General features: G+C 38.6%; 1 protein-coding gene across 1 annotated transcript; it reads right to left on the bottom strand.

Annotated features, from left to right (window-relative positions):
* Nucleotides 1–53,529: 53,529 nt before the first annotated feature.
* LOC143861720 (Pyridine nucleotide-disulfide oxidoreductase family protein) lies at nucleotides 53,530–71,547 on the bottom strand. Its single transcript, XM_077372615.1, has 13 exons — nucleotides 71,284–71,547; nucleotides 70,341–70,445; nucleotides 69,183–69,296; nucleotides 68,991–69,044; nucleotides 67,962–68,078; nucleotides 60,324–60,433; nucleotides 60,155–60,228; nucleotides 59,292–59,353; nucleotides 58,690–58,882; nucleotides 55,367–55,430; nucleotides 55,159–55,226; nucleotides 54,851–54,993; nucleotides 53,530–54,058 (listed from the first exon to the last, which is right to left on the bottom strand). Exons 1-13 carry the CDS (start codon nucleotides 71,389–71,391, stop codon nucleotides 53,825–53,827), a joined length of 1,446 nt encoding a protein of 481 aa, XP_077228730.1. The 5' UTR covers nucleotides 71,392–71,547; the 3' UTR covers nucleotides 53,530–53,824.
* Nucleotides 71,548–72,089: the final 542 nt, after the last annotated feature.

The raw sequence follows: 72,089 nt of genomic DNA, 5'->3' as shown, positions 1-72,089 counted from the left end.
CTCAGTCATTCCTCACCCTCTCCATCTCTCTCTCTACCTCTACACAGTGGTGGAAATAAAAAAAAACAAAGAAAGGGAAGAAATGACGTAGGATCGAGCATCGGCGAGATTTTTTCGGAATTTTCGGCTTTTGGATTCAGCGAGGATCTCCATCACAGGTAGGTGCACTATTCTCAGATTTTTTCCAGGATTATTTGGTATTATTTATATATTTTTGCATGGTTTTTAGCATTTAAATGAATTTAATTCGATATTATATGTGTGTGCTCAAAATCATGATCTACATGAGTGTTTCAATTCCGATTCGTCCCGAAATTTAATACACTGATCTATTTAAATAGACTAAAATAACCATCGGATCGGATCGGACATTGAATCAAAGGATTTCGAAAATTTGAATGAAGAGTGGAATTCTATTTAAAATAATGGCTGAGAAATTACAAAATTTAAAAAAATAGCTATCTCAGGATGATTTATTTTGTGGAATTTCAAAATTTTCTTGTGTTCATCACATCGGAACAAGATTAAAGGACATTTTTCGGAGTCGTAATTTTCTCATAAATCATGTTTTAAAAATAGAAAACTCTTCGAAAACATCTTTTTTGACGAAGAAAAATAAAATATATACTAAATAGATTCTAAAATTAATGAAATTTTGTGAGAAAATAATATGGTACTGATATATTCTATCATGAAGTTTTAAGAATTTTTGGATTCTTTTTGGTATATTATTTGATACTTTCTTTGAAATTTATCAGATTCTGTGAGAATTTTTACTGACATCAGATCACAATTAAAATTCTCAAAATTTTTACAGTAGTCTTATATTCCATATTTCTTGCTGCTATAAAATTTCCAATTGATTTGAATCTTGTTTCCTAAGGGATGTAGTGTAAGTTCATAATCTGGTCTTGAAATTGAAAAATCCGAAATTGGTAGTAAATAGTCTCTAAAATCCATGAAAATCTCACAGCATGCTATGTTTACTTATATCTTATTACTGTAGAAATTTCAATGAATTTAGATTTGGTCTCATTATCGTTAAATCAAAATTAAATAGGAGCTTAATGTAAAAATATGCAAAACTCTGATAATAAGCTACATACATTCCCATCTTGTTGCTGTAGAAATTTCAGTTTGTTTCGAATTCGTTTGCAATAATTTCACTTGTAAAATCACTCATATGTTTGAAATTGATAAATTCCATTGAAAATTCAAAATTAATTAAAAATCATTGTAGAAATTTCCAAAAGAACCTTAAATATCTGTCACATGTTCACTCCTTACTCCATCGAAACAAAAATCTTAGGATCTTTAGATTTTCCTGGAAAAGTGGCTAGTGCATCCATAATCGTATCCCAATTGCAATCGATCTTAGACCATTGGAATATTTAAGCTATAGCATGTTATTGGCTCCGAGATTACTGTCCACGGAAATCCTGAGATATGCCAGGCAATAAGGTGCTATAACTTAAGTATTAAATTGCACAAGGAAAGAGCGCACGATTCCCTTCCGTGGATGCTATTCTAGGCCGAAATTGGTGAACCATAGAACCTTTGGTATTCCTTAAAATGTCCAGAAACCGAAAATCCTTGAAATCTGAAATTAATTAACTTCAAGAACTTGAATCGATTTGTCTCGAGTCTTTCGGAACCATTGGATTATGGTTTCCGATATAAGAACCATTAGAGCCCAACTTATGAACACTTATGTCAGGTCGTGTCCTAGGTCTTAGGGTGTCCTAGGTTTTAGGGAATCCTAGAGTTAGGAGTTCAGCCTCATCACGGACGTTTGCTATGGATAGCAACCGTGCCATAGGTCTAGTTACACTACTCACCCAATCTTTCCCTAGGACAAGCCTAGTTAGTTAGGATGTAGGTTAACCTGCATTAGTCTAAGGAACAACTTGCACTTAGATAGGATCATATAGCATCTTAGATGAAATCCTAGGATAATAAAATCTTCAACTTGAATTAAATAACTTCTCTTAAAACTATTGAAACAGTCAATCCAGTCTAGATCGGTGTCTTAGTTGAGTTAGGCATAAGTAGCTTAGCTTAGGTGCACCGAACTACGTCGACTCTGATCCCAGTGAGGCTTGGGTACGTAGGCAGCTTGGATGTCTGATGGCATACCAATCACGAGTCGGCTCCACAACAAATTGTGGGGTTTTATATATTAATTTTCTTGTAAATTCTTAATTAAATCACTTAGGACTTTCCATGAAATTAGAATTTTAGGAGAACTTTCACTTAGATTGAATTCAAACAAATTAAGAAATCAAGATACACATTTAGGATTTACATTGAAATTAGATCATAGGATGCATGTCACATAGTTCGCACATTAATATAGAGTTGAATGAGCCATTTAAAAGAAATTCAAAAGAGTTAACTTTTGGAATTGAAGACCGATTATCGGGCAGGAATGGTGCATGTGGTGGTAACTCCCCATACCTTCCATTCTCGTAACCAGGTAACGAGTCTAGATTTCTGGTCAATTATTTGTCCTAGATCCCACATCTAGGTGGCGACTCTGTCACTCTCTTTTGTGTGGAATTCGGATTGCCTTAGTGATCCCAAGTTCACATAAAAGATGAATTAAAATCAATAATAAAAGAGCACACGCCAATCGCGTGGGTACGAGAGACTAAGAGAGAGCGTGGCGGCTCGCGCCCCACCCCTCTCGCGGGATCGGGTTCCACACCAAGACGGTCAGGACAAATCTACCTTTATATGGAAAGGTAGAATTTTGAGCAGAGCTCCGCCGTTTTGACCATAACGATGGTCAGGACGGGTCTAAACTCGCTAAGCAGTAGAGCTTGATAAGGCTATGACCAGGACGGTCAGGACACTTCTATCTTCATATGGAATGATAGACTTATTTGGGCAAAGCTTCAGTGCTTTGACCATCGTGATGGTCATGATAGAAGATGACTGAGGGTCAAGGTTTCAAAGAGAAATAATGACCTTTATCCTAAAAAAATGGAACCAGACTGTTGGTCTTTTAGTTAAGCGTATTAACCGTAAGGCGAACATTCCTCCAAGGATCTATGGTTGCTTATCCAAGGAAAGTGATGGTATGGGTTTGCAATCATGACTCTGTACAAAACGAAAGATTTGGAATAACCCATAGTTTTGGGGGAAAATGAACTGCGACCCATGCGGATTAGGCTATGTAGACACCCCATTTTGACCGTGCCCAACCATCCAATTTTGTGCAAAACCCCATAAAATGAATGAATTAGAGTCCCAAACTTCACCCTAGGCTAGCTTAAGGTCCCACAAAGGTCCCTGCGATGTTTCGTCCGAAACCGAGCGCGTTTGCCTAGCGAACGAGTCATGCAAGGTCGTAGTGCAAATGCGCAAAAGGGGGTTGAATTTATCCTGAGAAGGAGGCGAACTTATCCCGTGGAGGACGCGCCCAAGCCAAATAAGACAAAAATTGCGGGCGCGCCATATCAAATTTTCGCCCGCCTAATCCACTGGTAGTGCCAATATCAGCACCCTTTTATCCTTATAAATATCAGCTTAATTCCTTCATTTTACAAAAAAATCAAGATTTTCCATTTCAGAGAGAGAGAAGACGAGAGATTTTTGTTTTCCTAAACTCCCCCAAATCCTATCTCCCTTTCTTCTCCGGTGAGATTCCAGTCGTGCTCCACTAGCGTTCGTTATTCTTCAAGCTTCTATGCTTTTTCCTCTCTGCAAGATTACTTTCTCCTTTTGAAGTTTTTAAGTTTTTTTACAGCTAGAAACTCTAGTTTTCACAAAAAATTTAAATCTATTCATTGAAACCTTAAATCCGAGCCATTTTATTGGATTTGTACTTATTCTTTGAAGATCCGAATCTAGTATCTCATTTTCCAGTGTTTTTAAGAGAGAGAGTTTGAGAAAACAAGAGGGAGAAAATAGATCTCGTTTATTCCGATTGTTCTTCTACTTCTCCGGCGAATTTACCGGAGCTCCGGTCGAGTTTTCATCCCAATAGTCTTGTTCTTTTCCCTTGCTAACCTCAATTGCTGTAATTTTCTTTTATATCCTCTGTTAGAAACCCTAACTCGAAACTTATCTCCTCTGCTCCGATTTTCTTCGACAAATCTTGCCAGATTCAACTCCGAACAGGCATGTTCTCTTTCCTCTAGCAAGCGATTTTAACAAAAATCCTTTGATTAAATTTTGATCCGTATTAGAGAAGAAGGAAAGCTCTGTTTTGTTTAAATTTGTAAGAGAAGGAGTGAAAATCTGAAGGTACTTCGAAGCACTAAAAGTTGGGCATTTGCTAGCTAAAAAGGTATTCTCCTCGTAACTCTTGATTTTATGAATTGTTTCTATCTTTATGTTTGGTTTAGTTTTGAGAATCATGCTCTTTTCTTCTTTTCATGAATCTTGATCTTGATATAGGATCTGTGTGTTGCTTTAGATAAATCTGATCGATTGATTTTATTTTTACGCTTGAGAAATGGTGAAAAGTCATTTTTTTTTAAAAAAAAAAATCTACATTCATTGAAATGTTATTTTTCCCTGTTAGCATAATTTTAGTAGATTTTGCAAGGAGCTTTTTCTTAGTTTCTCAAGTAGAAGGGTTGTAATGCTATGATGAATTTTTCGTCCAGTTACATGTGTAGAGGTCATTTGAGCTTGATTTGTTATGAACTTGGAGCTGCCGCCCTAGTAGGTTGTTACAATCTTTGGTTATGATCCGTGCTTGTTCAGAGGAGTGCTAATATCAGTAGATCAAGGGTAGTTAAACCAGTACTATTGTATTTCAGTAGCTTGCATGCTTTTGGTCTGTATTATTATTATTATTATTATTATTTTTAAATTAAATTCGTTAGAATTGAAGGACTTCCATTGGCAGTTCCTTATGCATATCACACTAAATTCACGCTCATCTTCTTTACATCATATGCTATTTGTGAAAGTTTTGATTTCAAAAATGAATTTTAAAATACTGTCACTTATAAAATGCTTTTAAGGTTGATAGAATTTTATTTTATTTAAAAAAAAATTAATTAGAAAACTCATGTTTTTCTAGGGACTTTATTTAGAACCGTACATCTCTTGAAAATCTGATCCCATTAGTGAAAGAAACTTCCCAAGGATAGTTAGTGCATGATTTGAGGAGTTTTTCATGATTGAAATTTCAATATAAGCCTATGGGAAATGTTCCGTGCTTGCTTGATTTATGACCTGAATGTTTGATTGCCGGGATCTCTTTCTCTCGCAAAATGAAGAGCTTACAGTGCATTGTTATTCATCATTTTGATAGGCATATTGACTCATTTGACTATGTTGATTTCTTTTCTTTTTTTTCTTTGGAATCTATTGAGTTCTTAACGGCAATAATCTGATTTTAGAAGTGTAGAAATTTGAGGTTTGGACAACATTGTATAACTATTGCCCTTGTGGGTTTATGTACTCTTTTGTTACGATTCATGTTTGCTTAAGGATATGTTAGTTAGTTGACATCGGCTTGATCATATTTTAATAGTTTTGCCTCCATATTGTACAACATTTATCAGTTTCAACAACCATCCCATTTGTATACCATAACAGCAGGGAGGTTCCTTTTCATTTAATTTTTTTTTATCTTTTGTAGAGGGCTGATCCTGATGTATTTAGAATCGATGATAGCATTGCCATGTCTTCTCAATTAAACAGATTCCCTTTTCCTAATATTTTCTCTTTTTTTAACAAAAAGGGGGGCAAATGTCAACCCAACTAATGTTGTGGCCGTCTTATGGCCCAGTTTGTTTTTTTTTAGGTTTGCAAGACCTTGTGAGAATTAAAATTATTCTTTGGTAAAAAAAAAAATCTAAAGAGTTTAGCATTAGTATTGATTGTGTCTGTAAGCATATAAATGAGCTCAACACTGTTTGCCTTATCTGTCATTACTTTGAGGTATCAGTGGGGTTGCAATGATGTAAATGGTAGTACTCTAAATGCTCTATGATACCTGCATAGATTCCATTTCCCTGTTTATTCATGCTTCAATAATTTCTTAAATTTGGTTAGTTTAATGGGTTAATACATTTATTGAGATAGGAATTATTATGCCTTGTTGCATGGAGGAATAAGATAATTTAGTATACATGAGGTGCAGTTTAAGTGAGTGCTGGAGGTTATTTATGTAACATAGCATTGTTGAAGTGATTGCACTGATATGTTGATCGATTATCTTTAAAAATGATATTGAGTATGCTGTTTTTAATAAAATTTGTAAAAACATTCCGCTATATACTAGTCAATGGACTTATAAGATATTTTGATCAGGCTTTGGCAATATTTGTGTTAAAATACTTGATCTGAATGGGATTTTTTATGAAATAGGCTCATCTGTAAACCTAGATTAAAGTGTAAAGTGAGTTCTGTTGTATGTCTAGTAGATGTTAAACCATTGAGGAGAGAGTTTAAATATACTAGTGGAACAGGTTGCTGATATTGTTCTTATGTTTATTCACTTAATTATGTCTATTATATGTTCTCATACTAAATAGTTTTGCATTACATGCTAATTATTTGCTTAAATTTGGAACTAAAAGGAATTGCCGTAATTCGTCATGATTAATTACAGGGCGTAAAATTTATCTTGTTTTATTAATCATGCCCTATTTTGCTACAATTAATTCTATTTAGTTATAGGTTTGTTTGTCTGAGAGTCAACAATGAAATAATCATTAGTAAGTCTGTGTTTATTATTTTTCCACATCTCTGGTTAACAAAGCTGGGCGATTTTGTATGAAATAGGAGTGATTATGAATTTTTTTGTTAGTATTGGCATATTTTGAGATAATTGATTTTAGTATAAGTAATGTCATTTTCAGGTTTTAGTATAATAATGCATAAAGTAGAACTAAACTTTTAAGTTTAATTTTGAAGACTTTTAGATCTTACTTTTCGTATCCTATTCATCGCAAGGGCGATGAAGGCGTTAGCCTAAGCCCATCCTTAGGGGAGTTGCACGGTCCAAGTAGCACTCCCCTCTTTCTTTTAAAAGACTTGTTCAGTCTTTTAGATTTATATCTCTTAAGATATTAGGAGCATTATCATTGCCAGGGCAATGAAAGAGATATTTAGAGCCTACCCCTTTAAGAGACAAGTTGTGTCTCATGTATAAAAATCATACCTTTTAAGAGTTTTAGGAGACAAGCTATGTCTCGATAGAAAATGTACACCCTTGGGAGACTAGCATAGTCTCATTAGCACCTCTCTTAGGGTTATGCACTAGGAGTCAGTCCTTTAGCATAGGAGTCAGTCCATTAGCTTTAGGAGTCAGTCCTCTTTTTCAAGAGTATGTCCTATCATCATAGGGGTTAGGATTCCGTCCAACCTCTCGTCAAGTCATGTGATTTTTATCCGATTTTGCAAGGTATAGGATGCTGTCCAACCCTTGCAAATTCGTGATTCTATTCAATTCCCCCGCAAAGCATAGGATGCTGTTCAACCTTTGCGGAATATCAGGAGTCTGTCCTACCTTTATGATGATAGGATTCTGTCCTCTTGTATCAAAAATAACAAAAACACTTCAAAACATCAAAAATCTCAAAAATCTTGAGTCATTAGGAGCAGTTAGGAAATCTTTTCAGAACTACGTTGGCTTGATCCTCTTCCACGAGGTACGGAGTGCAGCTTGGGATCCACATCCCAAGTCCAGCCAAACCTTTAAAAATAAACATTTTAAACCTTTCAAAAATAGAAAACTTCTTCAAAACCTTTTTAAAATGATCTTTCCCTAGAATTAGGAGTCTGTCCTAGATATTTGGGGTATTTCAGAGTTAGGAGGCCGTCCTGTTTGTGATGCTTGGTATGTCTTGTCGTGTGAGTGTCCCTAGAGTTAGGAGGCCTCGAGTCCTGGTCGGTTAGACATTTAGTCGAACCGATGGCTAGACTAGGAAGCATATAGTCAGCCCATGGTTTTCTTTAGGATGCACAGCCTAGTTACACATAGGATGTAGGGCCCATTTAGCTTAAGGCTAATCAACTTGCATTAGTTAGGGCATATAGAGAGTCCTAAAAATTACAATTTACATGAACTTAAGCAATTGTATAAAAAGCTTTAAAAATCAGTCGAGTCTAGTAGATCGAGTCTAGGATAGCGGTTCTAGATGGTTAGGCATCGTAGTTTAGAATAGGTCATCGAAGTACGTTGATTCTGATTCTTCCTAAGGCCAGGATACGTAGAGCAGCCAGGATGGATAGTCATCCTGGTCCGAGTCAAGTATTGCATTAAAGTCTTAGGGTTTGTCGTGTCGAGTTGTGTGTTGAGTCAAGATGTGCTGTGTGTTTTGACATATTTTCTTACTTTCATGTACAGACCTTATACCTTTAGTTATAGCATGCATGTATTTGCATACCAAAACTTAGACATCATTTAGGTATGACACTCATAACCAAGCTATTTTTAGGCGACAGTACTTTCATCTATTTCGTGTGTGCTTATTATTCTTCCGAGACATGCATGATTGGTAGATGTTTTTTTCGGAGATATATATTCTCATTTCATATGAATTTCTCCCAAAACTCTTCAAAATTAATAAGTAAATGGCATAAGAGACCAGGTGTTTACACTTGGGCGAATGAGGTGCTCTTCGGACCTTCCAAATTCGCAACCAGGCACGAACCTTCTTTTTATATCTCTGGTTATCCGTTGCAACAGAGTATAGTATGGGATCCAGGGCCCACTTCCTTGGATGACGACTCTTCTTTGTTTAAGGTACGTCTCGAATCTGGGCTAGTTCCCAAATCGAGAAGTATCTCACTTTGCATTGCCACTAATGCTGTGAGAGGCACATTCTTTCGAGAGTTCCTTGGTAGAGCTCTCCATTCATGTGGATGATCTAGAGAGAGACTTTCTTCTCGTGGGGCACGTCCCCCGCCTCTCTCGGATCGGGGTCCACAGGCTGGCGACTCTGCTGGGGAATCTTTCGAGATATTGTCTAATTCTGTTAAAATGCCATTTTTTAATTAATTTTGAAGAAATTTGGGCCAAAATCATTATAAATGGGAATTTAATCGCTTAGAATCCAGGGGCACCACATAGGTGTTTAAAACAAGTGATTCACGCACTGCACATCATACATCATCATGTTTTTATTTTCTTTTATTGATTTTATTATTATTGGCTCCACGGGATAGATACAGTGCGTGCCAGATGGGATGTCATTACCCTGATGGTGCTGTTGTATCTATTTCCAAGCTATGCGCCAGTGCTGCAGTCGTAAACAGTCGGTGTACTTGCGTTTACAGCAGCCGGTGAGTAATGAAGCATATTGTGTATAACACTCGGTGTACTTATGTTATACACTTAAAGTATGGATCATATGCATAGTGCCCGATATATTGAGTCCGGAGCTCTACTTTCATTTTACATATATTATGTACATGAGTATATTTCCTGATTTAGTAAAACACAATTAGGAGTCGCATATGCTTATATATGTATTACATTCATATAGGGACAAACATGTGTTGCTTATACATGTGGAGCCTAGATTTAGGAGCCTTGTCCTGTCTATAGATTACTGTAGTTCACTTTATGTGGCTACAATGCGGTCCTAGTACACTCACATGTCTGTCTTGAGTCAAGCTTCTTGACTCTGCGGAATTATATTTAGGGCTGGTGCCCCTGGTTAGGATATATATGTATATATATCTATATATTGATTATCAGATTATGGCCTACTCATTAGTGAGGCTTCCTTATCTAATCTAATCAATTCCATCAATCCATCTCCGAGATTTAGACCCGATTAGTGGCTTTATTTGCCTCTCTCATGGTCGTGGTTTATTTTTTGATTTATTCTTGGAAAATCCGTCTGTGTCATTTCTTGATTATAAGATCAGGACCTACTTTCTAGTAGAGATTCCTGGCTTAAATCAATCAGTTATGTCTATTCATCTCTCAGATCTAAACCTGGCTAGTGGCTTATACCTGTCACACTCATAGCTATGGTTTATTCCTTGACCCAGTGATGATAAATTTTGCTTGTTTTTATCCTTCAGATTCAAACCTCATTTATCCATTCTTTTGTTGTGTCATAGATTCTTATTGCATTTACTTTTATTTTGTTTGTCTTGTTTTAGATATGGTTGATAGCTTGTCCGCTGTCTCTATGGTCATAGTCTATCATTATCGATCTTTTGATCATACATTTTTTATGTCCATCTTCCAGATTTAGACCTGGTCTATGATCTACTTTCATCATTTTGTGACCGTGGTCTCTTTTCTGAGTTTCTGATCATCTATGATCATCAGTGGAACATTTAGTATTACCAGTGGTATCCTTCTTGTGATTTATTGCTAAGTTTATCCTTATTCTTTGTCTATTCCAGATTATTTTCATTTCCTGATTATCCCATCATATTCTTGTGTTTAGGTCAAATCATGGCGAATAATGTGTTGAAAAGCTGGATAAGTGAGACTTAGGGCTCTTCCGCGGGAATCTTCAGAAAGGAGTATGGCCGATCAGTTTATCTGTACCTTCAATCACCTGAGTGTCTCTGATATAAATTGGAAGTTTCTCCAAGCAGCCGCTGGATTTTGGGATCCTAATCTTCACGTTTTCCGATTTGGATCATTCGACCTTTGTCCTATATTTGAAGATTGATGTGCATTATTAGAGCTCCGAACAGAGGGACTTTGGATACGATCTTCGTATATAGATTCCTCTCATTCTCTTTTTTGCAAGCTATTCAAAAATCAAACCGTTGATGCTCTTCCATGCTTAACGGATACATGTGTGCAAGTTCAAACCCCCATTACACTTTTTTCCGAAAACGCCGATCCTACTAACTCCCGTTTTCAGAGTTGTCGACGCAACGCTTTGATTTTTAGTGTCTTTGCGCGATATGTCATTCGGAAAAACCCTCGTATTGCTCCGTTAACCTTGTTAGCCGTGGTGGACCAAATTAATGAAGGGAGGAATCCAGTCCCCACCATGTTAGCAGAGACATTCTTGGGACTAGACCTTATTGCTTCTCAAGAGGTCAAAAACAATTTCTGTGGGTGTGTTAAATTGTTGTATGTCTGGCTTGGTGAAAAATTTCAGGTTCTTCAGCGACAAAACCAAAACCCGTATATCCTGAAGAATTTCCGTGCATGGCAACCAATGGCTAATCAACCTCAGTCCATTGATGAATGGCGCAATTGGTTGCAACATGTAGAGGAAAGCCAGTTTCGTTGGGTGAGTCATTCATGTTTTCAAGTTTTCATTAGCACCTACCCACATCCGTTTGTTTACCTCATGGGTACCGAGAAATCTTCTTTTTATGCACCCATGCGATTTCTCCATCAGATTACGGGAATTCCATATCCTCCCGGAATCATAGTCCCTCCTCTTTGTGAAGATCTCACTCCTGATCTCGTCCGATCCATTGTGGCTGCTTGGGGAAGCAAAAATATGAAGAGGAGATTTTCTTTAGCATCTAAAATCCGACGTGGAGAAATATAGGAAGAGCCTGCAAGCAGGAAAGCTCGGATTGAGGAGCCTTGAGGATCCATATCATGTTTTATTATCTTGATTTTTGCATTTCCCATTATTTTCAGTCTGCTTATCCAGTTGTGATCAGAGATTAATATTTCCATCCGTTGTAATCACAATTTGAATTCTATTAATGAAAGTGTGTTTACGTTTCTCTCGTCACTATTTGATTGAATATCTTATCTCATTTATCATTCATTTTAATCTAGTTTTTATACTTCTATTTCAGAATTCTGATATAGAGCAATCATAGCTTCTCAGAAAACTCATATTTCAAAACCAACCTGGTCCCGTTAGACATCTGATTCCAGGCTGAGTCGACAGTCTTTGTTACTACCATCTTTTACTTCCCCGCTGTTACCCCTTTCAAACTTTCAGAAAACTCTTTCACCCATTTTACCCACACCTGAACCAATGGCGGAGAATGGACATAATACCCTGGACACCAATGAGATGATGAAGGCTATCCTAGCACAATTGGGCACCATCAATGAAGAAATTGCTCATTTGAAAAATGACAGAGAGTCAACCTCTAAAGAGCATGCACCCAGGCAACCCCCAGTTATACCTCCTCCACCTCCTATGATGAATAGACCAGCAGTGTTCACTGTTGAGGATGACTTCGAGGATGAGCAGTATGCAGAAGAGAATTGTAACCCTCATTTGGAAAGAGTCGATAAGGGCAAGGTGATTACAGACAGACTGGACAGGCTGACCCAGGAGATGGAGAATATAAAATTCCAAGGCCCGAAGAAGTTGAACATGGCAGATTTCATGATATATCCAGGAGTCACATTGCCTCCTAGATTCAAAGTACCAGACATAGATAAGTATGACGGGACAGGCTGTCCTAGAAGTCATCTGATGTCAGTTCTTCTGCTTCTACAGTAACACGGTCTGTCTCCAGAGCAGGTTGCTCTCTTGTTCCCCAGATCTTTAGTCGGAACTGCAAAGAAATGGTTTTTGAGCTTAAAATCCGAAGAGATCCGAACCTTAGAAGACATTGCTAATAGGTTCGTAGAACAATTTTCTATAGAGGAGGGAATAGATGTTACTAAGAGGGATTTGAAAGCATTAAAGTAGGGCCACAATGAAACCTTTACTTCTTTCATCCGCAGATGGAGAAGAAAAGCTGCACAGATGACCCATCGTCTGTCAGATGTGGACCAAATTAAAATTGTTGTGAAGAATCTGTCTCCACAATATTACCATCACATGGTTATCCAATACTTTCTCGATTTCAATCATCTCATCAAGACGGGAACTCAAATAGAAGATGCATTGTCCAAGGGACTGAGATCGAGGATTTCTTCTGATTCAAGAGAAGGAAAAAGACCAATGATCGCACCTAAGGAGGTTCACAACGTGAATACTGCCCCGCCAGCAAGGAGGGTAAATTTTGGTGAAGGTCGCCCAGAGAGGAAGGAACCGAGATGATTTGACCCTTTGCCGTATTCCTTGTCAGTAGCGTTAAAGAAACTGTTGAGGGACAAGAAGATTGAGCTGCTAGAGCCTAAAGAGAATCCGAATCTTCTCCAAAGGTACTGGAGGAAGGATTACTATTGTGAATATCATCAGAGTGTTGGACATCTGACTGATAGATGTATGGCATTAAAGCATAAGATCCAGGACATGATTGAGGCAAAGAAAATTTCTGTTGAAGCTCCTAATGTTACTCGCAATCCCTTGCCGACGCATGCCACCCCTCCGCCAAATGTTTATGCAATCTTTACAGAAGAAATCATTTTGGACCATTCCCGTATCTGCACAGTAATCTCTGAAGAACCATATGTTCTGAGATGGGAAGAGGAAGATGAAAATACCGAAAATGAGAAGCCATATGTACTGTCTGCTCGAGATGGAGGATCTGCAGAATCTACCGAATGTTCATGTCTTCAAATATGAAGAAGAGAGCAAAGAAGAAGTTCCTTATGTTTTAAGGTTGGAGGATGAAGACCTGTCACTTATGGATGACCAATGCGATGAGCTCTTCCATGTTACATGTGGTAGACGTGTTCTTAAACCGGCAGAGTTGAGGGTCGAAAATCCTGCCGAAATTGCAAGAGCTGCAGAGAACCAAAAATAGAAATAGAGTCTGGATGAAGAAGAGGACAATTTACTGAAGCAGCTGAAAAAGACGCAAGCCAATGTGTCCATATGGGGTCTACTACTGGCATCGCCAAAGCACAGGCAAGTAGTACTCCATGAGTTGAATGCGTCTCAAGTGTCAGTAGAAATCACTCCTGACGAGCTGGTCAGCTTAGTGGCTGTGGCAAAAGCTTCTAAAGTGTTATCTTTTACTGATGAGGTCCTGCCTCTAGAAGGAAGAGACCATACCCGTCCTCTTAGGATTACCATAATTTGCAACAAGAAGAGAGTGCCTGAAGTGCTAGTGGATAATGGGTCAGCCCTGAATGTATGTCCTTTGAGCACCGCTGTTACCTTGGGATTTGGGCCAGATAGCTTCATACCATCTGAACAGGGTATATTGGCGTATGACGGCACTAGAAGAGATGTGATCGGGACATTAGCCACAGAAGTCGAGATTGGGGGAGAGACTTTTGAAGTCGAATTCCAAGTGCTCGATATCAAAATCTCTTTCTTCCTTCTCCTAGGTCGACCTTGGCTGCATAAGGTCAGAGTTACTCCTTCAAAGCTACACCAGAAATTAAAATTCATCTGGAATAATAGAGTGATTACAGTGCGAGGAGATCCAGAGCCTGAAATTGGACAGATAACTGCAGAATCAGTTGTCGAAAATGTTAAGGATGTCAGCTTGACCGGGTTTTCACTGGAGGTCTCAACTATTACTATGGAGGAGGCCATGAATGAGGAGATCATGTTCTTAACAAGCACTAATGTCCATGTAACAAGAATAATGCGACGACATGGGTATGTCCCAGGAGCTGTCCTGGGAAGAAATCTGCAAGGCCTGACTGAATGGCCAGAAATGAAGATGGTGAATGGATTATTCGGGTTAGGGTATTAGCCAACTCGAAAAGAAATCCAGGAAATGAAAGCCTACATGCTGAAATGGGCTGACTGCTGCCACAGAGGCTTAGAGTTTCCGATGGGACCATTCAGCATGGTGATGAATGGTAGATTCAGAAAGGAAGGGGCTGATTGTCCATTTTATGGTTTGTCTGAGCCTTGGTATGATGGGACTAGAAAAAAGCTGCCGGGTCTTGAGATTTTCTTTGCTGATGAGCTACCAGAGGACTTTTTCTTTGAGCAGATTACAGAGATAGTTGAGCTAGAGACAAATTGGGTTGAGAACTTTGAATCTGAACTCCTAGACTCCTTGTTCCAAGTTGAGGCACCAGTCATTGCGATGATTGGAGGAGACACCCTCTTCATAAATCCAAAGAGCTCCATTACCCCAGCCGATGGACCTCTGGATAACTGGACCTCACAGGTTATACCCCAAGTAGTCCTTCAGTATAGTCCAGTCCCTTCAAAAGAGTCAGTCGTTTCAAAATTTGTGTCGGTTTCGGAGTCCATCCCAGAGTCTGTCATTTCTAACTTTTCTTTTGATGCAGGTACTGTAGAGGTCGGGTCTGCTTCTGGAGTGGGTGACGAGTCTGTCCCTGGTGGCGTCGAATCCGAGTCTGAGAACGTCTCCTTTGATGTTTTGTCTGTACATATTTCCCATTGTGTCGATACCTTATCTTTTCCTTCTGTTTCAGAGTCTCTAATGCCTGCTGTGGGTGAGTCATTTGATGTAATCATTGATTCTGATAAAATAAAAGATTCTTTTGCGTATATTCCCGTACTTGTCTCTTCTACTAATTCTGCTTCTAAACCTGATCAAGTAACTAATAATGATAATCAAGACTCCCCCTCTAATGAGAAAGCCGACGGCACTCCCTTTGAAATCAAACATATGATTCAACAAGAGGAGAGTCGCCGAGCAAAACCACTCGAAGAGGAAATTGAAACCGTAAATATAGGTGATGAATCCTTAATTCGGGAAATACGAATTGGCAAAATTTTATCTCCGGAGGAGCGCGAAGAATTAATCACCTTGTTAAAAGAGTTTAAGGAGGTTTTTTCTTGGTCTTACGATGACATGTCAGGATTGAGTGAGGACATTGTCCAACACAAATTACCTTTAATCCTTGGCATCAAACCGAAGAAGCAAAAAATTCGAAAACTTAAAACAGAATGGGAGTTGAAAGTTCATGATGAGGTTAAGAAATTACTGGAAGTGAAATTCATTAAAGTAGTTGAATACCCCGAATGGCTTGCAAATATTGTACTGGTACCCAAGAAGGACGGGAAAGTCAGGATGTGTGTTGATTTCAGAGATTAGAATAAGACAAGTCTGAAAGATGATTTTTTGCTTCCGAACATTGATCTCCTGGTTGACAATACAGCTGGACATGCACTCTTATCTTTCATGGATGGATTCTCAGGGTACAACCAAATTAAAATGGCGCCTGAGCACATGATAAAGACAGCGTTCATTACTCAGTGGGGGACATATTATTACAGAGTGATGCCTTTTGGTCTCAAGAATGCTGGTGCTACTTATCAGAGGACTGCAACTACTCTTCTTCACGACATGATTCATAAGGAGGTTGAAGTCTATGTAGATGACATGATAGTCAAGGGGAAGACTCGACCAGAGCATACAATCGCCTTGAGAAAGTTCTTCGAGCGAATCCGAAAGTTTCAACTTTGCTTGAACCCAAATAAATGTGTATTTGGGGTCACATCAGGGAAGTTGCTTGGATTCATGGTCAGTGAGATAGGAATCGAAGTGGACCCTCGGAAGATCAAGGCAATCCAAGAAATGCAACCACCAAAGACAGAAAAGCATATTCGCGGATTTCTTGGGAAAGTGCAATACTTGAGGAGATTCATATCTCATTTAACTATGACATGTGAACCCATCTTCAAGTTATTGAAGAAGAATTCTCCCAAGAAGTGGAATGACGAATGTCAAGAAGCATTTGAAAAGGTCAAGCAGTGCTTGTCTTTGCCTCCTGTCTTATCACCAGTTATTCCTGGTCAACCATTACTGATGTATTTGTCCATCACGGATACAGCAATGGGTTGTATGCTTGCTCAGCAAGATGCATGGTCTAAGAAAGAAAAGCCTATCTATTACATCAGCAAGAAAATGCTAGAGTATGAAATCAAGTACACTATCTTGGAAAATACGTGTCTAGCATTAGTTTGGGCAACTCAAAGGCTTAGACATTATCTGCTGTCGAATAAGATACTTTTGCTCTCACGGATGGATCGGTTGAAGTATTTGTTCGAAAAGCCCGCTCTTACAAGAAGAACAGCTAGATGGCTGCTATTGTTGTCTAAGTTTGACATCACTTATGTCACTCAGAAGTCAATTAAGGGACGGGTCATCACTGAGCAGTTGGCTGATGCTCCTGTTGAGGAGAATGCTTTTCTAAAGGCAGATTTTCCTGATGAAAAGATCATGGACATTGAAGAAGAAACTCTGAGTACCAAGTGGCTCATGTACTTTGACGGAGCTGTCAATAATCATGGTCAAGGAATAGGGGCAGTTTTGGTATCTCCAAAGAAGGAGTATATCCCTATATCCATCAAGTTGCAGTTTGAATGCAACAATAACATGGCTGAATATGAAGCATGCATCGCAGGACTTGAAGCAGCTTTGGCTTTGCGAATTCAAGACATAGATGTATTTGGTGATTCAATCCTGATCATTTGTCAAATAAATGGGGATTGGAAAACAAAAGAGGCGAGGTTGATCTCATATCATACTTATCTCGAATCTCTGGTCAAGAAGTTCAGGAGTGTCACCTTTACTCATCTGTCGCGGACCAGGAATCACTTTGCTGATGCTTTGGCCACTCTGGCGTCAATGTTAGATATTTCTGCGACGATGGAGGTTCAACCTTTAGCTGTGAGATTGCAATGGGCTCCCGCACATGTGAATGCCATAGAGATATCTGTTAGATGTCCGGATGGAAAGCCGTGGTACACAGACATTAGAAATCTCATTTTTGGCAAAGAGCATCCGCTTGAAGCTTCCAGCAAAGAGAGAAAAACTCTTCAAAGGTTCGCTGCCAATTTCATCATCTGTGGTGAAGAGTTGTACAGGAGGTCATTTGACGGGATACAGCTTCTGTGTGTTGATGAAGATCATGCTGCAGAGCTCATAGAGCAAACACATGAAGGTGTTTGTGGCCCTCACATGAATGGTAAGATGCTGTCAAGGAAGATCCTTAGACTTGGATTCTATTGGCCCACAATAGAAGCAGACTGCTTCTCGTTCGTGAAGAAATGTCATAAATGCCAAGTCTATGCGAATCTTATTCATGTGCCTCCGTCAGAGTTACACTCTATTACCTCACCATGGCCATTCTCAGTATGGGGGATTGATATTATTGGAAAAGTCTATCCTAAATCGTCAAGTGGACACGAGTACATCTTGGTGACCATTGATTATTTCACGAAGTGGATAGAAGCTGCTTCATATGCTTCCATAACTTCAAATACAGTTGTGAAATTCATCCGTGCAAATATCATATGTAGATATGGAGTACCTCATGAGCTGATTTCTGATAATGGATCTCATTTCAAGAAAGTGGTAGTACACCTGTGCGAAGAGTTTAAGATCAAGCATCATAAGTCATCTCCTTACAGACCACAGACAAATGGTGCTGTAGAGGCAGCGAATAAGAACATCAAGGTCATAATCAGCAAGATGACAGAGACATATAAGGACTGGTCGAACAAACTTCCTTTTGCTTTGAGGGCTTACAGGACATCGATCAGATCCTCTACAGGTGTAACTCCATACTCTTTAGTGTATGGAATGGAAGCAGTTTTGCCTGTTGAGCTGAGAATTCCGTCCTTAAGGGTAATGATGGAAGCGAATCTGTCAGAGTCTGAGTGGGCCAAAGCCAGACATCAGGAATTACAGATGATAGATGAAAAGAGGCTGAGAGCCTTATATCACATCCAAGGGTATCAGAGAAGAATCGTGTAAGCCCAATGATTTCCACCTTGGCATTCTCATCTTATTTTGATGATTCCAATACACAAGTGATTTATGATCACTAACATGTTTGATTGTCTAAGTTGTAGATCACATTGGTGCTAAGACAACATTGCTTGGATTAAGGCCAAAGAAGATCTCATTGGACCACATTATGAAGGCCAAAGACATCGAAGATCCAAGACGAATGAAGACTTGAAGAATCACATTGAAGATCGAAGTCGCTTTAGATTGTATACGATCCAATCTTAGCTTAGATTTTAAGATGCATAATTAAGTCAATCTCACAAACCCTAAATGTATAAGAGATTGTCCTTGTGGAGTTCCAACACCTTGGAACCCTCATAGCAATCCCAACTTAGTGTAGAGTTGGAAGCCCAAGAAACAGAAATGAAAATCTGTTGCTGATAGGCTTCTCGAAACTCCGAGAGAATTCTCGGAGCTCCGAGCTCGGAACTCCGAGAAATCCTCGGAGCTCCGAGATTTGGTCCAGTAGAAATTTTTCATGTTCTGTTTGTATTCCCGGAACTCCGAGATTTTTTCTCGGAACTACGAGAATTTCTCAGAACTCCGAGAACTCTATAACGGCCAGAATTATAGCCGTTGGGAATTTTCGCTGGAATTACCACAATGTCATTGAACGGTCATATTTTGATTTTCCTATATATATGGGCATTCTAAACTTCAAGGATATGAATCCTAACACTCTAAAACTTCATTTGAACATCCAAAGAGTGAATCAAACTTGATTATGCCTCTCATCCTCTAAGATTAGGATTTGGATCATAGGCTTAAATTTGTACATCTTCTACAAAGTTGTAAACCCTTGTGAGGGATTGTTTTTAGTTCTTTCCTTCTTTATCAAGATTGTATTCGGGCGAGTGTTCGGAGAAGCATAGCCCACTCTCCGTGGTGAAGATTGCCACCAAGGTTAAAGGTAATCGGAATTTGTAATCGGCACCGATCTTCGCCGAAGTTAAGAAGATCACATAGTGAAGCCATCAACGGGTCTGGTTGGTGGAGTGGAGTAGGCCACGCGTTTTGAGGACCGAACCACTTTAAATCTCGGGTGCACTCTCTCTTAAACTCTTGCTCTTTATTTGCATTGCACCTTTAGATTTAACTTGTGTGCTTGAATTTCATTGTTGATCTCTTAATTTTCAAATTAGGTGTAAGTTTTTAAAAAGGCTAAAACTTGCTAGTAACCTAATAATTTTCACTCCTCATAGTTGTCATTTCGGGACCACCCTTGGATTTTCACTTGGTATCAAAGCCTTGGCTCTTAAAAGATTTTCTTATCATAAAAATCTTTGGTAAATTTTTTCTTAAATTTCAACAAGGGAAAGATCATAAGATCTTTGGCAACTTTTCTAATTGTGAAATGGCAAATACAAATGGAACCGGACTTCCGGAGGGCCATTCCACAACTAGACCTCCCTTCTTTAATGGGTCCAACTATGGACATTGGAAGACAAAGATGCGCATCTATCTTTTTTCGATAGATGTGGAGCTTTGGCACATTGTTGAAAATGGATACATGTTGCCTTCCAAACCATTTGAAGAATGGAATGTCGTAGAGAAAAGGCATGCAAATTTAAATTACAAAGCCATAAACTCTTTGTTTTGCGCCCTATCTACGGAGGAGTTTAATAGAGTACCTCTTTTTGATTCCGCCAAGGTTATTTGGGATACACTTGCCGTTACCCATGAGAGAACATCTCAAGTTAAGGATTCCAAAATAAACTTGTTAAAGAGCAAATATGAAATGTTTAGAATGGGTCAAAATGAAAGCATTTCCGAAATGTATACCCGATTTTCTAAAATTTCTAATGAACTAGCTAATCTTGGTAAATCTTATCCTACTGATGAGCTTGTGAGTAAGTTGCTTAGGTCACTTCCTCCACATTGGGATCCAAAAGTCACCGACATTCAAGAATCAAAGGATCTCAAGGCGCTAACCGTGGAAGAGCTTGTAGGATCTCTCATCACCCATGAGATGCTCCTCACTAGCCGACAAGAGGAGAAGAAGCCAAAAGAGAAGGAAAAAGAAAGCCGATCTCTAGCTCTAAGAGTCTCCAAGAGAAAAGCGGACTCATCATCCTCAAGTGAGGCGGATAGTGATGAAGAAGAAGCTTTAAGAAAATCTAAAAGCTTATGGAGAAAGAAACATAAAAAGGATAAAAAGAAAAAGAAAGAAGAAAGCGATGTTGAGGGAGTTATAAGATGCTACAATTGCAAGAAGACGGGCACAAAAGACCGGAGTGTCCGCTTCTCAAGTCATCTTCCTCAAAATACAAGGGAAAGAAGGATTGGAAGAAGCACAAGGCTCTTGCCGCTGGTTGGGATGCTTTGAGCACCTCGGGACAAAGCTCAAGTGAAGGGGAAGAAAAGAAGGATGATCTTTGCTTCATGGCATTCACCCATGAAGATGAGGTAAACTCTAACCCATCTTGTAATTCATCAAGTAGCGATAGTGAAATAATATCCTATGATGAATTGTGCTCAACTTTGCATTCTCAAATTTCTAAAAATAAAGTTCAAAAGAAATCTATTTCAAAATTAGAAAATGAACTTAATTTTTTGAGAAATGATTTTTCTTCCAAATCTCAAGCACAACTTGAAAATTTTCAACTTGAGATTGAAACCCTTAAGGGTTGTTTGGATGAGAAAACTTGCCAATTAGCACAATTTCAAAATGTGGCAAGCTCTTCCAAATCTTATGAAGATGAATTTAATGATTCTTTAAATCAAATAACACATCTTCATAATGAAAATGAAAGGTTAAGATTATGTCTCCATGGGTTCCTAAATGGTGACAAAATAATTGACATAATCTTAAAGAAAACTAGTCGTAATCCTACTCATGCATATTATGATAGGACTAGCTTATCTAACCCTCATGTTAGATGCCATTATTGTGGAATAAATGGTTATTACCAATTCCAATGTGCATCTAAAATTAGGGTTTGTGGTGGAACCAAGAAATCTTGGGTTCCCAAAGCCCCCATATGATTTTCATCATATGTGCTTAGATTAGGGGCTTGCTCTAAAATTGAATATCTTTCTATGGATAATTAAAATATCTCCTCTTATGTTGAATAAAAATTCTAAATATGGGGAGTTCTAGGTTTGTCTTTTTCCTTGAAAAAGGGGGAGCCTTAAATTGAATATTTCATCCCTTTGTTTCTCTTTTACCCCAATCTTTTTTATTGATGCCAAAGGGGGAGAGAATTCTAGTGTAAGAAAAAATATGTGCTTTTTATTGGAAAATCTCTTGTGCTTGTCATCATCAAAAAGGGGGAGATTGTAAGCCCAATGGTTTCCACCGTGGCATTCCCATCTTATTTTGATGATTCCAATACACAAGTGATTTATGATCACTAATGTGTTTGATTGTCTAAGTTGTAGATCACATTGGTGCTAAGACAGCATTGCTTGGATTAAGGCCAAAGAAGATCTCATTGGACCACATTATGAAAGCCAAAGACATCGAAGATCCAAGACGAATGAAGACTTGAAGAATCGCATTGAAGATCGAAGTCGCTTTAGATTGTATACGATCCAATCTTAGCTTAGATTTTAAGAGGCATAATTAAGTCAATCTCACACACCCTAAATGTATAAGAGATTGTCCTTGTGGAGTTCCAACACCTTGGAACCCTCATAGCAATCCCAACTTAGTGTAGAGTTGGAAGCCCAAGAAACAGAAATGAAAATCTACTGCTGATAAGCTTCTCGAAACTCCGAGAGAATTCTCGGAGCTCCGAGATTTGGTCCAGTAGAAATTTTTCATGTTCTGCTTGTATTCCCGGAACTCCGAGATTTTTTCTCGGAACTCCGAGAATTTCTCAGAACTCCGAGAACTCTATAACGGCCAGAATTATAGCCGTTGGGAATTTTCGCTGGAATTACCACAATGTCACTGAACGGTCATATTTTGATTTTCCTATATATATGGGCATTCTAAACTTCAAAGATATGAATCCTAACACTCTAAAACTTCATTTGAACATCCAAAGAGTGAATCAAACTTGATTATGCCTCTCATCCTCTAAGATTAGGATTTGGATCATAGGCTTAAATTTGTACATCTTCTACAAAGTTGTAAACCCTTGTGAGGGATTGTTTTTAGTTCTTTCCTTCTTTATCAAGATTGTATTCGGGCGAGTGTTCGGAGAAGTGTAGCCCACTCTCCGTGGTGAAGATTGCCACCAAGGTTAAAGGTAATCTGAATTTGTAATCGGCACCGATCTTCACCGAAGTTAAGAAGATCACATAGTGAAGCCATCAACGGGTCTGGTTGGTGGAGTGGAGTAGGCATCGCGTTTTGAGGACCGAACCACTTTAAATCTCGGGTGCACTCTCTCTTAAACTCTTGCTCTTTATTTGCATTGCACCTTTAGATTTAACTTGTGTGCTTGAATTTCATTGTTGATCTCTTAATTTCCAAATTAGGTTTAAGTTTTTAAAAAGGCTAAAACTTGCTAGTAACGTAATAACTTTCACTCCTCATAGTTGCCATTTCGGGACCACCCTTGGATTTTCAAATCGAAAGGGCCTTCAACAAGCAAGTCAAGGTCAGAGATTTGAAGCCAGGAGATCTCGTCTTGAAGTCCTACAGGGCACCGGTGTTTGATCCCAAAGGAAAGTTCAGGCGAAATTGGTCTGGTCCTTACATCGTAGATGAAGTCCTGCCTGGAAAAGCTGTAAGACTTCTCAATGAAAATTGAGAAAAATTAACAGAACCTACAAACCTGGACCAATTAAAGAAATACTATGCTTAAATACACCAGGAGGCCGTCCTTGGTCGATCAGAGCTTAAAAAGCCAACCACTTCAAAGTCAAAAATCATTTGCAAACCCTTTAAGCCTAAAAAAATAAAAAAAAGAGAAAACCTTCTTTCTTTGATAAATTCAAACCAGGGGCATCATTTATGACTTGTGTCATAAAAGATATTGAACCTGAACTACGTTCTGACCTGATTCCTTTCTACAGGATACGTAGGCAACCTGATCAATTCGGGTTCAGTCAAATCCTTCAAATTTTTTCAAATCTTCAAAAAAGAAAGAAATAAAACAAACAATCTTGAAACCCCAAATGGGCGAACTATGCGGGCCTGATTCCCATTTCTTTGGGGATACGTAGGCAGTCTGGAGGGCCAGATTCGGACAAATAAATGAAAACTTACCAAAGGTTAACATGTTTGAACCCAAGCTTACCTAAAAGTCCTTCTGGTGTATTTAGGCCCAGGTTTGTAGAGAAACAGAAAGAAAAAGAAAAAATGATGGAGTCTTAGACCCGCTAGACTGAAAACCCGCAAGGGCAGTCTAGGCAAAAGTTAGGGTCATTCACCCGCTAAGCTGAAAACCCGAAAGGGCGGTTTAGGCAAAAATTAGGGTGCTGAGCCTGCTGGATGGAAAACCTGCAAGGGCAGACAGTCCAGGCAAAAATTAAGGCGTGCAGTCCGCTAAATCGAAAACCTGAAAAGGCGATTTGGTTGTGGCAGTGACTTCAAAAGCACAAAACCTCTGAAAGCCAGCAAAACTTTCATTTCTTCAGCAGCACTACTCCAAAGTCTGAGTGAGCGCCGGCAGAGATTCTTCTGACACTCTCTAAGCTAGGACGTTAAGACTAAGCAATTCAAAGGGATAATAATCATGATGGAAATACCGGAAAGAGGAAAGAAACACCTTTAAATACGATTTTCAAAAGATTCTAAGAGTGGTAGACTATACCATCTTAAAATACTTATCAGACTAAGGAGCAGATTCAGTCTCTTTTCGAGTCTAAGTCATTGTGTCCATCGAAGTCCTTGTTTGTTGGTTGTCAAAGTCCTTTCTTCATCAAGTCAAGGTTAAGCTCCAAAGTCGAATGTGGGTAATCTTGTGTAGTCCAGTATCCCTCTCAAAGCTGGGGCAGAAAGAAGCAATAAGGCAAAGGTGAAAATGATGAAGTTATGTTTCCTCAAAGGTGATACACAACAGAACGAAGTTCAGAAGATGGTAGATTTTCAAGTTCATCTGGTAGGCTTTCAAGCTCATCTGAAACGGCAGAGATCATCGGCAATGAAAGGCAGTTGTTAGGCAGGTGCAGTCTGTTGTAAACCTGAAAGCTTTGTAACCTCAAATATTCAAGAAATGAAAACCTTTTTAACCATTTCCTTGTGTTTTGCTCTTTTATGAATTTGTCATAGAAGTAAAATCGAACTAGGGGCATCTTTTATGCCCTGAGCAATCAGGTCATAAAAGATATCAAGTGAACAATGATTGAGATGGCTATTCTCAACAAATGAAGATAAGAGGAGCTTGAACACAGTCTTTGAATTCAACTCCTCAGTCAAATTCCTTCGAGAGTCTGTCTTGGCAATCCTCTGAGAGTCTTTCTCATCATTTCATTGGAAGTTTGCCTCATTATCCCCGGTGGAGTTTCTACTCGCAAACGAAGTTTGTAATCAAATCAAGTATTCGAGCCTAACCAAATCCTTCCAGAGAGCATCCACCCCGAGTGAAGAAACCGAATTATCCTAGAAAACATCAACACTAAGCAAAATATCCAAATTCTTCCTGAAAGCATTCGCTCCAAGCGTAGAACCCAAATTCTTCCTGAAAGCATTCGCTCCAAGCGTAGAACCCAATTTCTTCCTAAAAGCATTCGCTCCAAGCGTAAAATCAATTTGTCTCTTTGAAAAGCATTCGCTCAAAGCATAGAACCAAAATTCTTTCCGAAAGCATTCGCTCCAAGCGTCAAACCCAAATTGTTCCTGAAAGCATTCGCTCCAAGCATAAAATCAATTTGTTTCTTTGAAAAGCATTCGCTCCAAGTGTAGAACCAAAAATTCTTCCCGAAAGCATTCGCTCCAAGCGTTGAACCCAATTTCTTCCTGAAAGCATTCGCTCCAAGCGTAAAATCAATTTGTCTCTTTGAAAAGCATTCGCTCCAAGCGTAAAACCAAAATTCATTCTGAAAGAATTCGCTCCAAGCGTAGAACCCAATTTCTCCTGAGAGTTTTCGTCCTGAACGTAAAACCAAATTCTCCTTGCTAGCGTTCGCCCCGAGCGTAGGAAGAACCAAAGTCTCTCTGAGAGCATCTCTCAGAGCACCAAGCAAACAACCAAAATCTATTCCATTTCAAGACCCCTGAGGCACCCGTTCCATCTTCAGACCCCCGAGGCATCACTTCCTTCCAAAAATTCGGTCTTTCCAAAATCACTTTTTCATTCTTCTTTCTCTTCAATTCATATTGGGCCAGTCAAAATGTGTTGTCTGTTCAGCTTTGACATTCGCGCCACAAGCACACTCTGCCAAAGAGGGGCATCTGTAGACACCCCATTTTGACTGTGCCCTAAACCATCCAATTTTATGCAAAACCCCATCAAATGAATGAATTAGAGTATCAAACATCACCCTAGGCTAGCTTAAGGTCCCACAAAGGTCCCTGCGAGGTTTCGTCAGAAACTGCGCGCGTTTGCCTAGCGAACGAGTCGTGCAAGGTCGTAGTGCAAATGCGCAAAAGGGTGTTGAATTTATCCTGAGAGGGGGGCGAACTTATCCTGTGGAGGACGCGCCCAGGCCAAATAAGACAAAAATTGCGGGCGCGCCTAATCCACTGGTAGTGCCAATATCAGCACCTCTTTATCCTTATAAATATCAACTTAATTCCTTCATTTTACAAAAAAATCAAGATTTTCCATTTCAGAGAGAGAGAAGACGAGAGATTTTTGTTTTTCCTAAACTCCCCCAAATCCTATCTCCCTTTCTTCTCCGGTGAGATTTCGATCGTGCTCCGGTAGCGTTCGTTATTCTTCAAACTTCTATGCTTTTTCCTCTCTGCAAGATTACTTTCTCCTTTTGAAGTTTTTAAGTTTTTTTACAGCTAGAAACTCTAGTTTTCACAAAAAAATTTAGATCTATTCATTAAAACCTTAGATCCGAACCATTTTATTGGATCTGTACTTATTCTTTGAAGATCTGAATCTAGTATCTCATTTTCCAGTGTTTTTAAGAGAAAGAGTTTGAGAAAACAAGAGGGAGAAAATAGATCTCGTTTATTCCGATTGTTATTCTTCTTCTCCGGCGAATTTGTCGGAGCTCCGGTCAAGTTTTCATCCCAATAGTCTTGTTCTCTTCCCTTGCTAACCTCAATTGCTGTAATTTTCTTTTATATCCTCTGTTAGAAACCCTAACTCGAAACTTATCTCCTCTTCTCCGATTTTCTTCGACAAATCTTGCCAGATTCCACTCTGAACAGGCATGTTCTCTTCCCTGTAGCAAGCGATTTTAACAAAAATCCTTTGATTAAATTTTGATCCGTATTAGAGAAGAAGGAAAGCTCTGTTTTGTTAAATTTGTAAGAGAATGAGTGAAAATTTGAAGGTACTTTGAAGCACTAAAAGTTGGGCATTTGCTAGCTAAAAAGGTGTTCTCCTCGTAACTCTTGATTTTATGAATTGTTTCTATCTTTATGTTTGGTTTAGTTTTGAGAATCATGCTCTTTTCCTCTTTTCATGAATCTTGATCTTGATATAGGATCTATGTGTTGCTTTAGATAGATCTGATCAATTGATTTTGTTTCTACGCTTGAAAAATGGTGAAAAGTCTCTCTCTTTTTTTTAAAATCTACATTCATTGAAATGTTATTTTTCCCTGTTAGCATAATTTTAGTAGATTTTGCAAGGAGCTTTTTCTTAGTTTCTCAAGTAGAAGGGCTGTAGGGCTATGATGAATTTTTCGTCCAGTTACATGTGTAGAGGTCATTTGAGCTTGATTTGTTATGAACTTGGAGCTGCCGCCCTAGTAGGTTGTTACAATCTTTGGTTATGATCCGTGCTTGTTTAGAGGAGTGCTAATATCAGTAGATCAAGGGTAGTTAAACCAGTACTATAGTATTTCAGTAGCTTGCATGCTTTTGGTCTGTATTATTATTATTATTATTTTAAATTAAATTAGTTAGAATAGAAGGACTTCCATTGGCACTTCCTTATGCATATCACACTAAATTCACGCTCATCTTCTTTACATCATATGCTATTTGTGAAAGTTTTGATTTCAAAAAGGAATTTTAAAATACTGTCACTTATAAAATGCTTTTAAGGTTGATAGAATTTTATTTTATTTTATTTTAAAAAATAATAATTAGAAAACTCATCTTTTTCTAGGGACTTTATTTAGAACTGTACATCTCTTGAAAATTTGATCCCATTAGTGAAAGATACTTCCCAAAGATAGTTAGTGCATGATTTGAGGAGGTTTTCATGATTGAAATTTCATTATAAGCCTATGGGAAATGTTCTGTGCTTGCTTGATTTATGACCTGAATGTTTGATTGCTGTGATCTCTTTCTCTCGCAAAATGAAGAGCTTACAGTGCATTTTTATTCATCATTTTGATAGGCATATTAACTCATTTGACTCGGTTGATTTCTTTTCTTCTTCTTCTTTTTTCTTTGGAATCTATTGAGTTCTTAACGGCAATAATCTGATTTTAGAAGTGTAGAAATTTGAGGTTTTGGATAACATTGTATAACTATTGCCCTTGTGGGTTTATGTACTCTTTTGTTACGATTCATGTTTGCTTAACGATATGTTAGTTAGTTGACATCGGCTTTAATAGTTTTGCCTCCATATTGTACAACATTTATCAGTTTCAACAACCGTCCCATTTGTATACCATAACAGCAGGGAGGTTTCCTTTTCATTTATTTTTTTTTATCTTTTGTAGAGGGCTGATACTGATGTATTTAGAATCGATGATAGCATTTCCATGTCTTCTCAATTAAACTGATTCACTTTTCCTCATATTTTCTCTTTTAAAAAAAGGGGGGGGGCAAATGTCAGCCCAACTATTGTTATGGCCGTCGTATGGCCCACTTCTTCTTTTTTTTTAGGTTTGCAAGACCTTGTGAGAATTAAAATTATTCTTTGGTAAAAAAAAATCTAAAGAGTTTAGCATTAGTAGTGATTGTGTCTGTAAGCATATAAATGAGCTCAACACTGTTTGCCTTATCTGTCATTATTTTGAGGTATCAGTGGGGTTGCAATGATGTAAATGGCAGTACTCTAAATGCTCCATGATACCTGCATAGATTCCATTTCCTTATTTATTCATACTTCAATAATTTCTTAAATTTGGTTAGTTTAATGGGTTAATACATTTATTGAGATAGGAATTATTATGCCTTGTTGCATGGAGGAATAAGATAATTTAGTATACATGAGGCGCAGTTTAAGTGAGTGCTGGAGGTTATTTATGTAACATAGCATTGTTGAAGTGATTGCACTGATATGTTGATCGATTGTCTTTAAAAATGATATTGAGTAGGCTGTGTTTAATAAAATTTGTAAAAACATTCCGCTATATACTAGTCAATGGACTTATAAGATATTTTGATCAGGCTTTGGCAATATTTGTGTTAAAATACTTGATCTGAATGGGATTTGTTATGAAATAGGCTCATCTGTAAACCTAGATTAAAGTGTAAAGTGAGTTCTGTTGTATGTCTAGTAGATGTTAAACCATTGAGGAGAGAGTTTAAACATACTAGTGGAACAGGTTGTTGATATTGTTCTTATGTTTATTCACTTAATTATGTCTATTATATGTTCTCATACTAAATAGTTTTGCATTACATGCTAATTATTTGCTTAAATTTGGAACTAAAGGGAATTACAGTAATTCGCCATGATTAATTACAGGGCGTAAAATTTATCTTGTTTTATTAATCATTCCCTATGTTGCTACAATTAATTCTATTTAGTTATAGGTTTGTTTGTCTGAAAGTCAACAATGAAATAATCATTAGTAAGTCTGTGTTTATCATTTTTCCACATCTCTGGTTAACAAAGCTGGATGGTTTGGTATGAAATAGGAGTGATTATGAAGTTTTGTTTTAGTATTGGCATATTTTGAGATAATTGATTTTAGTATAAGTAATGTCATTTTCAGGTTTTAGTATAATAATGCATAAAGTAGAACTAAACTTTTAAGTTTAATTTTGAAGACTTTTAGATCTTACTTTTCGTATCCTATTCATCGCAAGGGCGATAAAGGCGTTAGCCTAAGCCCATCCTTAGGGGACTTGCACGGTCCAAGTAGTACTCCCCTCTTTCTTTTAAAAGACTTGTTCAGTCTTTTAGATTTATATCCCTTAAGATATTAGGAGCCTTATCATTGCCAGGGCAATGAAAGAGATATTTAGAGCCTACGCCTTTAAGAGACAAGATGTGTCTCATGTATAAAAATCATACCTTTTAGGAGTTTTAGGAGACAAGCTATGTCTCGATAGAAATGGTACACCCTTGGGAGACTAGCATAGTCTCATTAGCACCCCTCTTAGGGTAATGCACTAGGAGTCAGTCCTTTAGCATAGGAGTCAGTACATTAGCTTTAAGAGTCAGTCCTCTTTTTCAAGAGTCTGTCCTATCATCATAGGGGTTAGGATTCCGTCTAACCTCTCGTCAAGTCATGTGATTTTTATCCGATCTTGCAAGGTAAAGGATGTTGTCCAACCCTTGCAGATTCGTGATTCTGTTCAATTCCCCCGCAAAGCATAAGATGCTGTCCAACCTTTGCGGGATATCAGAAATCTGTCCTACCTTTATGATGATAGGATTGTGTCCCCTTGTGTCAAAAATAACAAAAACACTTCAAAACATCAAAAATCTCAAAAATCTTGAGTCATTAGGAGCAGTTAGGAAATCTTTTCTGAACTACGTTGGCTTGATCCTCTTCCACGAGGTACGTAGTGCAGCTTGGGATCCACATCCCAAGTCCAACCAAACCTTTAAAAATAAATATTTCAAACCTTTCAAAAATACAAAACTTCTTCAAAACCTTTGCAAAAAGATCTTTCCCTAGAATTAGGAATCTGTCCTAGATATTTGGGGTATTTCAGAGTTAGGAGGCTGTCCTGTTTGTGATGCTTGGTATGTCTTGTCGTGTGAGTGTCCCTAGAGTTATGAGGCCTCGAGTCTTGGTCGGTTAGACATTTAGTCGAACCGATGGCTAGACTAGGAAGCATATAGTCATCCCATGGTTTTCTTTAGGATGCACAGCCTAGTTACACATAGGATGTAGGGCCCACCTACATTTAGCTTAAGGCTAATCAACTTGCATTAGTTAGGGCATATAGAGAGTTCTAAAAATTACAATTCACATGAACTTAAGCAATTGTATAAAAAGCTCTAAAAATCAGTCGAGTCTAGTGGATCGAGTCTACGATAGCGGTTCTGGATGGTTAAGCATCGTAGTTTAGAATAGGTCATCGAACTACGTTGATTCTGATTCTTCCCGAGGCCGGGATATGTAGAGCAGCCAGGATGGATGGCATCCTGGTCGGAGTCAAGTATTGCATTACAGTCTTAGGGTTTGTCGTGTCGAGTTGTGTGTTGAGTCAAGTTGTGCTGTGTGTTTTGACATGTTTTCTTACTTTCATGTACAGACCTTATACCTTTAGTTGTAGCATGCATGTGTTTGCACACCAAAACTTAGACATCATTTAGGTATGACACTCATAACCTAGCTATTTTTAGGCGACACTACTTTCATCTATTTTGTGTGTGCTTATTATTCCTCCGAGACATGCATGATTAGGTAGACGTCTTCTCGGAGATATATGTTCTCATTTCATCTGACTTTCTCCCAAAATTCTTCAAAATTAATAAGTAAATGGCATAAGAGACCAGGTGTTTACACTTGGGCGGATGAGGTGCTCTTCGGACCTTCCAAATTTGTAACCAGGCACGAACCTTCTTTTATATCTCTGGTTATCTGTTGCAACAGAGCATAGTATGGGATCCAGGGCCCACTTCCTTGGATAGCGACTCTTCTTTGTTTAAGGTACGTCTCAATTCTGGGCTAGTCCCCGAATCGAGAAGTATCTCACTTTACATCGCCACTCATGCTGTGAGGGGCACATTCTTTCGAGAGTTCCTTGGTAGAGCTCTCCATTCATGTGGATGATCCAGAGAGAGACTTTCTTCTCGTGGGGCACGTCCCCCGCCTCTCTCGGATCGGGATCCACAGGCTAGGGTAATGACATCCCTAGCAAGAATTGAGGCAACCCAGGGACACCTTTCGAGACTCACTATACATGCCCTATGTGGGTAAGAGGTTTAGTGCATTCCTATTTTGGGAATATGCTCACATCTCTCAAGAGTAACTGGTTTTGGCTTGGCCTAACTTTAAGCTCAGCATGCCCTATGTGGGCATGGTATACATCTACGTGCGTACGATGGGCTTATGCATTGTGATGAAGGCTTGAAGGTCCCTCTCGCCGAAGTGCTTGAACATCCCTTACCAGGAGGCCCTGGTAATGCGAGAAGTTCAATACATCATCGTTTTAACGCCACCACAAAGGCGACGTGCAAAGTGGTGGTGCTTTCACATCAAATGGAACCGTGACAAATAGCAATCCGGGTAATAACATCCCAAACGCTACCCATCAAGCCCAAGCGCTAGTCACTCCCGAAGGTAGTATGTATGCAAAACATGGTGTGTGCACTGTTTGACATAAAATAAATGAGTAAGCCTAGCTGCCTCCTGGGCATATTTACGCAATTTGGTGGCAATTTAGAGCATTGGCTCAAGTAGTCCTACAGAACAAGCGTATGGTACTGATAGTAAACGTAACACTTGTTTTATTTTGCTCGTGAGGAGCATTCGTAACTTGCGAAGTGTTCGCAACTTACGATTGCCCCTGAAAGCTAAATCAGGTTAAGGTTAATGCTAATAAAGGCGGAAAAAAGCCAAGTGATTTGATTAATTTTTCAAAAATGCCAAGTCAAGTCAATATAGAGCTATAACCATTTGATTTTCAAGAAAAATCATGTCGCTAGCAAAGTTACTAGTATGTGGGAGCCGGTTTTTTTTCGTGCGCGGTTTTTTTTCGTGCGCGGTTTTTTTTCACCACGTCGGGTTTTCTGAGAGTGTTTGTTAATCTGCGTTTCTTGTGAACTCGGGATCGTCGTCTGGATTTTACAAGAAAGAGAAATTCAGAGTTGCCAACTAGGTTAGGGCCTAGGACCCATGCCTGCTCTTTCGATGAAACGTGGATGAAGATCCCAATTTCATTGAAGGAGCAGTAACCAAAACGGTTCTTTTGCTCTGGGCCTAGAACCTATAATTTTGCTTTGTTTGTTAAGGCATGGTCCTTATAGATATCTGGGTAAGGGTTATGATTATATTCGTGGAAGGTGTTAGGCACCCCTCATGCCCGGTGATAAACTCGATCTCTTGACTTGATTTGGCATTTTTAAAGAATTTAATCATAATAACTCATCTTTTTATCCTTTATTTGGATTAGGCTTAGTTCCAGAATGTAAATTAAATGAATTTACAAAAGAAAGAAAATAAGCGATTGTTATCCTGATTGAAGTCGTATGCTGTAATATGAGTTCCGAAAGATCTCGCAGTGACCACAATCAGGTTAACTAAATCAAACGGAAAAGACAATATAGAAGGGAAAGGAAACTCTGGGTTTATGATTCCCTCCATTTGTCCAACACCGTGAGAACCAGGGCTCTCATCTCTATCTTGTTTGTCTATGGTAGGATCGGAGACAGAGTGGCAGGATAAGGAGAGGGAACGTAGCTCTATTTAAAGAGATGAGAGGGGTTTACATTACAGGATCTAGGGCAAAAGGAGCTCTAAATCCCATAACAACCTTGCACTGAGTTTTGTAATAGAAATGCAGAAAGCTGAGAAATAAATATAAATTTACCAGAGAAGACTTGTCGAGAAACCGACGGCATAACGACGCTGATTGGACGAAAGGGCTTCAGATTTGCCGAGATTTCGTCAGAACAACGGCACTATCCGGACAATAGAGCCTCGTGTTCTCCAAAAATTCGGAAGAACAACGGCGTTGTTTGGACGAAGGGGCTTCGGATTTGCTGAGACTTTGGTAGAACAATGGCGCTATTATTGAAAATAGCCCAATAGTTCTCCACAATTCGGCAGAAGAACGACACTATTTAGAAGATGTCGCTCCGAGTCTTCAGAAATTTGGCAGAGTGTCGATGCCCAGTGTGAGCTACCTAAGAATTTCTCTACTTTCTCTCTTCTAAAGTAAAGAAACTAGGGTTTTCTGAGATTCAGAAAGGAAAACCAGAAGAAAATCCTCTGAAGATAACTCTGGAATTTAAAAAACCAAAAACCAGAAAGTTAAAATCTAATTTCACTCTTACCCCCTATTTATAGGGATTCAGACTAACTTTTCACAAATCCAATTTCGCAAAGTGCGAAATTGGAACATTTCGGAAAATGTGATTTTCCATCTTTTTTTGTCTCGAAAAATGTGATTTTTCATCTCTTTTGATGGATTTTCGAGGAGTTTTGGCGGACCATAACTCCTCCGTTTGGACTCCAACAAGTCTAATATCGCGCGATCAGATCCATTGGATTCCTCATTGCGAGGAGATTCCAACAAGTCTAATATCGCTGGTTTTCGGAACATGAAGTGTTTTTCGGTAAAAACGGATGTTTTTTACTCAAAGTTAACTTCTTGGTTGACATGCCGTGTGAAAATGGCTTCTTGGCTGTGCCGTAAAAGGCAGGAGGCCGTGTAAAGACAGGCTTTTGTCACACCTCTGGGGTAAAGTCCATTTTTGAGAAATTTTTCCTAGTTTCATAACCTAGAGAGATTGAGAGAAAGACATCAGGTGCTCTGGGACTCGTCATGAGACTCTTCTTCACGACAACCTATCATTAGTTCCACCTTGGCAAAATTAGGTGTCTACAATGATTTCCATGTTGAGTGGTCTACTGGGGAGGAATATGAGGTGCTGAGGTATGGAAAGGAGTATATTGTTAATTTAGTGCAATGGTGTTGTGGGTGTAGGAGTTGGGATTTGACTAGTATTCCATGCATACATGCGGTTGCTGCCATCTTCTACCAGAAGGAGAGTGTTGAAAAATTTGTCCACCCCTACTACCATATTGATGCCTTCCAGAGGATTTACAGAGAAATCATTCACCCTATATCGAGTACAAAGCAGTGGCCTCGAGTAGACATGGATCATGTCCATCCACCTCCAATGAGAAGGCCTCCAGGAAGGCCAAAGAAGTTGAGGAGGAGGGATGCAGATGAGCCCTGAAGAGTTGTGTGGTCAATTTGGACACAACACGGACACTTGTAAAGGGCCAATGAAAGAGAAAAGAAAGGCTGCTTCTAGAGGGACAACAACACCTAGTAGTAGCACCCCTACTTCCCTGAGTGTAGAACAACATAGAGGAAAAGAACCAGTTAACAGGGGTCGAGGTGGAAGAGGTAGTTGTTTTGTAGTAGGGGGTATCAAAGAGCAGGGACTATCAGTTCTTTAAAGGTGGAAGAGGTAGTAGTTTCTTTAGAACAATTGTTGTTGTTTGTTTCGTTAATGTTTTTTGTTTGAATGTTACATGTAGGCTGCTGTTGATATTGGAGGAAGAGGGGGAAGAGGTGGAGCAGAAGCTAGCAGAGGTGGAGGAAGAGGAGGAAGAGGTGGCGGAGGTGGACCCTTTGGGGTTGGTCTATAACAAGGGCACTTTTTCTCGTATCCAACTAGACAAGTAAGTCACAAACTTCGTAGTTGGTATCTCCCCTTCATATATGAATTATACTATGTCACCTAACTTCTTGTTGTTGGCACATGTGTAGTCACCTCGAAAATCTAGTGGAACACAAGGGGCTAGTACTTCGGGCGTGGGAAGTACTTCTGGTGCTCACTACAGTGGACCATATTTCGGGACTCAGCAATCTTCAGCTCCTGGTGGCAATTGATTTTTGGTGGTCTTCATGTGTGACACAGTTGGAGCTGCTTGCTTGGGATCAACTTTTGGTGCTTGTGGGATTTGGAGATGGTTGCTTTGGAGCTGCTTGCTTTGGTATTTTTTCAATGCTTTTGTTTCACAGTTGGTTTCTTTGAACAATGTCATTTGAACAATGTTTATTTTGAAGTATGTATAGAGTGGTCTTCATGCTTTTGGTTACACAGTGGGTTGTAACAAAACAATTTCAGGGTTTTTTTATCCTTTGGAAGTTTGGAGGGAATTAAACAGTTTGATGGTCTGTTCAGTTTGTAATATAATTGTTTTCACTAAATGTGGGTTGTAATGAATGTGGTTGTAATGAATGTTCAGTTTGTAAACAATTTCAGGGTTCTTTTATAATGCTTCTATTGGGTTATAATGAATGTGGTTCAATATTCAATATGGTTCAGTACTAGTTTAGTATATATGGTTCAATACTGGTTCGGTCCTGGTTCAATACTAGTTCAGTCATGGTTCATTATGGTTCAGTACTGGGTTGTAATGAATGTACCTCAATATGGTTCAGTACTGGTTCTTTTGTAATGCTTCTCTTGGTTCGGTTGTAATGCTTCTTTTGTAATGCCTCAATATGATTCAGTTGGTTAATCTGTAGGGAGGCATGAACAATATTTAACAACTAGTATTGAACCATATTTAACAACCAGTATTCAGAAATGAACCATTTAATAACCAGTACTGAACGTTATTTAACAACCAGTAGCCAACCAGTACCCAAATATGGATAGTATGGAGGCTTGAACAACAGAGATCTGACAGAATGGAGGCTTGAACAGTAGGTTCAATATGGTTTGAACAATGTCATGCGAACAATGAAATTTAGTTGGTGGTCTTCATGTTTAATAGAGTGGTTATGTTGGGTTGGGTTGTAATGAAATATAGTTGGTGGTCTTCATGTAGTGAATGTCTTTTGGAAGGGTTGTATTCAAACAGGTTGCAGGGCTGTATTGAATGTCCTTTGGAAGGGTTGTATCCAATATCCTTTGGTTGTATTCAAACAGGTTACAAGGTTGTCATGAAACTGCTCAATGAGTGCCTGGGTATGTAATGCACAGTACCCTATTCATTTACTAGGTCATGAAACTGCTCAATGAGTGTCTGGGTGTGTAATGCATAGTAAGTACTCAATAATGAGTAACAGGGTTGGGTACAAGTTGTTAGATCTATGTTCACTGTTCACTGTTCAATACTTGGGTAGTGCTTGTAATGTGAGTAAAGTTTTCAGATTCAGTTGATTTAACAAGTCAAAACACAAGGATGAAAGTACTGCAATGTGAGTTGAATTTTCAGAGTTACAACTGGACAACAAAGCAAAGGTCATAACCATTAAACAACTGAATTGCCATATACCCATTTCTTAAAATTCACATAGTTGCAACCTCAAACTAACATCAGATAGAAGAACAACAAATCAAAGGTCATAAACAGAACAATTGTAGACTAATAACATAACTTCCATTACTCAAAATTCACCACAATTGCCCCCTCAAATAGAACAATTGTAGCATAGTTACATCACTTCCATTTCAGATTTCTTACATAGAGCTAGATTACAAAATGTTCATAACATCACTACCATTTTCTTACATCCCACTACCATTCCCATTCCCATAAAGTACAACCACTAAGAAAACAGCAAAGAGGAGAGCTCCACCGCATGAAATTGCAAGTAAGGTCCGAGAAACTTTCTCCCTTCCATGATACATCGCAACTTCGGCCTCCAACCTTTCAACTTCCACCAACAATTTTTCCTATCCATAACCTTCGGTACAACAACCCTTCCTCGAAGACAAATTAGTGGATCGACCCATTCGAAGAAACCACACGCAGAATTCATCTGAGAAAAGGACAAGATCATTTAGGGCTAACCATAAATCATAGGCAAAACAACACCATTAACCACATTGCTCACCTCAAACCTAGAACAGAAGGTTCTTGGACCCAAGAACCTTCTACCGCAGTTATTGCTCGTCCATGACGTCTTGATGGGTGCTCGTTGTCCTGCCATGTTGTCATTGCGTAACTCGAAGATGAGTCAGTGGATGCCATCTACTTCGAAGGATGAAATACGAAGTTGAGGAAAATAGAAAACCCTAACCCTATTGTCAAGTAGAAATGCCAATCCCTATGTCTCACTCAAGGAAAGGCTAACCCTAACCCTCAATCATTTGGGAACGTTAGAATAACCCTAACCCTCAGCCCTGACCCTACTCAATCGACGGAGGTTAGAAAAATACTGATTTTCAAAAAACAAGGGAACGTTAGAAATCAAGTCTAGAATGAGTAGCTTAAACATAGGGACGAGGGTGTTTCCATCCTCAAAATATCAACCAAGATTATTTTGAGCCATTCCGTCGGGTTAAACCGACGGCCCGTTGACGAAGGGGGTCTCCTGAAATAAAAATGCAACTTCAGGGGGTGTACTTGTCGCGTTTTGAAAGTTAGGGTTAGAGTTGAATGTGTCAAAAAGTAGAGGGGGCGTAACTGTAATTTTCCCTAAATATTTTTCTCAAGATATTTATACCATTGATGGAACCATATATTATGATCGCACTAATCCTTGATGAATTTTTATTGCCATGAACAATTTCAAAAATTAAGTCAATTGCCACTTCATAGACTAATACTATCAAATAGTTGAAAACTCAAAAGACATGTATTGGATATCAAATAAACATTAGTCTACATAAGTATTCTAATACGTATACAAACTAAATCATGTATGTGTGTGTGTGTATAAGCATGTTTTTCCATTGTCATTCATCATTTTTCCAGGAAATATCTTTTTTGGAAAAAGTTTTCCTCTGATTAAATGACCACTACTAAAATGGTTTCCCCTTACTAATTAATTTTGCCGTTTTAAACTTTTTCACTACTAAATCGGTTTCCGACTACTTAATTCGGTTTTGCAACACTATTTCTCATTCGATGATTTATCTTGCCATTCATTCCAGGATTTATAGCATTTATTGCCCATAAGGACGGACGAAATCAGACTTGTTGCAGATTTTTTTCTTCCATATAAAAGCCTCTACCCATTCACAGTCCTTACCAATTTGGCACTATTTCATGCGTAGGTGCTGTATATATTCATCCCCTTCTCTTCCTTGGGCGAGCCATCTCTATTGTACTTGTTACTATTGTTTTACACTACAAGGGGTGGCCCAGGAAAGAAAAAAGGGGTGAATATATGATTTTTCCTTCGTTTTTGTTAAATATTAAAATAATGAGGAGAATGTTAGAGTATTTTCAAAATAAAAGTTCTTTTGAAAAGATTTTATAAAGAAAATTATATTTTATTTGTAAAGCGGGTGCTTTTTTAAAGAGGGGGAAAAGTGCTTCTGGGAGACCAAAACATAGTCCCATATTGGAAACAAGAAAAGTTGAAGAGGGGTATATAGAACTAGAAAAGTGCGTACTTCTCTCTCTCTCTCTCTCTCTCTCTCTCTCTCTCTCTCTTCTCTCTCTCTCTCTCTCTTCATTGCACAAATGGGTTTTGGCAAAGGGTGGACCAGTAGGATGGTTCTTTCACACACACGGCGTGGCCAATGGGGTGCACAACTCATCGTCGCAAGGAGTGATTGGAGCACTTAAATTTTTCAAGATTTGATCATAGCCGTTGGGACACGATTGGTGTAATTCAATGGTGATCCCGAGCTGGTGCGGTCCAAACTGAGGATCTCGCTCGGATGTATCCAACGGCCAGTGCTAGATTGGGTATTATCTGAAGCATCGGAGCACAGGCAACAGCTAGTGCTGGATCGGCTGTGATCTGGATCATCGGATCGCAAACAGTCACGTACCAACGATCAGAAGCCGGTCGGGTGTGATCTGGGCAATGGATTGGTAATCGGTCTCGATCTAGTAGCTATGGGGAGGACGGAGGTTTTACACAAACCAACTGTCACTCTAGTATTGATCTAGACCATGGAATCGCGTATGGGTGCGATCTAACAGTCAGATTTTAATCCAAACTGGAAAGGTTCCTTGTAGAGGTGTTTTTCAAAGGGAAAAGACATTGGAGGCTCTATAAATGGACTAGAAAACAACCATTTATAGTACATTACAAAAATCCAATTTTAGATTTCAAATTAGAGAGTTTCCAAAGCAAATTTCACTCAAAGCCTTTCTAAATTTGTTTTTCCTTCTCTTTATAAGTTTTCTCTGGCGTTCGGTTGTTCTGCGCAGAAGCAGACACTAGTATCTTGCATACTTGTTAAGCCAAGGGTGATTCAGAGTTTGTTGCCGTTTAGTGCAAAATGTAAACAAACAATTGGTGAAGAATTCACCGGGCTTCATTGCATCTTGGAGACGAGTTTGTGGTTTACCTTGCACATGATTGGTGGGGACAAATATCATCTTAAGGAAAGTGACTACGAGCCTTGAAGCAGCTCGACTATCGATTTCCATATTCCATCATCCCCACCATCAAATCTTTTCCCCAACAAAGATCATATAGAGATTTTAAAATAACTTAAATCACCTTAAATATGTATAAAATAATACTTCAAATTAAGGCTTCTTTGGAAGCTCTTAAATACAACATTTGTAAAACACTGTTGTGTGGACCCGTGATCCAAGGGATGCTGGAATAAATCCCCTCATCCTCTAGATCTCCACACGATGGAGAGCTCCAGCCAAGGCTCTCTCAAAACGGTGCCCCTCACAGCATGAGTGGCGATGTATGTGATACCCCTTAATTCGGAGACAAAGCCCAGAACGAAGACGAACCTGAAAATATAGAGTCGCCATCCATGGAACCAAAGATCTACTCTGTGCAATGGATAAATCCAGAGATAATTTGGTCCGTGCCTGACTACGAACAAGGAAGGTGTTAGGCACCCCATTCGCCCGAGCACACTCGATCTCTTATGCCATTTTTTACTAACTTTAATGAACTTTGGTCGAAAATCATGTGAAATGAGAATGGATATCCCCGAGAAAAACGTCTACCTAAGCATGCATGTCCCGGGAATGGATAAAGAAAGAATAAAATATCTAAGTCCTAATGAGAAGAGATATCAGAATTATCTGACATTGGAATAAACATTAGAATTATTCGGAAATGAATTCTAATGTTTATTCCAATGTCAGATAATTCTGATATCACTTCTCATTAGGACTTGAATGTTTTATTCTTTCTTTATCCATTCCCGGGACATGCATGCTTAGGTAGACATTTTTCTCGGGGATATCCGTTCTCATTTCATATGATTTTCGCCCAAAGTTCTTTAAAGTTAATAAAAATGGCATAAGAGACCGAGTGCGCTCGGGCGAATGGGGTGCCTAACACCGTCCTCATTCGTAATCAGGCACGGACCCAATTATCTCTGGATTTATCCATTGTACAAAGTAGATTTTTGGTTCCATGGCTGTATTCTATGGGTGCGACTCTTCATTTTCAGGTACGTCTTGATTCCGGGCTTTGACACTGAATCGAGGGGTATCTCATACATCGCCACTCATGCTGTGAGGGCAGCATTTCAAGAGAGCCTTGGCAGACCTCTCCATCGTGTAGAGATCGAGAGGCCCCTTCGGGTTCAACCTCGAGGTCGCGGGTCCAAGGCTGATATAAATTCCCTCTTTAATAGTCATGATATTATAGTCCCATATATTTTGTTAACAAACTAGGGTTCATGTAATGTAACATTTGTGACAAGTAAAAGCATGTCACGCTTATCATAGATAGGTGAGAAGTTACACCACCTTCTGTGTACTCTTATAATTTTTTTTTTCTTTTGCTTTATTGAGGCATCATCCAATTTAGGGAAATGATATCTGCGCTCCAATGTTTTGATATTTCCGGTCAAGTCTCTTGTCTTTTAGTTATTAAAGGATTGTCAAAAGGTTATTGTGGTTCCCAAAAGTTCTCACAAGCCTTGTAAATACTAAAAGACAAGAAACTTGAGCGTCCCCCAATTTATTAGAAGGGATTTGACAGCCACTTTCGCGGAAAGCCATTTCGAGTTAAATGAGTGCCTAAGACAAAATCTGTCAAAAAAGTCAACATATATAGCTGTCATCACATGCAAAAGCCGGGCGTGAAATGGCTTTCTGCGAAAGTGGCTAGCAACTCCCTGAGAAATTATATGATGCCCGACCGTCAAGTCACGGGATGGTGGTACTTCAAAAGTACCACCCTTGATATTTGATCCAACAACAGCCTCTTAAAAAGTGTGTAGCTGTTGGATCAAATATCAAGGGGGTACTGTTTTGACGGTACTTGACCGTCGGCCACCATATAAAAACTCGCAACTCCCTTATTATAAGTATCTTTTAAGGAAGTCAACTGACTAAAGACTTTGGTCACTCACAAGAGCATAAATATATTCCCTGTGTGATGGTACTAAAAAATTGAATTAGAGTAAATAAATAGGATTATGTGGTTGGTAATGATGGATCTAGGTTAAGCTTGTCCTCAAAATGAAAGAAAATCAAACCTTTTGGTGTAGACATCCCATCTTTCTATCTTCTAACAACTTATAATGATGATCATGTTTATGTCTTTTAGAGGTAATTAAATATAATAGATTGATAGAAAATCAAGGGGGGTGGTTGGAAAAAGCTTTGATTAGAATGCCTAATGATGATAGGATTAAATATCATATCTAGTGGTTGACAATAGGGTTTGAGATTAAAAACCTAAGTGGTCTACTTTAGTGTTAAGTTATTAGTCGACCTAATTAAGTTAGACCAATCATTCATACGATCCATAACTAGATCCATTTTACATTTGTCAGATTGAAAACTTTTGACATGATAGATTTGCTTAATCTTTTTTTCTGCTGCTGCTGCTGCTGTTGGGATGCGTGGGTGTCTGTGTGTTGGAAAAAGGGGGGGGGGATGGAATTACGTTACAGTGGAGGGGAAAACCTCCAAGTTCGAGATCGTCGGAAATAAATATGAGATACAAACACAGGTCAAAGAGGAAGATGATAAAAATCTCTATATTCACCTTATTAACTCCATCTCTGGAAAGCTGATCCGCCTCAGTTTCCTTAAGCGACGGATGGGTTGAAATTGGACAGGATGGGCATCTACATGGTCATGAATCTCATACGTCAACTCTGCGAATCTCCAAGAGTGGAAGCGATGCCATCCACCTATCTAATAACATTTAAGGAGTCACCCTCCACTATTAGCTTGTCCAAGATGTTATCATCAGTCATCCTAATGCCCTATATAATCGATCTAACCTTTGCCTCATTAGAGTCCTTCACCCCAATGGTATCGGAATACGCCAATCTATTCTCTCCATCTTAAACTCTAAGAAGGCCTCCACGCCTGCCAGTCCAGGGTAACCAAGGCCTTTTTCATATCTTTGAAGTCCTCCCACTCTTGTCGACCCAGGATTACTTATGCTTGACCCGTCAAAATTTAGCTTGAGCCAACCTGTGTCATGTGGCACCCGTCAAAATTTAGCTTGAGCCAACTTGTGTAAGATGGTACACTCTCTTCAATTTATAATTTTATAATTATCTGTTTAATGTTATTGTAATTATCACAAAGCTACCAACTTCAAATAAGTGATAAAGAGGCATGTTATCACAAAAATATGAGTGACAGAATCATTTTTTCCTTGAATGTACAGAAACCCGTTACAAGTTTTCATAGATATAACAGTAACTAGAGAGAGTTTTTTCATAAACGGAAGTAGAAAACCAATTGGGAGACTTTGAATTGAAGTAGAAAGTGTTTGGAATTCCCAGAGCTGAGTAACCAAAATTTAAATTCATAATATGTTACAAATGGTATGTTTCTAGCCTTTTTATAGACCTCGTCTCTTTCCTGTTTGACATGCACCATTCCACGGCACTTGATCACTACAGGGGGACTTATCTAACCATTAGATCAACTAACTCTTGGCTTATGTAAAACCTCTGTGCTCCCTGAAACCGTTTTATCGCCACACGATCCTACACTCCTCATAGAACTTGACCGAGCACTAGCCATTGGAGCCCATCCGACCGATCGGGTGAACCGATGGCCCAACTGATTGACCAAGATCACCCAATCGGTCCTACGGGCCAGCTCGAATCTAGAAAAAATTAAGCGCTAGCTCCAATTGCTCCTCCCGACGAAGAGCGTCCTATAGCCCACACAGCGCGTGCGCGGAAGGTGCAAAGCACCGTCCCGTGGGTCCACCATTGGCCAAAACCCATTTGTGCACCAAAGGCAGAGAGAAAAGTAGAACAGAGTATATTAACCCATATCTACCTTTTTTAGTTTCTAATGTGGGACTAAAAGTATGGTTCACACAACGGCTCTACTTCAAAACACATTCTCCAAAATAAAAAGGTTTTTTATTTCACAAGGTATTTCACATAGAATCTTTATTTTGAAAACATCTAACACTTGTAATCCATTCCTATTGTTCTAATAAATTGTTAGCTTTTCTCAGACAAAAAAGTGAACCATAGAAGCCTGCCAAGTTGAGATCATATGAAGTTTCAAATCACACTCCTTAACTGAAACTAAATATATTTATCGATTAGACGGGCTTTATCTTGACTTAAGCTTTCTCATGACTTACATAGCTGTTTTTTCCCTGGTCAATTGTACTGATTTCAAGATGAGTGGCGAGACTCGTAAAGTGTCATAAAACTGGGGCCCGTAAGTGCCTTAATGAGACAGACTTAAACGAAGCAGGTCAAATGAGAATGAGAAAATCGAAACTTAAAAAGATTTAAAGGCGGGCTGGGTTAGGATGGTCAACCCTAACCCAGCCCGCCTTTAAATCTCTTAACCCAAACCCAACCCATCTAACCCGAAATCGGGTCAGGTTGAGTCGGGTTGGTTCGGGTTCACCTTGGGCTAAATAGAAAAATAAAATAACCCAAAGAAAATCAAGAAAAAATTAGAGGGCGAAGTCGGGTTCGGGTTGGGTCGGGTTGCTAGGGCCTCGACTCTAGCCCAACCCGAAATTAAATTGGGTTGCCTTTTCCCAACCCAACCTGAGGATATGCCAACCCAACCCGAGCCAAAATCGGGTTGAGCCCGACCCAAGTTGCACCCCTACTCTTGATAAACTCATTTGCAAAGAGATAAGAACCCTAGAAGATGGTGTCTGGTAACTAATTAATGATATAACTCATACAGATCAAGAGAATCAACAAGATCCCACCTACAAGCAAATTTTGGCCCTTGGATTGCCATACAATGTAGCAATTCAAGAGCCAAGGGCCTCGGATTGATATCCGAAATTGTCTGATTGACCATAGGCCCCATCAAACAGAATAATCAAGATAAATCAAAGGGTCCTACTCCAATAACCAGGCGAAATCAAGAGCTGAAGGACCATGGTCAAAATAAATTGGAGAACGATCAAGATGAATTGGAGAGATCATGAAAATTCAAAAGAAAATGAGCTTCATTAGGTAAAAGATAGTTTCAACAAGGCATCTACAAATCAAATTGGCCCAAACCAACAGTGCACATGAAAGCAGATTCACGAGAAACTAATTAGTTTACCCATGATATAACTCAATCACGGGTAAACTAAGTGTTACTTTAGCCAGCTCATGACTAAATATTCTTATGTTTTAACTAAGGATCAACCCGAATAGCATCATCAACAATAAATATAACACTACAACTCCCTTTTGCAAATTACACCTTAATCCCTTAGATTTTAAAAAGGAAATTCACCTAAGAATCATTAGAATAATTCTAAATTTTCTAATCTCAATTAGTCATTAATGCTCCAAATTAGCCACCTTAAAGTCAATTAGCGTAGCCTAACCCTAGGATGCCTACCCATTAAGCATAAGCATAAACTCAACTCTTAAAAATGCTCCATTGAAGTTCCATTAATCTGAAACGAAAAAAAATTAAGCTCAATTTTTATGTTCCATTTATTCTCATCTCTAATCATCTTTGGGCTTCCTCCACGATAACACCTCTCTCCGATAGCAAGAATTGCTTATTCAATCCCTGCTAGGACGTTTTATTTTTCTTTTACTTTTTGCTTTTCTAATTGCAGTGATGCCTGCAGAATTTGTTTTAGGGGTTTCTATTTTCTTAGTAGAAATTCTATATTATATATGTATGTATATATGGAATTGCTAGCGTCCATCACAAAAGGGTTTTTTCGCAGCTGGTCTGTCGCACATCAGACCAGCCACCTCGTTAAACAAGACAACAGCTTTTGTCTCCACTGATGAGGTGGCATGTCTGACGTGCAACAGACCAGCCGCGGAAAGCCTCTTGCGATGGAGCTTAGCTAATCCCATGTATATATACCTTGGGTGTTGCAACATGCTGTATAATCGCTTAGGCACCCACGTCTAAGAGGCCAGAAGTTTCATCCTACACAAACCATGATGGTGCACTATGTCATTCGTGAGAGCAATGGTGCATCACGAATCACATGGTTTGTCGTGCTAGAGTCAGTGTTGGGAATGTTGCCTTGTTTCCTATGGGACGTTTCCTTCTGGAAAAACATTGATAAAAGAGACATCTCTCATACCACCAACTATTGTTGCGTAAGAGGGTGTCAGTAAACTCTTAGGCCAGAGAAAGAGGGAGAAGTGAGAGAAAAAGAAAAGAGAGAAATAGAGTTTTTTCTTGGGTGCTTCTTAGGGTTTCTTCTTTTGTCACTCTTTGTATATGATCTTGGGTGAGAGAAGCAAGGAAAGGGTTGCGGGTTTGTGGCTTTCGGTTAATCCATTGTAATCCTTGTATATTGTTTTTCTCATAGTGGAAGATCATGTTCTTACCCGAGGATGTAGGCTTAGCCAAACCACGTAAAATCTCAGTGTTCATCTTATGCCTTGTTTTTATTTTTACTTTTCTGTTCATTTGTGCACTATTGAATCGGATTTGCCTGGCAGAGTTTCTCAACAAGTGGTATCAGATTTGTGGTTGGAGCAATCGTTGTCACGTGTCTGGCCTATGGCTCCAGGGGCATGACACTAAGCCTTCGTTTATAGAAAATAAAAAAAATATGAAGGTATCCTTTCAAATGAAAGTACCCTTTCAGTCGACACAAGTGTCTTTTGAGTGGAAATACCATTTCAGAAAAAGAAGTCTCTTCATAGAAACTCATTTTTCTATTTAAAAAATAAAATATTTTAAAAAATCCAACACAAGTGACTGCATTCCTTGACACCATCAATACAAAAATCCATCCTTTTATGCGTCGGTGCATAATATATGCATGCATAGAAAATAACCAGGCTTTGATACAATTACAAGAAGAAGCAAACATAAAGAAAATTGTAAAACGCTTGGAGCCTTTTTCTTTATACGATAGAGGTGAGAATTACCCTCAAGAAGTCATCTTACCGTTTTATGCCAAGTTCAGCTTCCTTATAATTCGACTTCACACACATCCAGTAAAAGTGCCCTGGTAACAGCAATTCTTTCTGGGTTCTGGCTTCTCACTACATTTTGTCTCTTTGAGGACAGTGACCAGACTCTGATACTATTACAACAAGAAGCAAACATGAAAAAAAATGGTTGAAAGTTTGTGGCCTTTTGCTGTAGACAGTGGAAGTAAGAATGACCCTCAAAAAATCATCTTACTATTCCACATGGAGAAGGAACAAAGAGGATCTCTCTTTGTAAAGTATGAAGCTGGACCATGATTACAGACTGAAAAAACCATATTCTAATGCTAAGATTAGCTGTTTTTAAGTCTATAAGTCATGTACTCTATAGAGATCAACTTCTCATATGAGTGGTTATATTGACTAACAAGCCACATGTTAGATAAAAGATCTTTCCATGTCTAATAGACCTGTTACTTGGATTTTGCATCTGTTGTCCGATGTTCAGGGGAGGCTGCATTTGACTTCTGAGTTTTCAACAGTGATAATGACGAAGACAATGACTTGTTTAGACTGAAAGCGATACTGAAGCCAAGAAGTAAGAGAGAGAGTTGTCAGGTTGCCCCAACAGCCAAACTCCAGAGGACCATATGAGAGAAACCCATACCTCCGTAATTGTCTACTTTGGACAAGAAACAAAATCAACAGTGGGCGAGCCTTGATAACCTTTGATTGTGAGTGATAGCCCGTTTGATTTGGTGCTTCAGGTCCCCACTTTTGATGTAGGTGCATCTACGTCTTTCGAAGGCGGAGATCTTCAAACCCTTGATCAGGCCGATTTGGACAATCGGATCCACCTTCAGATGATACGGATCGACAATTAGCTTCGAGATTATTCCAGATCATGTCTTCCAGAAGCCGATCATCCATAAATTGGAAGGGATCAGAGAAAAACCAAATCAACAGTCCTTGTTCACCAAGGATCTACCAATATTAGATTATTTTAGTTTGCTTTAGTTAGAATTTTCCTATTGGCCGAGATAGCCTTTCTTTCAGTTAAATTATGATATTTAAGATGGTTTTCTTATTAGATGAATTCTAATTAAGTTGGTCGTTCAAGTTAGCTAAAATTTAGGAAAAGTTAGTTGTTTTACAAGATTTTTTGCCAGAGTTGAAAGTCGAAAAGTTTAGGATTAGTTTAGTCATTTTGTTTTTTATTTTCCTTTTTTTACTAGGATTAGAATTAGGTCATGCAAAGCCAATAAAATAAGCATGATGTAAACGAATTTACTTGGCATTTTTGAATGAATGAAATAAAAGTATGATTTAGTCCCGTCCCGTCCCACTGATTGAAGTTCGTCAAAAACCAGTCCCACCGGATAAAAGCCTTGGATTTGCCGATCATAGCTAGCCACCTGTTGCTTGTTGTTGCCACAAAAAAACCAGTCGAGTGGTTCCCTATTTCCCATTAAAACATTACTGAACAACACCTCCCAAAAAATCCCTAAACCTCGTCTCCTCTCAGCCATTAACCGCCACCTATAACCCCTTGTCTCGGCTGATTCGCTCAGCCCATAAACACCCAACTAATAGCTACTAATGTCGCATATTTCTCAGTCGATCCCTCTCTCCCAAGCCCTTTCGTTCTTAGACTTCAAAAGACGCCCACAATACTCTTCTTGAATCCCAAGTCTGTCAGCCTTCTTAACCTGAAAACAACCCATCACCCTTCTCTTGTTAGTTACCCGATTTTACCACCTTCACTTTAAAATCTTACCCAATTCTTCCCTTCACCTTCTACAACCATTCTTTTTCTCTAGATGTTCTTTAACCACCAAAATTCCATTCTTGCCTTTTATTAATTAACAACCCAACCTATTCTTGAAAGCATCACTCATTAATTCTTGAATCAAGAATCTCCCTACTGCAGGCACTTAAGAGAGAAGAAGAAGAAAATTAGAACACAACTAAGAAAAGAAGAAAATGGGAGCAATGCTCAACCTAATTGGTATATTATCAATTACATAAGTTTATCAAAATCCAAAATCCCCTTCAAAAGATGGTTTCTATCTTTGGAGCTCATAAAATTTGACTAGCTTGGGAATCCACAGATGCAGTCTACTAAAGCTACTATATCATACTAACCACTAGTCCAATTTATGATTGCCTATACTCTTTGGAAACATCTCAAAAAGATCTACAGCTTCCTAGTTTACCACTTTTTCATATTCTTTCATCTAGAAGTCAAAAAATAGGGTTAAAAAATGGGCGCATCATTATGGTGGGAATGCACCTTGGAACTCCACCCAAGCCACCTAGGCATGACATGGTTGCCATGTTGGCACTGCATCATCGTCTTCAGGCGAGAAAAACTCGCCCACGAGTTCTCATCAGACACTCCAGGATATGTTGTCAAGTCTTGAATATTGAAAGTTAAGTGAGTATTGATACTTGGAGAGAGCTCAATCTTATATGCATTGTCATTGATTTTCTTGAGAATTCGGCACGGACTGATCTTTTCTTGAGCTTGTCATAAGAACCTGAGGAAAATCATTCTTTCTTCAAATAAACCCACACAAGATCACCTTCATTGAAGATTTCTGTTCGACAGAGAGTATTGGCCGCTTGCTTGTACTTCTTGGTACTTTCTTTAAGATTCTTCTTCACTTCTTCATGAATCATTGGTGTAAGATATTCTGCCTTCTTATTGGACAATAGTGGATTAGGAATTGGTGTAAGATCAAGACAGAGTTTTGGAGCTTTTCCATAGATCACTACAAATGGCTTTTACCGGTAGAACGATTCACCACATAATTATAAGAGAACTCCACTTGAGGAAGCACCACATCCTATTGCTAGGGCCTCTTTGCCGTCAAATTCCTAAGCAGATTTCCCAAAGTTCGGTCCACCACCTCAGTTTGTCCATCAATTTGATCATGATAGGCACTACTACAGAGCAAGCTAGCACCAATCCTTTTCCACAAGCACCTCCAAAAATGACTGAGCAATTTAGTATCCCTATCCGAAACAATGAACTTGGGAACACCATAATGTTTAATCACCTCATTGAAATAAAAATTAGCAAAATAGGAAGCATTCATAGTCTTCTTGTAAAGAATGAAATGAGCCATTTTAGAGAAGCGATCAACAACTACAAAGATGGAATCATTATCTCTTTGAGTTCTTGGCAAGCCAACCACAAAATCCATACTAACATCTTTCCATGGAGCTTTAAGAAGTGGTAGTGGACTGTAGATACCGGTGTTTTGAGTATGCCCCTTGCATGTTTGCCATATTCGGCATTTATTCATATAACGCATCACATCTTAGTAAATGGTATGCCAAAAATACTTCTCTTTCACCAGTAAAACAGTTTTGTCTTCTCTAAAATGTCCTCCTAAACCTCTCGAATGTAGCTCTTTACTAACATAATCTCTAAGGGAACATTTTGGAATGCATAGGCAACTCCTCTTAAAGAGAAAATCATCTTGGAGAAGATAATCTTCATGCCTCCCTTCTTTGTATAGCTTCCAAATTTCACCAAAGTACTCATCATTGGCATACATGTCTCTAATGGCATCAAACCCTCAAGCTGCATATTCACAGAATTAATATGAGCTACTCTTTTACTAAGAGCACCCTCCACTCTTTTCACTCTTTTACTTTAACACAAAAGTATATTCTTGTAAGAATGAAACCCACTTTGCATGTCTTTAGTTTAGGCTTCCTTGATTGTCGATGTGCTTGAGAGTTTCATGGCCAGAATTTAGAATAAACTATGTTTGAATAAGATACGATCGCCAATGCCGAAGTTCTTGAACAATTAAATAAAATTCTTCATCGTAGTTAGAGTAATTTTTCTTTGCTTCATTGAGTTTTTCACTAATGAAGGCAATGGGATGACCTTCTTAGCTAATTACTCTGCTAATGCTCACATGAGAGGCATCACAATCAACCTCAAGCATCTTCTCAAAGTTTGATAAAGCTAGCACATGAGCACTAGACAGCTTGTCTTTTACATGTTGAAAACTCTTTCCGGCCTCCTTTGTCCACTTGAATCCATCTTTCTTCATGCAATCCGTCAAGGGGCTGATATAGTGCTAAATTTCTTATGAATCGGCGATAGAATGCGGTCAATCCATGAAAACTCTTCACTTCTTGTAAGCTCTTAAGTATAGGCCAATCTTAGGGACATGTCTATTATATTTCCATGGCCTTCCTAGGAGTATGTGGCAAACATCCATAGGAACTACGCTTGGACCAAACTTGGTCATGATAAGTTCTACCCATAGAAAATGAAATCAAACATCGCTCAGTAACTTTTACCTCATTACCCTTCTTGAACCATTCAATCCGATAGGGCTTTGGATGGTGCTCAGTTTGGAGCTTGAGCTTCTTCACTATTTCTTGAGATACAATGTTCTCACAACTCCCACCATCAATCACAATGGTGTAAACCTTGTCATGAGATTTGCAACGAGTCTTGAAAATGTTGGAATGAAGCCAATCATCGAAATCAACCTTGGTGTAGTAAGTGCTCTTTGGATCACCAAACTTTCTCCTTCCTCGGGTTCGATCTCCTCTTATTGTAGGTCATATATAGGCTAATTTGAATCACCAACAAGATCCTCATCATTTTCTTCATCACCGAACCCCGCTGCTTGTCTCTTTCAACAATCTTTGTAACGATGGCCAATTTAACCACACTTGAAACAAGCATTTGGATTGTTTGAACGATTGGGCTGATTTCCAACATGATGAGTATGGGCTAATTTTGAAGAATTTTTGTTGAAATGTTAGGATTTCAAATTTGCACCACCACTATCTGAAGATTCACTTTGAGTTGAAGGATAGAGACTTCGAACATCCACAAACTTCTTCACACCATGACGAGCAAGTTTAGCCTCCACCTTCAAGGCTAGTTGATATGCATCATTGACACTCAATGATCAGTGCCTTTCAACCTCATCACGAATACAAAACTCCAAACAGCCAACACACCTTGACCCAAGTTTATCTTCATTCTCTTGAATATCATTACGAGCCATGATTTTGTAGAACTCTTCAGTGTAATCCAACACGCTCTTGGATTCTTGGCCTAGGTTGTTGAATTAGGAAAATATAATTTGAGAAAATATGATGGAAGAAATTTCTCCTCAAGCCTAAACTTCATTTTCTCTCAAGAAGAAATATTATGCTTTCCTTATGAATCCTCATTTCTTAAACTTTATCCCGTCATGTCAAAGCGTCGCCACGACGAAGCCTTGTAGCCACAAGCTTCACACATTGGCCTTCAGGTGTCTCCTTGTAATCAAAGAACTTCTCAATGGCATTAACACGAAACTTTTCAGGTTGTAGACGACCATGGAACTCTGGGAAATCAATCTTGACGGTGCCAAAATCATGATAGAACCTTCGCAACCTAGCCTCCTCGCGAGTATTAGCGAAGGGGTTCACATCGGACTCGTTACTACAATTTTCACGACTTGATCCACCACGCTCACTACGAACTTCTTAGCATTCAATTCGCATAGTGACTTATCTTCGAAACGCTTGAGGTTCGTCATCACTTCCATCTCTCAAATCTTCCATCATTTAGTTACCACGCCTTCCTCTACCTCTTCGTGCCGCCATGAAAGAAACCAAATCGTGGCTAGCCCAAGTGAGTAATGTTAGCTCTGATACCTGCAGGTGCTTAAGAGGGAAGAACCAAAAAATTAGAACACGAACACAACTATGAGCAAAAGAAGAAAATGGGAGCAATGCTCAACCCAATTGATACATCATTTTTTTTTAAGTTCCAATTGATACATCATTAATAACATAAGTTTATCAAAATCCAAAATCCCCTTCAAAAGATGGTTTCTATCCCTTTAAATGAAAGACTCCAAGAGAAAATTCGTTCAAGCTCCTCCACTAGCTGGCTTAGGGACTTACATATCATAAATTGTTTTGGAAATCACAAAATTTGACTAGCTTGGGAATCCAGTCTACTTAAGCTGCCATATCTCTCTAACCACTTGTCTAATTTACAGGTGCCCTATACTCATTGGAAACATCTCAAAGAGATCCGTAACTTCCTAATTTACCACTTTTCTAGATTCTATCATCTAGAGGTCCAAAAATCAGGTTAAAAAACAGGGCTGCATTATTATGAGTGGAATACACCTTGGAACTCCACCCAGGCGTGACATGGCCGCCATGTTGGCACCGCATCACTCCCTAGCACCCCTTCTCATCTTCTTAACCAATTCCAAATTCCTAAAATAACCTCTCAACCTCAAGTGAAATTGATTGTACTTGTTGAACCGCGACCGGTCCTGGCACTACCGCACACACCCTTCCGGCCAAAGCGGTTGGGAGATGCATCTGCATGCAGACAAGGATTCAATTCATGCTGGTCATTATTCTATAGTTTCTTCAATTTTTTGTACCTTGGGGCAAATGTAGTGTGAGAATGGAAGACAAAATTTAAGATTTTTAAATTATCAGTCGCAGAATATATGTAACTTGCCCTTTGGCATTGATGTACAGGAAATGTTTCTTTTGCTTCCGCCCTTCTCTAATCATCATCTATCAAGACAAATCTTTTAGTTCTTCTAGTGACGAAATAACATGCCCTGTTTGCCAGGCAAGTCATTATTCTACAGTTCTTCAATTTTTTGTACCTTGGGGCAAATGCAATGTGAGATTGGAAGACAAAATTTCTGATTTTTAAATTATCAGTCGCAGAATATGTGTAACTTGCCCTTTGCATTGATGTACAGGAAATGTTTCTTTTGCTTCCGCCCTTCTCTAGTCATCATCTATCAAGACAGATCTTTTAGTTCTTCAAGTGACGAAATAACATGCCCTGTTTGCCTGGCAAACCCGACGATTCCATTCACTGCCCCCCTTTCCAGCATAGGTCTCCATGCCCTTCATCTTTGTTGGAGTTTTTTCTACTTATTTGTATAGTACAGTAAGGAAGGCTGACCACACAAAGGCATACATGCTAAAAGCGAGAGAAGTATGTACATTATAAAGAAAACAAAACATTTTCATTATAAAAACATACAGAAGCGAAAAGATAAGCTCAGAATGCTTATTTTGGTTTACTAGCTTTTTGCAGATGTAACTTTGTATAATTTTAGTTTTAGACCGTTAGTGCAGACGCTGCAATGAACCTGTTATCGCCATGCAACGGCACCACTCTACCGATGGAAAAACACTATGATATTGAATTTAAAAAAAACTTTGTTAGAACGATGTAATAAAAACTTGTAAATGTGTAATATGGTGTTTCATTCGTTGGCAACTTTCAATAGCTCTTCCCACGTTGTTATCTTTGCTCTGGGCTTATTTAGCAGGCTTCCCTCGCTCTTCTCTTTCAAGTCTATCTTTTCCCAGCCACTGAAAGGCACATATCTGATGTTTTTACTGTCTAGTAGTTGGAGTAGACCCTCTCGGCCCCGCTTATTTGGGCTAGAAGTAGATGTCAGTATCCCTTGTTTCAGGTCTTCGGTGATGCTCACCACCTGCCAACAACAGCAAACTAGTCGGAGGCTAATACGGTAAGTTAGAAATGGTTGTGAACTGAGTCAATGTCATTGAGACGATTTTGATTAGAAGCAGGTAAGTGAAGGCCTAACCAGTTATCAAAATCTATGAATAACCTGTTACAGCAAGAAATCTTTCTCAATCAGTCCCTTGGCCCCTTCATTCTTTGAGGAAAAAAATCTTTTCGACTTTGAATATCTTCATTTGCAATATGGTTTCTTTAAATAATTTGATAAACTTAAACATCAGAAGTCGGAGTGGGCAAGTGAAAGCAACACCGTAAAAATACTCTCTGATGCGGTTAGAAATTTGATTAGAAGTTTGTAACTAGTAATTAGAAGTTAGTATGTGAAGGCCTAACATGCTTTTCAAAATCTTCGATTAACCTGTTTTAGCAAGAAATCTTTGGAGAAAAACAGATATTTTCGAGTTAGAATTTCTTCATTTGGAATATGGGTATTTTAAATAGCTTGATTTTTTCTTTTCTTTTCTTTTCTTTTCTTTTTTTTTGAATGGGTCTTTAAATAACTTGATAATCCTGATAAAGGAAATATGAGAAGTCAGAACGGGCAAGTGAAAGAACATAACCCTGTTTATACAAACACCCTAAAAATAATTTGTCATGTGCTTAGAAATTTGAAAAAGTTAACCGAATAAACTGAGTCAACTCTGGCTGAGCCCCTTAGTCCAAGTTGAGTTGTTAAACCCTGCACATGACACAATACTACGTTTCATTATTGGACGAAATAAGGTAGTTGGTGTATGCTTACAGTTTCTTCGGCACAGTAGAGGTTTGTAGCAATGATTCCAGTAGGTCCTCTCTTCAACCATCCAGTAACGTACAATCCTTGATCAGGGATTGCATTATCTGGGCTATCCCTTAGAACTCGGCCTCTAATGTTTGGAACCATACCTGAATAAGTCATGAGAATAAAATATACAGTAACATGAGAAATTAAGTCTCTTAATTGATGCATAACTGACTTCATCAAGAGGACAAACGGCTAGTCAAACAATAGCTTAAACAGATGCAGATGAACAGGGAAATACAGTGCACAAATAAGGTAAAATGTCTGACCTCTACGGTTATCAAAAGGTAACCCGTCAACTGGAACGGACTTGTATCCAATGCTCTTCAGCACTAGCCTACATAAAAGAAGCCAATAGACAAGATGCCCATGTCAAAATACCAAAAAGTTTATACCCTGATGAGAGCTTTATCAAACTAAAAGGATGAAAGAAAAACGAATTCTGACTGGTATAAACTTGTTGTAGAGTGAGATTACCCGCATTTGTGGTCTTCAAATTGCCCCGTGCCAATCGCAAGCTGTTTGCCAGAAGCATCATCTTCTGCAGTGTAATGAACAATGTCAGTCACACTGATCCTAGATATGAACTATGATCTACAAGACCACAACAATGGAAGTGCCCATCCAAGAAGGGATGAAGTAGCTAATTACTTTTCTAGGATCAATTAGTGATCCAAAATCATTAAGGTTGCATTCTTTAACCATTCTCAGGAGTCATTTTTCATTTTTTCACTAAAAAATAACAAGAATGACTTTCTTTAATGATTTCAATAACTAATATATAGATGCATCCTGATTTTTTTCTTTTTTCTTTTTTAAAATTGTCTATTAATCGGTTTGGGGCTCACAAGTCACAATCTCAAACAAACAGGACCTTAATTCTTTGAAATGCAATTCTAAAAAGTCGCTGAACAGTACATCTAGATGCATCCTGATTTTTAGGAGATATTTTCTCGAGCAGATTATTCTCGCTTCAAAGAATTAAATTAAAAAGAAGGAATTGTCGGGTTCAACGGGGGAGAACGGCAGGCCTCAAAACTGCAATAGCAACCAACGAACGAGAACACGGCGACGGATCCAATACACCGTCGCCAGGCGGGGATCTCACTGGTAATCTACCGGAGAACGATGGACCAAGGAAGCGAAAGACAGGGGTTCTACTGCTTGATGTCAGAACCCACATCATGTGTCGTTGGAGTGGCAGCAAATAACACCCTGTAAAAGTCATCAAGCACTGGAAAATGCACTGCGGTGGAATTACACAATGTTTATATCTGCTCCTCTTTTCTGTTTGGGATCATGTAACCAATGTTTTGAAAATCGGAATCGATCGTAAATCGTAATCGGAGTCGAATTGTATCGGATTGTAAATCGTATCGTAAATCGTAAGATTCATTCAAAAATATAAAAAAAATGTACAATAAAAATTTTTAAATAAATTAAAGAATTAAAATAGCCAATTATTCATTTTTCATCTAAATTTATTAATTCAAACAGAAACTACCATGATTATCATTCAATATCGTAATACGAATTGTTTGCTGACAAACTTAACACATACTAATCATCTAATTCTCATCCAAACCCATGCATCTTGGTTAATAATCTTTAAAAAAAGACACAAGATAATATCAATTCTCAAAATCTCAAACATCAAATGAAAAATATCAATCATAAAAGACAGGAATCAATGTTGTCCTTATTATGGTAGTCTCCCACCTCGACTCCCACCTCGATGTGAATAACGCCCTCAACAAATGCTTTGTGCTCGACTGGTTCGATTCGTTCAAAGTCCTCCTCCTCCTCTGTCTTCTTCCTTCTAATGAGAGGGATTTCAAAGGCTTCTTGTAACGTAGAAAGGAAATGAGGTCATTTGAAAGAAAGACATATTTTCTTTTATACAAAACTTAATTTAGATAAATCGCATAAATCGTATGAATCGTACGATTTACGATCGAATCGTTCAATAAAAAATTGTAAGATTCATACAAATTAAGATTCAACATGGGATTCAAATCGTTTTGCCTAAGAATCGTAAATCGAATCGTAAATCGAACCGTAAATTGTAAGATTTTCAAAACAATGCATGTAACTTTACCTCCTTAAATTTCATGTTTTAGGATTTGGGTACGGATGAGAAGTGTTTGACACTTTTCAGTGAGATGGTTTGGAGTTTCTTGTGTGCAGTTTAGGAGGGGTTTCATTTTTAAGATTGCTCTCGTATGGAAATATCATTCAAGAAGTTCTGCTTCCTGGAATTACCAACAAATCATAGATCCTCTGATTTCTTAACTTGGCAAAATCCCAACAAAAGAAAATTAAAAGAGCTCGATCCATGAGCTCAGGTTTATTAAGTATCATCTGACGTTGTTGGATTTTTCTATAACTGAATCTCCTATCAGTTCCAAATGTGCAACAGTTTTGAAAATTTCAATAGGTTTGAAGTGTTTTTGTCATTTTAAATTTTTAATTTGAAAAAAAAAAAAGGTTTGAAGAGTTTGATTCTATGAGTAGTATCTGACCTTGTCAATGGGTTTTTCTGTTACAGAATACGCCTCAGGACAATCTAAGATAAGTTGTTTACAGATCATTGAAAAAGGGTCTCAACATCGCATATAAGGTTCAGATGAGCTTGATAAAGTTGGACACGTAGAAAGTCCAAAACCTCTTCTTCAATGTTGGAGCCCATGATCAATAGGCAAATAGCTTGTAAAGGCCCAAATCAGCATCTCATCGGTAAGGAAGAAATAAATGCCATGGTCTCTAAAGGAATCGATGAATTAGACAGTCCCCCTTCCTTTCAGCTGTTGCAGGTTTCTAAAGAGGATCAGAAGCTGAACCAAATGATCGACTTATGGTCAAAGTGGGCCTGATATTGATGGCCAAACTAGAATCAAGTTTTTTGATGACAGAAGAACATGATTTTTTTCCAAAAACTAGAAAAACCGAATCTTATTAATGAGTTAAAAATGATTCTTATTCTGGAAGCACTCCAAAGAATAAGAAATGATTCTGGCTTCCAGAATGAGAATCACCAGAATGGTTAATGAACGCAACCGAAATGGACAAAAGATTAAATTCGTTGAAAAGCAACTCAAAAATTCCATGTAATGAATAATGTCAGCCACACTAACTCTAGGCATGAGCTATAACAGTGGAAGTGCATATCCAAGATGTGGAGTAGCTAATTACTTTTCTAGACCAATTAGTGACCCAAAATCATGAAATGGCTTGAGTCCATTAATCGGTTTGGAGATCACAATAGGTTGTCACAATCACAAACGAACAGGGGCTTAATTCTTTGAAATGCAATTCCAAAAAGTCCCTAAACAGCACATCAAAATTTTGTTGATGAAAATGCCTTCGCAAATTTAAAATCAATTTTTTCCCTAAAATTTTATTAGTCCTAGTGTTTCATATCTTAAAAATGATTGATGTTTTCATAAGAATATATAACAAAAGTTTTTGGGCAAAAACCATCATACGCTTTTTGAGTTACTCAAAGGACATTTTGGCAAACAGAGTTCCAATGTCAATTTTATGTTATTATAAGTAGTATTTGGGGACTTGCTCAAAAAAATTTCCCTCTAAAGAGCAACTTTTTGGCTAAAGCAGGATTCCCAACAGCTAATTTCGAATATACTTTATATATTCGGGAGTAATAGATAAAAAGAAATCAACTTATAGTTTTATGCCTCTCTAACAAATGCTTTTAAGCCATGACATTATCAATCAAAGGAGAAAGAATGGGTGCATGTATGCAAGCATATGAAAGGCACTATGTATTCCATAAAGCAAACCTTTCAAATAAGTCTTCTCAAAGCGAACACCACTAATATTGCTGCTGCTATCATGCAAAAAGCTCTCTGGTCTCCTGAAGAAAACGAAGTGGAGTTCACGCTGGGTGGAAGTAGGATGTAACTCTTGGGAGGTGGCTGCTTTGGTCAGTAACTCATACACTCGTCTTTGGGTTCTACTATTCTTTAGCTCTTCCTGCAATTAGTGACAACACCCAGGTACTATGGCAGAAACCCTAAGTTTATGAACAAGGACAAATATAATCACTCGATTTTCTTACAAACAAGAAGAGAAAGCATGCTAAAGAATCAGCTACAGACCCACACTAATGCCTTCAACATATATCAAATGCGAGAAATTATATGATGTACGTGCTTACATGCATGTAATAAGGGTACGACAGAAGTGTCGCCCTTGATATTTGATCCAATAGCAGCCTCTTAAAAAGTGGGTTGCTATTGGATTAAATATCAAGGGCTGCACCTTGATTAAGTGCAGGTCTGCACGGACACCATATAAAAACTTTATCAACTGCAATATGAAAACACTAAAAGCATATATTGAAAGTAAACATTGTATGTTTAAAAACGAAACATTTCTTTACCTCATCAGCTGGTGATTTGAGTAGATCAGTCTCTTGTATGTGTACAAGGAGATCTTTAATTCCTGAAACAAGACACCATTGGCTACTCAATCTATTTACAACAAACTACAAAAACAAAGAACTCTATAAAATCAGCTGAGATAAAACTGAATGCAGAAACAAAAATGGAGTTGAATCTTATTAAATGGAAAAATTAAATCATAGCCCAGAAATTTTTAAAAACATATTACAAAATATATATAGACCATGTATACACTTAACAGAAAATGTTAATAAATTTATAAGATTCAGCAGGGTTCCATGTCGTGATGGACTATATCAAGTATCAAGACAAATCAGTTACAGGAAGAAACCCAGTCTTAATATGTTACCTGCTTGTCTCCATTCAATCCATAACATAACTAATTGTAACTGTTAAAATTAATAAATATCTATGCCATCATATATTCTCTCTTTTCTTTTTCTAAGAATCTAGTATCTCTTTGAATCATACCAAGATGTGAATTCCATTTATTAAGAGATAGAAAGTTAAGTAGCTCTTATATACCTTTTCCATGTATTTTTTTTTTAAAGTTACTAGTGAGTATTTAGGATGGGCCCATCGTAATGTCCTCTAATTATTGTAATTCCTACTAAGTGAGTAATATATAAGATGTTTATAGGGGCCGTCATGTACTCCCTCTTCTCCTTATTTCTTCTTTCTTCTTTCTTCTTTCTTCTTCCTCTCTAACCCTAGCTCCATGACTTGGGTGGTCTCCTCTTAGCAGTTGTCTCTTTCATTTCACTTTAACACCACGAAAGGAAATAAAAAGAAAGTGCAAGTATGTCATAATGGCCAATTAAAAGAAACAGTTTAGAACTACCGAGAATTTCGCGTAGTTCCTTTGCAGTACAAGCAGCCTGCACTGGTCCACGTCTCCCAACCAAAAGGACTTTCCTGAAACCAACAAAGTGGTAGCGTAACATGTAAAAATTGAAATTTAAAAAGGAAATCTTACAGTTGTTATCTAATAGATACTGTAAAGAACAAACCTTATAGAACTTTCCTTCAGAGAAGCTAATGCATGGTTCGCAATATCTGTTGTTGCCAACTCTGCAATAGGTCGCAAAAGTATACGGGCAACATCAAGAGCCACATTGCCCTGAAAATGAACACAAAATTCTGTAACTTCACTGTAGAGGCTTTTTCAGACAACATCATGGTCTTCTTAATGGCAAACAACAGAGACTGCTCCCTCAAGCAACTAAGTTTATAGGAATGCGATTGTGTATCACATTTGATGTATTGAAGACATACATAAAAACATAATATTTGGAAAAATGCATCTCAGTTGGAAGAAATTTATGACACTGACAAAGATAATTCATAATGTAAGTTTTTTCTTCTTTCCAACTGTTGTCTCACAACCTTGTTCAATATGTATGCCACCTTTTCTGAATTATCCACCTCTTGTGACCGTGTCTAAGTCATGTAGACAAGACCAAATAAACAAGAGTAAACAAAGCCAATAAAATATTGATGTCCATTGATTACCATTTGCTGTGTGTCCATGGGCAAGCAATAAGGCTGTAGATTAAAATGATAAACTGTCACCTTACAGAACAAGAAATTTGAATTCATTTACCGACATGATCGAACGTCCTCATATGTATACATCAAAGAAGTTTTTCAGGGTCATTTTTTTTCTGTTTTGAATGACAAGTTTTCAAGGTATTCAGCTGATAAGTTCCTGGATTCCAGCGATAAACTGTCACCTTACAGAATGAGAAACATGAATACATCTGAATGAGATTATCGAAAGTTCTCACATGTACAAATTTAAGAAGTTTTTCAAGGTCTTTGTTCAAGAGAAAGTGAAGAGAAAGAAGAAGAAGAGGTGAGGGAGAAAGGGAGAGTCTCCTATATATAAACCCTATATATATATATATATATATATATAGGGTTACATGTAAAATCAAAAACACCCTTCTAACACTCCCCCTCAAGCTAGAGTGTATATATCATACAACCCCAGCTTCTTACAAATATCTCTCAACTTGGACTTGGCCAATGGTTTAGTAAAAACATCTGCCAACTGATTTCCAGATCGAATGAAGGTGGTGCTGATCTCTCCACTCTGAAGGTTCTCACGAATGAAGTGACTGTCACCTTCAATATGCTTCGTCCTCTCATGAAACACTGGATTAGAAACGACATGAAGTGTTGCTCTATTGTCACAATGCAAAGACGTTGGAGCCTGAAGATGAAGAAGGAATGCCAATCTGCATCAGAAGAGATCTCAACCACGTCATCTCTCCATATGTGTGAGCCATAGCTCGATACTCTGCCTTTGGCGCAATCTAGCTACAACATCTTGTTTCTTATTATGCCAAGATACATGATTTCCACCCACAAATGTACAATAACATGTAGTGGATCTCCTATTTACTGGAGATCCTGCCTAATCTACATCAGTGAACCCCTCTAGTCTAATATGATTTCCAGGACCACTCTTCAAGTATTTAACTATCTGGAGGACGGCTGCCTAATGTGAAGTACAAGGTGAACTCATAAACTGGCTAACCACTCCCACTACATTGGATATATCGGGATGAGTCACAGTCAAGTAAATCAACTTACCAACCAATCTCCTATACCTGCCAGGATCATCCAACAACTCCCCCGAGTCTGGAAAAATCTTCACGTTGGGATCCATTAGAACCTCAGCCGGCTTTGTTCCTAAGGATCTCATCTCCTCTAATATATCCAGAACATAGTTCCTTTGGGACAAGGAAAGACCACCTCTAGAGTATGCCACCTCAATACCGGTGACGGAACTTACCAATCAATCTTTAGCCGATAAGTTATTAAATTCTAGCGATGGAAGTTAGTTACGGTTTGCGGTGTACAGTTCTATGCAAATGTGATGACCATCAGCAATTGGTGTTGATTCAATAACTTAACAATTCGGACCTGTACACAATGAAGCTATTGGGAAAGTTCCCTTGTTTCCCACCGGGTATAGTGGGAGGCAACAATAGAAATATGTTATTTAGGGTTTTTAGAAAACCCAGGTAAAAAGTTTTCATCGCACGATCAAAAGGAGTGCGGCGGTTTGGGCTTGAGAGAGAGAGAGAGACTTCTCTTGGGGGTTTTTTCGAATTCTCTTGGGTTTTTTCTCGAGTTACTCTCTTGTACGATCTTGGATGAGAAGGCAAGGAAAGGGTTGCGGTTTTCTGGGTTTGGATTAATCTACTGTAATTCTTGTATATTGTTTTTTTCTCCAAGTGGAAGATCATGTTCTCACCTGTGGACGTAGGCATCTTGGCCAAACCAAGTAAAATCTTGGTGTTCATCTTGTTGCTTATTTTCTCATTTTACTTTTTCGTTTATTTGTGCATGATCGAATTGGATTTGCTAGGCGGATTTTCTCAACAAGTGCTATTAGAGCTCAGGTTGGAGCAATTAGCGGGACGGGTGTAGTGACCATGGGTGTTGTGATTGGATCGCGGTTACAGTGATCGTCAAAGGGTACAAAGATTATCTAAGAGATTCTCGTTCGAGGTGGAGCCATACAACGAGAAGTGTGGAGTGTCTGAAATGATGGTAAAATCGAGTTCTACTCAGTTCAACATCGACAAGTTTGACGAAAAGGGCAGTTTCACCCAATGGCGGATGAGGGTGAAGGACATCCTAATTCAAAAAGGCTTGGCTAAGACGTTGAAGGGAAAGGATGGGAAAGCAGAGAAGATGACGGATGCCGAGTGGGAAGACACTGAATCGAAGGCAGTCAGCACAATTCGACTATATCTGGCAGATAACGTTATGTTTAACGTTACGGACGAAGAAGAAGTGCCTACATTATTAGAGAAGATTAAACAGCTTTACATGTCAAAATGCTTGACCAACCGACTGTATCTTAAGCGACAGTTGTACAGGCAGAAGATGTAATAAGGCGGGAATCTTCAGGAACACATTACGATGTTCAACGAGCTTGTCGATCAACTCCATAAAGGTTGATGAAAAGTTGAAGGAAGAAGACAAGGCCCTTTTGCTTCTTACTTTGCTTCCTGATTCGTATGACAATCTCATGCGACTTTATTGTATGATAAGGATACTGATGTGATCCGATCGTTGGATCACCATTTATTATGTTTGCACTTATTTATTTTGGTTTTTTCGGACTTACTTGACATTATTGGATTATCCTAGATGTGGGGATGTCCACATCATCTAGAGCCCACCTTTGCAAACACCACTTTACCCTTTATTTCTTTTTTTTTAGTTAGTTTTGACTGTTATGCCCTTATGCTACTAACTCCTTTCTTTTGTGATTAGGGGCATTGAAGTCTTTTCAATTCATAATAAGTGAAGATAGCAAAGAGGGCCCACTAAAGACATATATATATATATATATATATATATATATATATATATATATATGAGATATGGGGGGAGAGAGCCCTAGTTTTGAAACATCATTTAAGAGAAGAAGAAAAAGGAGCCGACGGCCTCCCTTCTCCAACACGCCCTAGGGCGTTACTATCTCTCTCCTTCCTCCCCTCTACAAGGTGAGTTCTCTCTCTTTCCTCCCCTTGTTCTTCTTCTTCTTTCTCTATCTGTCTCTCATCCCTCTCTCTGATTTCTCTCATTCTCTTTGTCTCTCTCGTCTCTCTAATTTTTCTCTCGCCCTCGCTGCGCTCTATATCTTTCTCTTGATTTCCTCTCTCTTTCTCCTTTCTTGAATCTCCCAACTGCTACCTTCTTTATCCTCTTCTTCCACGTCTCCAACTATTTTCTTCGTCTCTACTCCTCTTAAATCATCTTCATCAACAATATTTCGAGAGGTTGCTGCTGTCCGGAGTTTTGGAACGCGACCACAGGCTGCTCCCCCATTCACTTGGTGTCTTTGCTAGCAAAATTCAAAGTGAAAGGACTGTTGCGTTATCAGTGAGATTTTTCTATATTTTCAGCCCTTTTCTTGATCTTTTTGCTACTTTGAAACCCTTAGGAACTTTACTAGCAGATTACCCTAGCCTCTTTTAAGCCTTTTACCGCCTTTTAGTAATCTTAGGGGCCCTAGATCTTTATTTCTTGTTGTAGACAGCAATGAATCATTGAATAAAGGCTTTTATTTGAGCCTTTAAATCCCATCCTGAGTTATTTATTTGATATGTTCGATAATTGCTTGAAGTAGAAGTATTTTCCATTGATGGCTAGCTGTCTACAGTTTAGTCCATACTTTATTAGTGCTGAAATTTTGCCATTAAATGTTTCTTCACTTGTTTATGGATTGTGGATGGTTGTAAGGATATGAAGATTTGGTCCCATTGAGCTCCTAAAGTTCGAGTAGTTATTCGCGAGCCTCCGGGTTTGCACCAGATACAGTGAAGTCAGAGGAAGTCACGGCGTTGCTCTTATCGAATGAGAAGTGAAAGACACCTATTCTTGAGGGGAGTCAAGAGCATGGATTGGTTGTTCGTGGTGGGGATTAGAGATGAAGGTCATCTAACAGGGGATTAGGAAAATGCACGTCAAGATCCAGGGTCAGCGGAAAGGGCATGCAATGTTATCGTTACAAGGAATACAGCCACATCAAGCGGGATTGTCCAAAGCGAGCTGACTAGTTGGACAATGGTGCTACAAATACAGTGGTGACTGTAACGAATGTGCAGAGCGAAGAGGTTGGAGACATTCTCACAGTCTCCACAAATAATCACACTTCTTATGATGAATGGATTCTAAATTCAGGGTGCTTTATACATATATGCTATAGAAGGGAATATTTTGATACATTCAAGGAGACAAGGGCAGGTGGAGTCCTTGGGTGACAGGTCTGCTTGTGATGTAACGAGAGTTGAAACAGTGAAGACAAAGGTGTTCGATAGAGTGGTTCGTACTTTGGGTTTTGTGGCATATATCCCAAAGATACGGAAGAATCTAGTGTCACTTGGCCGGTTGGACTCCAGGGGTTGCAGGTATTTGGCTGCAGGTGGAGCCATGAAAATCACACGTGGTTGTATGCTCCTGATGAATGGAGAGAGGTGTGGCGGATTATATCATCTGGCCATGGGCACGGTCACTAATGTTCCTAAGATCTCGCTAGTAAGGTGAAAACGGAGTGGTAGCGCAAGCACGCATAGGGTTTCTTTCTCAGTTGGTGCAAAGACGAGTCTTTAGGTTGCAAACGATAGTGAGGAGATGGTGGTACCAGCGATGGGGAGGATGAATCGAAATCCCTCTCCATGGTTGACTAAGTGAGTCAAGGGTTGGACAGCTACACATGTGCATTGGTCGTGTTCATCGAGTCGGGAGGAATCAGAACCAGGATGATTCAATGGTGTGTAGCTGGTACTTCGGAAGGCCAATGACGGTTTGTGACAATGGGACGGTGGCAATGTCAACGAGAAATCTTCAGGTGGCTGGGAAAATGGCCGAGGTGGAGATTGTTGGGAAAGTTACCTTGTTTCCCACCAGGTGTAGTGGAAGGAAAAAATAGAAATATGTTATTTAGGTTTTTTAGAAAACCAAGTATAAAATTGCCATCGCACGAACAAAGGGACTGTGGCGGCTTGGGCTTTAGGGAGAGAGAGAGAGTTCTCTTTGGGTGCGTGGGTGGGAGAGGGGGGGTCGGGTTCACTCTTGGGTTTGTCACTTGTACGATCTAGGGTGAGGGGGAAAGGAAGGGGTTGCGGGTTTGTGGGTTTGATTAATCCATTGTAATTTTTGTAGTTTGTTTTTCTCATAGTGGAAGATCATGTCCTCACCTGTGGACGTAGGCATCTTGGCCGAACAATGTAAACTCTCAGTGTTGAACTTGTGGCTTGTTTTTTTATTTATCTTCTCTGTTTATTTGTGCACGATCGAATCAGATTTGCCCTACGGATTTTCTCAACAGGAACAACTCTTCAAAGCTGTCACAACTGATAAGGTCCATAGCCATGAAAATAATGCGATGACTATTACAGGATTACTACATTTGAGTATCACATGGATCAAAAAGATTATTTGCAACTCCATTTATTAGCTATGAATTTTCTGCCATCTTCATCAATGTTTGAAAAATATATCAAGCACAGGAAAAACACGCAAGTACATTCAACTTCATCAATATCGGGCAAGGGAGAAAAGGCATGGTTTTATACAATCCGAGTAACTGAGGAAGTAGTCAAATAACTGAATGAGTACTCAAAAAATGAGACAACAACATAAACTTATTAAATTCAAAAAAAAAAATAGTCAACTTGGATCTTCATCGTGTTGCGTCAAGTTCCAAGTTTTTAAACCTTGATCCTCTGGTATCTCCTGACTGAGTAGCTTTCCATATACTGATTCCTCAGATGCAAAAGTTGTTTCGTGATTATAGCCACTCATTCTAGAGTCATTAACTATGATCAGTTTTATTGTTACTTTCTCCCTCTTATATTATTCATACTCTATCAAATACTACAATTTCCCAATTTCGTTGTTGTTTTTCTTTTCTATTCTCTTATATTATTCATGCTCTGTCAATTGCTAAAATTTCCTAGTTTTTTTTTGTTGTTTCACTTTTCTATTTTTCTGATGTTTTTCCCCATTAATTTCTAGTTCCTCCTGTAACTTAATGCATTAGGACCGAACATAGAAGTACGAAGAGGGTGCGGCAGCGGGGGCAGGGAAGCGTGGGGGTCTAGAAGAGTCTAAGGTTGGGAGAGTTTATGTAATATTTTCTTTATATGTCTTTCAAAATTTAAGTATGTCAAAAAATAATAATTTATAACCACCTCAAGTGTGTATATGAGAGAGAGAAGGGTCATTGCAAGGATGTTTTCTAAGTATCATTCTTGGACACCGCATCACATGTGCCATATGGATATGATTGAGCTTGTCGATCTACGAAGTGAACACAAGTTCGGCTCATTGTTGTTGACCTAACCTTGATCAGAATCAGATAAAACTAAAGGCTTGATCTATAAGCGTTGTTTTTCTTTTCTTTTTTTCTTCTTGGGAATGGTAGAAAAAACTAAACCCTAGATAAAACTAAACCCGTCCGCAGCCATCTATCTTTGGAGTCGTGTTCCTTGGTCACTCCTTAGGAAGGATCGCCAAATCAAGATTCTAGCATGAGAGCGGCACCCATGAGGCATGATTCCTGCTTCTAAGGGACTGAAGCAGCTCTAATATTGGCTAAGACAAAAAAAATGATCTCTCTCTCTCTCTCTCTCTCTCTCTCTCCACACATACATGCCAAAAAGCATCACAGCTTACCAATGACAATATCCTAATCCCGCCATTATCACTATATCAATTTGATGGAAGAGAAGTAGTTAAAGATCATTTCACCAAGAAGAAGCTTGAAAGTTGGCAATTACCTACAATTGTCTAAAAATTCCATATACACAGGCCTGACAATTGAAAAGTCAGTAAATTTAAAGAATATTTCATGGAGTCCATTCTATGGACTTCAGTTTCAGGCGAATTCAGCAGGAAAAAAAAACAAAAAAAGAAATATAAACCAAACAACTAGTTGGGAGGGGGAAACCCATTTAGTAGAATTTGATTGAAAAGAAGAAAAAAAATACATCTTTTTTGAGATACATAGCTACATCCAGTTAAGCACTTAGACAAGAATTTTTGTGTTACCAATAACTAGATTTCTAGTCAGCAAGTTTACAGTTTTGCCTCCACCTGATAGAGATAATGAAAGATACCTGACCAAGGATAATGGCTGTATCAGTGCTCTTCAAGTCAGGTGAGAGGTTGCGGTAGTCTGGGTGCCCATTATACCACCACACGAATTCCCTAGCTGAGTATATCCCTGCCAATTCCTTTGAAGCAAAGGGAACAAGACATGAAAGATGAATTCAAATTCCAACTGTAAGACTTCACAGCGGCGAAAAAGAAATCAAAATGACCATAAGTTCTTTGTGCAAGCTAAATGGTATAGAAAATATGGAGTCCACTTGATTTGGATATCAGCGTTTAATTACGAATATGTGCATTAAAAGACTACAATTCAACCACATGGGTCTCGACTCAAGACTCAAACTGATCTCCAGTTGAGAGGGTTCAATCAAGTTGACATAGGATAGTTACCAGAAAAGCAATATAACTCAAGAACTCAAGAGGGTTAGCATTATGATGACAGCAGTTTACTTAAGAAAATCAACACTTAACAAGGATTAGAACATAGACACTAAAGGCGAGATCTCTCAGTAGAGTCCACATGGGATACTTAGAGAACAGAAACATGGACTACATTCCACTGGGATAGTGGTAATTAACAAAATTATCATTTTTTTAATAGTTTTTTTTTCCAAAGACCAACAGACTTAGATGCATGCCTCCTTAGAATTCAAGGAGATAGACTTGAGACTTGACTTGTTCCTCGCCAAATTGACTCAAATATAATTTTCAACTATTGGTTTGTTAAGGCTTCAGTTAAGCCTGCCTAAGCATTTTGATCTTTTCATGTTTTCTAAGCTTTTAGCAGAATCAAGTCAAAGTGAGGGTGGCGGGGAAAATCTGACTCCAGCCTTGAGTATTGATGAGGTCTAGTAGGCGCAGCCATGTTTGAAGTCAACTAACCAAGTCATCAATTAATGCCACAATTTAATTATGACCTGCTAGTTTGTTTGATTTTCTTTCTTCTTATTCTTCCTTTTTCCCCTTTTTTAGAGGGTTATTGTTTCATTGCAACCAAGAACAATGCAAAAAGGTTGTGATCACAGGAAACATACTTCCCCAGAAACTCCCAGAACTCTGTCACTTTCGGCACCATAAGCAAGAACCACCTGCCCACGTACAATGTACATTATTCTAGGAAAAAAATATGAAATTTTCAGGGGAAAAACACGAAGGACATAAAAGACCAAAAGGATGTACAATGTACATTATCCACATGTGAACTCCTTGCCTTTTCAGCAACTTACCACGTCGTAGATGTTGCGGAGTTCATTGAGTGAAATGCTGGTCCCAAGAGAGACATTTCCAAAAAAAGAACACCGAGCAGCCGAAGCAACCCGAGAAAATTGGTTGATGACAATCTGTTGCAAGTTTCTGGTAAAACTGAGTGCAATTAAGAACTATTTGGAAAGAAATATTGTTTACAACACAAACTTAACAGGAACTTGCACATGCAATAAATATATTAACATCAAACCAAAAATTTATGGCACATTTGGAATCACGCAATCTTTAATATTATAAATACTGCACAAAAGCGAAGTACCCTAATCTTTAGCAGGATGTGAAGTCTAGATGATTACTCTTAAATGCCCAAGCAGTGTTCATCTTAGGAAATAGGAAAATTTTACTAAAAATCAAAAAGAACATGGTGGTCCTAGAAGAAGGATTAAATATCTCTAGCATCGTTTAGAAACTCCTCGAGTAAAATCGTTGACTTGCCCGAGCCAACTTGTGGTTTCAGCCCTAATGACTCAATCAAAAACTCCTTTGATTTGCCCGTATAAAAAAATTAGAAAAAATCAAATAAAATATTTCCACTCAATCATTGACTCGCCCGAGTTGCCTTGATTTTACCTTGGCGAGCTCTTGTCCGAGTGTGAGTTTTTTAAAAACTGATCTCAAGAACTTGAAGTTACTCAGGCAATGTGTAGAGTATTATCAGACTGCAGTAGCTTTAAAAACTCGATCAGATACTGAAGAATCCCGGTTGCAATATTGAAAAAAAAAAAAACAAGTGAGTAGTCAAACACATTCCTAATCATCTCAGACATGGGCCTGATTGTCAGTCGAGATTTGACATTATAAACACATGCATTTTGGCAATCTGAAATCTTCTCAAGTAATGAAGAGAGAGGTTAAAATGAGGGAGGAAATGCAAATTTTGGTTATAGTTATTTCCCAAAATAAAGATAAACAAATCATTTCCGGATTTTTTCTGATTCTTCCTAATGTTACAAGGATTTATAATTTTGAAAATGCAAAACTCCTATCTGCCGTTTTTTGAGAAGTGAAGAGTGCAGTAAGCATTTCTTCCATAAGATGTAATGAATTCTAGGGTTTTCTTCAATACAATCTAAAGTTCAAGAATGGCGATACTATCAGGGTCATCTGGATCTCCTCACCTTCGTTTCTGGATGATCAGGTGCTACTCCTGAGCGAACTAATCCAAATGGCGTAGGTAATCGATCAATAATATCAATTTCTGCTGCTTTGTGTGCCTTCAACATCTACCAAGACAAATCAAAACCGAAATGACCATAAAGAAACTGATAAGTTTAAAATTCCTAAAACATACAAATGCTTAACTAGAAGTTCAATATTCTAATTCAAATAAAAGGAATAAAGCGGAATTGTATTTCTACAAAATAGGATTGATTAATAATATTGAATTCCATTCCTCTATCAGCTTGAAAATTTAATAATACAACCAAAACACAAAAGTCATCTGAAGCAAAAGGAACCGCTAGAAATTCGAATAATGGAAACCTTGAAACTAATTTCAAAGACTTGAAGAGCATATCGCCTTTTCTACAGATAGAAATTGATAAATAATGCAAATTTAAATCTCTTAATTGATAAAAAAAACCCCTAAAATATATATTCATTTCAAAATATATTGAATCACATTATTTAAACGCGGCAACAGGTGTGGGGTGGGGGAGGAAAAGACTCCCCAAAATTTTATTTTAATTCCTTCAAACAAAATCAACTTCTTTAACAGAAAAAGGTACGCGATTTTTATTACTGGATTTCAAAATCCACTAAAGCATCAAGAATTCAAGTTGAAAAATTCAACTGAGAAAATCCCAAGTTTATTTCTTCAAATAGAAATGTACAAACAGCGCCAATCAGAACCAGCATTTAATAAAAGAAAAAAAAAAGGCCAAAAAATTATTCTCTTTTAATTCCACAGTAAACAAAAATTGATCTGAAAAAACCCAGAAAAAATGGATTTTTATTCATGGAATTACATATTCACAGTTAGAACCCCATAACAAACATATAAACAGTTAAAACTTAAAACCCCATAACAAAGATTCAAAATCCCAAGATCAGATTTTTCACCTTTTCGGCTGTGTAAAATCCAGCAGGGCCACTCCCAACAACACACACGTGTAAAGGATCACACGAGAGAGAAGACATGCTTCTCCATAACCATTTCCTCAGCGCCATTCTAAAATTGAAAGAGAGGAAGATTGAAATTGAGATGGGAAGCTAGGGTTTGAAATGTATCAAGTTCAGAGCTCAAACGGGCTTTTCAATTCAAAAATAACAAAATTAGGGTTCCCATTGTAAGCTAATGGGCTATCTCAACCTGGGCTTTCAATGTGAACTAATAGACTCTTTAGTCTTAACCACATATGGGCTTTAACTATAATGTTTTTCATATCAAGGGTGCAGCTGGGTCGGGTTGGGTCAGGTTGGGTCGGGTTTGGGCCAATCCTAACCTAACCCGATATACCATTTCCTTATCCCTAACCCAACCCGAGCCTCGAGTTGAGGATGGTCAACCCTAACCCACCCTGCCTATAAATCTCTCAACCCTAACCGTACCCATCGAACTTGTAATCGGGTTGGGTTCGGGTTCGCCTGGGGCCAAACAGAGAAATACAATAACCCAAAGAAAATCAAAACAAAATTAGAGAATAGAGGTTGGGTACATGTCGGTTCGGGTTTTCAAGGCCTCAAACCTAACCCAACCCCAAATTAAATTGGGTTAGCTTTTTCCCAACCCTAACCCAACCCGAGAAAATGCCAAGCCAAAACCGGGTTGAACCTGACCCAAGTTGCACCCCTACTTTCGTTGGGAGCCTGGAATTTTTTTTGGGGGCCTTTTGGCACATAGCCCAATTTAATTTCATGATAATAAC

The sequence above is a fragment of the Tasmannia lanceolata genome, unplaced genomic scaffold (assembly GCF_043159265.1).
Source record: "Tasmannia lanceolata isolate RefF3 unplaced genomic scaffold, GAP_Taslan_0.1 ptg000003l, whole genome shotgun sequence".
NCBI classification, from domain to species: Eukaryota; Viridiplantae; Streptophyta; class Magnoliopsida; order Canellales; family Winteraceae; genus Tasmannia; species Tasmannia lanceolata.
Note: the sequence above shows the minus strand (reverse complement) of the source record. Positions and strands in the feature narration are given on the sequence as shown.

What these genes read in the sequence shown, in the direction of transcription:
- LOC143861720 (XM_077372615.1), bottom strand. Translation starts at nt 71,391, where the DNA reads ATGGCGCTGAGGAAATGGTTATGGAGAAGCATGTCTTCTCTCTCGTGT. An exon ending in CTGATCATCCAGAAACGAAG is followed by an intron (nt 69,297 to 70,340) that starts GTGAGGAGATCC and finishes AACTTGCAACAG; the next exon opens with ATTGTCATCAACCAATTTTC. An exon ending in TCCGCAACATCTACGACGTG is followed by an intron (nt 69,045 to 69,182) that starts GTAAGTTGCTGA and finishes GTACGTGGGCAG; the next exon opens with GTGGTTCTTGCTTATGGTGC.